The sequence below is a fragment of the Arachis hypogaea genome, chromosome 2 (assembly GCF_003086295.3).
Source record: "Arachis hypogaea cultivar Tifrunner chromosome 2, arahy.Tifrunner.gnm2.J5K5, whole genome shotgun sequence".
NCBI lineage: Eukaryota > Viridiplantae > Streptophyta > Magnoliopsida > Fabales > Fabaceae > Arachis > Arachis hypogaea.
This window is the reverse complement of record NC_092037.1, coordinates 18251978-18324066: the sequence shown is the minus strand read 5'-3', so window position 1 is coordinate 18324066 and position 72089 is coordinate 18251978. Positions and strand designations below refer to the sequence as shown.

General features: G+C 34.9%; 2 protein-coding genes, 1 long non-coding RNA gene, 1 other non-coding gene and 2 pseudogenes across 5 annotated transcripts in view; 3 read left to right on the top strand and 3 right to left on the bottom strand.

Moving 5' to 3' along the window:
* The window catches only part of LOC112740722 (protein SUPPRESSOR OF GENE SILENCING 3), a 4359-nt gene extending 621 nt beyond the window's left edge, over positions 1-3738 (bottom strand). Inside the window, exons 1-5 of the mRNA XM_025789319.3 lie at positions 3561-3738; positions 1525-2560; positions 1074-1368; positions 689-933; positions 145-302 (exon numbers count right to left, since the gene is read on the bottom strand). Of these exons, the coding sequence (XP_025645104.1) occupies positions 145-302; positions 689-933; positions 1074-1368; positions 1525-2550 (1724 nt within the window). The 5' untranslated portion in view covers positions 2551-2560; positions 3561-3738. The remainder of the gene's footprint in view (positions 1-144; positions 303-688; positions 934-1073; positions 1369-1524; positions 2561-3560) is intronic.
* An 18254-nt stretch (positions 3739-21992) lies between these two features.
* LOC112718585 (probable calcium-binding protein CML46) lies at positions 21993-22767 on the top strand (annotated as a pseudogene).
* Positions 22768-24453: 1686 nt separating this feature from the next.
* LOC112740710 (pentatricopeptide repeat-containing protein At5g39680) lies at positions 24454-32081 on the bottom strand. Of its 2 annotated transcripts, XM_072215988.1 has the most exons (3): positions 29292-32081; positions 28919-29012; positions 24454-26860 (listed from the first exon to the last, which is right to left on the bottom strand). In XM_072215988.1, exon 3 carries the CDS (start codon positions 26845-26847, stop codon positions 24742-24744), a length of 2106 nt encoding a protein of 701 aa, XP_072072089.1. In that variant the 5' UTR covers positions 26848-26860; positions 28919-29012; positions 29292-32081; the 3' UTR covers positions 24454-24741. The 2 variants fall into 2 exon arrangements, with proteins under 2 accessions (XP_072072089.1, XP_025645093.1); XM_025789308.3 differs by lacking the exon at positions 29292-32081 and having other exon boundaries at positions 28919-29062.
* LOC112740700 (putative pentatricopeptide repeat-containing protein At5g08490) lies at positions 29371-32013 on the bottom strand (annotated as a pseudogene).
* Positions 32082-47265: 15184 nt separating the features above from the next.
* On the top strand, positions 47266-49533 carry LOC140177840 (uncharacterized). The gene is made up of 3 exons (XR_011869333.1): positions 47266-47422; positions 47514-47568; positions 49479-49533. It is a non-coding gene; the product is annotated as an uncharacterized lncRNA (long non-coding RNA).
* Positions 49534-65331: 15798 nt separating this feature from the next.
* On the top strand, positions 65332-65435 carry LOC112764137 (small nucleolar RNA R71). Its single transcript, XR_003183019.1, has one exon. It is a non-coding gene; the product is annotated as a small nucleolar RNA R71 (small nucleolar RNA).
* The last annotated feature ends 6654 nt before the right edge of the window (positions 65436-72089 follow it).

The following is a 72089-nucleotide window of genomic DNA, read 5'->3' as shown; positions in this document are numbered from 1 at the left end:
GTGAAGTTAGGTTTTCTTTCAAATCTATCCCCTTCAACCTTCCAATTTGAATAATCTTAGAGGATACTAACTTCATAAAAATTTACTTTAACACATAATAGCTATACATCAGATGCAAATGGAAAAACAAAACACTCTGCTTACTTGAGTCTTCGATCCTCTGCATTTAAAGGAGCAGTACTTGACTGCATCACCTTCTGACGTTCTTCCTGCTGCATCCTCTCAAAATCTTCTTCCCTTGCATTCCTCGTCTCATGAATTGACTTGAGCTGATCCTTGAAAAAATTTTCTTGCATATACATCTTCCAGTTGGGACACAGGATACGATAGTCAAAATACATAACATGAAAAAAATACACTTTGACCTAGAGAAAATTACAGAACACGCCTCGCCAGAAGAAAAAGAAATTAAGCATGAAACCAACCAAGTACACAAATCCATAACAATCTCTATTCTTTTCTTTTCCACTTTTGGGAGTGAGAGAAACATGTCATGCACTCTTGTAATGAACTACAAAGTAGTAATTACATATGAAACTTCTCAATAGAACAGTTCATTGCACAATTATATTTGAACCCTCAAGAAACAATCATATGCTAAACATATAACACAAGTAAAGCAAATATGCCTCAAGGAACAGTTTAAACACAAAAGCCATAAGGTCTGTATGTGTGATGTTTGTATTACCTCTTCCTTGTTTTCTTCATGTTGCTTTTTTGTTCTGAGCCTCACAATGCGATTTTCCTCCATTGTCCTTCGCAGCTTCTCACTCACTATACCAAAAGATTCTTCCAGAGCTTTTTTATGCTTTTTCTCTTTCTCAACCCGGTTCTTAAAGTAGTTAAGTTGCTGGTTGTCCTCACTCATTTGCTTGATTTGGTTTACAACCATCTCCTGGTATGATCTCAAGTCATATTTGAGCCTAGATTTACCTATAAAATTCATATGGAATGACAAAACATATAAAGAGTCAGCATAAAATTGACTTCCATAACCTCCAATTCATAGACATCTAACAAACTGCAGAATGCGAGTATGTAGAAGAAAAAAGATCCAAAAGGGGAAATGGAACCTTGGGAATGCCTGTTAAAAACGTCCAGGTCTTCCTTAGTAGCTAAATATCCATAGAGCTGACGATTCCCACCAGGTAGATATAAAATACGACGATGAAACCATGCGTCCCTATCAGTTCCTTCATCTTTAAAATGCTTGTGCAGACGCTCTGCCTCTAGATAACCACTAGCTGAGGCTTCAAATATCAAAACACTCATCCCACGATGACCTTGTGGACCATAGGAGTGTCGCGCTTTCACAGCTGCATATGTACTAAAATAATCAAGAAGCTCTTGGTTTCCCATACCTATCCACTAAATACAAAGAACAAAAACCTTGAGTTAATTCAAACTGGCAAATGCTTAGGGAATTTTCGAATGGTTTTCTATATTACACTTTTAGAGTACTACTTATGATTATTACAAGTATAATTATTCAACAGTTGACACAAGTAAAAGGTATGCACGTACCTTCTCATTTTCATCCTGTTCAAGCTTTGTATTCTGTATGATAACCATTGGAGGCCAAATTATTTCATGATCTTTCTCCATATCAACTAAACCTTTCCATTTACCAAAAGCTTCCCCGGCCGGAACTACCGTAGTACCCCTTCTACGCAACTCCTCATCCAAAAGTAAAGCAAACTCTCGGTGCATCTTCATCCTTTTAGACCCTTTTGTTTTGGCATGTGTCATTAGAGGCTGCAGCCCTCTATACCAATCAATGGCACCAGGACCATTTTGACAAGCTGGGCAGTGCCACTGCCTCTCTGGATCATTAATCTGCTCAACAGTCAGGCCATCCAAAATATCAAAGAACTTCGTGAACCATCTACACTTCTTACGTGTCTCATGGCTCTTTTGACTGGTATCTGAATCATAATCATCACTCATTAGATCATCATCAGTATCTTCCATAACATCAGACTCCTCCCCCTCATCGTCATCCTCAACATCATCATTCTTCTCAGGGTCCTCTGGTGGTGGTATTTCATCTACATGGGACTGCACAGCACCAGCTCTAGATTGCCAATTCCAACCCTGCTGCAATGGAGGCCGAATTAAAGGATTTGGAACCACATAGTTGCTTTCATATCCATAGCTAGCTGATTGGAAACTTCCGTTTCCTCTTCCAGCTGGTCTCCTATAGTTAGCATTTTGAGTTTGCTGCCAGGGATTTCCAGAAGCTCGTCCAGTTCCGTAATTTTTATTGCCTTGCTTTTGAGCCATGTCTCTGTTTCCCCGTGCTCTGGGATTAGAATTATGGGATGGAGAATTCCATTGTTTTGAAGCATTGTTTCCACCTTTGCCCTTGGGTTTCCTTGTAAATGTCTCCCACCCACCATCATCTTCTCCTGCATCCAGGGTAGTGTCAGCAACACCTTGAGCCAACTGGTCAAACGTTTGATCATATTCGGATACATTTTTCCCTTTGGACAGCGTATCATCATTGTTAACTGTAGTAGAAGGTCTTCCTCCGCCTCCTCTTGAACTCATTTTATGTGCTCTGTGTGTATGATTAAAAAAACTCAGTCAAGCATGATTACATTATACATAGATTTAGCAAAGTTCAAAAAGAATCAGCAAAAATATCAGTCGACCCAGTTCAGTATTCATCATCCAGAACAGAAAAGGGAAGACCGCCCAGATATTTGAAGAAATAGAAATATTAACCTACATGACAAACACAAGTATATCTCAAAAGTCTAAAAACTGCAATAGCATTCATTTACTTGAACATCGCACTCCCCCAACAAAATGCATAACAACACACCATTATGAACTCAGGTCTTTCACATAATAAAGAGATGCACAATTATTAGAAGATAGTTTACAGAAGACACAGTGTAAGGGTAAGGCTATTTTCATACAAAACCAGATACAAAACACATGAAGCTTGCCAAATGCCAATTGCCATGATGTGACAATTCGTAATCATATGCTATTGGAAATTAAAGACAATGAAAGCAACAATTAATTTCATTCTTCTGTCATATAAGGCACCGGACAGCATCCACAAATACATTCAGATAACACTTTTATTGTTTGAGTTAACAAATAAATGCATGAACTTAAAATGAAAGCAACTAGATTCTAGAACAAGGGTTTGATAATATTCATCAAGGAAGTTTCGTTTTCTTTCTTTTGGTCAATAAGAGCTTTCGAGGCGGCCATGAAAATCATTCGTCAATAAGAACACCAAATGGAAACCAAAAGAAGTAGGGGGAAAGAAATAAAATTCTTTAACAAAAAAACACCGGCTATGATCACATGGAACTTGAAACCCTCAATTTCACAAAGCTATAAATAACTCAATATATGGTTATGAGAAACTGAAACCGAAAAAAAAAACCCACAAACACACAGACACAAAAAATAGAAAAGAATCCAAAAAACCAGAAATTGAAAGTGAAAATGAAATGCTTCTACGAAAAAGAAAATGAGCATTCAAAAGAAACACCAACTAACAGCAAAGCGACATCGTTTCCAAGGTAAGAGGGAATCACCAGGGATCGCTGAAATGTAAATGGCGGAAAATCGAGGAAGATTGATGGTCCAAACGCGCTACAGTGAGAGTGAGAGTGAGTGTGAGTGTCAGAAGAACAAGAGGAGACCTTATGTGAGGTCTTTGCGGACCTGAAGTTTTCAATCAAGTTTGATTTAATTTAATTTTATTTTATTTTTTTATATATATATATTTTTTGGGTACGAACGAAATAACAAACTTAGCAAAGAAGGCTGTTCAATTTTGTTTCAATTCTTTGGGGGGAAAATATATATTTTCTTTGAATTTAGTTTTTTTTTTCCTTTTTGTCAACTTTGTTCAACCCTTCTCTTTCTTTGGGAAAAAATATATTCTTTGAACTTAATTTGGTGATTGGTGTACATTTTTCTTTTAAAATATCATTTTAGTAGGCTAATAATGTGAAAATATAATATATTTATAGAAAATAATAATACTATTTTTATTTTTAATAATATTATTTTACATATAATTTTTTTCATTGTATATTTATATGAATTTATAAAAAAAAACATTAAGTTATCAAAATAAAAGAGACAATATTTATTTTAAAATTTTAATTTTAGTTTGCAGTTAGTATTATATATTTTTATAAAATGTTTCATTGTTAATATTAAATTGTACTATTAGTCAATTAAATTAATTTTTTACGATAACTATTTGAGCATTTAATATGGAAAAAAAATATTTATATTATTTTAATAATATTCTTTATCTTTTAGTTGCCATAGTTTTAATCTTTATTTAATAAAGCTTTCTTAATATTTTTGCTTATGAAACTTATGTTATTCACTTTAGAATAATTTATGATTTATCGTCTAGTTTTTTTAGTCGTTTTGTCTCGTTATTAATAATAATTCAATGTAATTGAACAAATAAAAATGAAAAATAATAATTAAAATAATTAAATTAGTTGAAATAATAAATAAATAGATTAGTTACTTCTAATACATTTAACAGAGAGCTCTAACACATTTAAGAAAGAAAAAGTGGTGCAAAAACTAGTTGATAGTAGTATAGAAAAAGTTATTAATTTAAAATTGAAAATTTGAATGGTTATAAATATAAACCATTAAAATTAATCTAAATAATAATAAAATATATTGATTTTTATTTTATAGAAATATTTTTTATATACAAGTTATTTTTTGACACAAGTTCATACAAATCTCTTTAACCTAATTCACCTCACGCGCCACTATTTAATCAATTTTTCAATCAACGCGCGAATATATAACTGCCTTTTTTGAAAGGGTTACGTTCTCTTTTCAAATTTTATTAGCGTTTTTGATCTACGTTCTCGTCTATCTCTATGTTTTTCTTCTTTCGTTCTCTATGTTTTCTTTCTTTAGTTTTCGTGATTTTTTTTGTTCTGTACATTTTTTAAATCAAGTTCTGAAATCAGTTTTGAACTATTATCTTTATTGAAGATAGTGAATGATTCAAGTTTAGATTGTCAATTGAACTAAAGCGAAATGGATTATTGTTTTGAATCTAATGAAGTGACTGAGGTATAGTTCGATTATAGTTGTCGATGATTCTGTAGGTGAATAATATTTTGTTTGTGAAAATTATTGTTCATCATTGATAGTTTGAATTGAATGTAATATAGAAATTTTGATGAATATGTTCCATTTCTCGTTTCGGTGTATATCAGAACTCTTTTTGGTGTATTATAGGTTCAGACTTTTAAGAGCAACTCCAATACTGGAAAATAGAGTCCCCTTTCTGACATACAGGCACCCAATTGGCGTTGGAGCAAAGAGAAAAGGGAGGCTCTTCACGGATACCAATGTTGAGAGTCCCTCTAAAGAGGGACTTGTAGCAACCAATAAAATCATGTCATGTGGTATTTCAATTAAAAAAATTAAAAACATATTAGATATATATATATATATATATATATATATCTATTTATATTAATTATTTAATAATTAATTATATTAAATCATAATTAATATAAATAATTATATTAACTCAATATCAAATATTATTTATATTATTATATTGAATCATAATTAAGTAAATTTATTTACATAAAAAATAAATTTAATTTTTATATATTATAAAATAATTTTTGGTTGAATTATTTATTTTTATTTGTAAAATTTAAAATACTAATCAAATTTAAGTTATCTATTTTAATATTTTATAATATTGAATTATTTCAAATCATAAATTTAAATAATATTATTATAAAAAAATAATGATTATATTAATTTTAAATATTTTAATTAATTAATTAAGTGGGACTACAATAGGAACTAAAGTTAGTTCCTTCTAATGGAGAAGAGAGAGATGCTTTGAGTTCCTATTTACTGTTTATGACGCAAAAGCTGATGTGGAGTTACTCTTTATGACAGGTGGGTCATAAATAAGGACTGGGATGAGTTCCCTACTGGAGATGGTCTAATTGAACGAGGGTGAATTGTATTATTGTTTTGAATCAAATCAACTAGTGAGGTGCGATTTGAATCTAGATAATGTAGTCTGTTAGTAGTTTATGACTCTGTAGTTGAATCATTTAGTTTCTATTTGATGATGAGCTCTGAATCTAATTTTATTATTTTTTATTATGAACTTCAATGATGCTAGCTTTTAATATGGTGTATTGTGGACTATTTTCGATGTATTTTGCAGTTTTTGTGCGACGTTGATGAGCAGCTTGTTCCAAAGGTTGAGATGACTTTTAACACGCTTGAAGATGCTGCAAAATTCTACAAAGATTATTCGAAAATTGTAGATTTTTCTACAAGAATTCGGAGCACAAATAAGAAGAGAAATGAAATTAAGAACCAATTGATTATATGTAGCAGAGAGAGAAAATGAAAATCGAACATATCTCCAACTAAGAAAATAAATCCCTCAGTTGGATTAAATTGTCCTGCAAGAATTTATAAAAACATATTGAAGGACGTTAGTGTTTGGATAATTTCGAAGGTTATATTTCATCATTCACACCCCTGTTGTCCAAATCAAGCAGAGATCTTAAACAACACAGGAAATTAAGCATGTCCGTACAACGTACAATAGAGAATAACGAGGAAGTTGGAATTAGACTAAGCAAAATATACCAATCATTTGTCGCAGCAACGGAGTCATCGTGAATTAAGTTTTATTGAAAAAGATGTGAGAAATTACATCACGAGAGAAGTACGGAATGTTTCGGAACTAGAGGATACAAAAGAATTTGGGAAATACTTATTAAGAATGAAAGAGAAGAATCAGAATTTTTTTTCGAGCTTGAATTTGAGGTTGATCAATCGATTAAGATTGCTTTTTGGGCCAACACTAGAAGCATGGCTATCTCTGAGTATTTTGGAGATGTTATTTCATTCGATATCACTTACAATATAAACAGGTAATATGTTGTTCTAGTTTATGTGTATTTGGTACCATTTTCGATGTATAGAGATATTATTTTGGTGTATTAATGATTTTGTTCATGTGTCGTTGTATTCAAGTATAATTTGGTTTTTGGTTCTTTTGTTGGCATAAATCACCATGGTCAGACAACACTACTGATGTGCTTTGATGAAAAACGAGGATACTCAATCATTCAAATGGTTATTTGAATGTTAATTTCATTGCACGGTAGGAAATATTCCGAAAGGCATTCTTACGATCAATGTGCATCGATCCAAAGGGCTGTTGAGGCTTGTATCCCCACAACAATTCAATGGTGGTGTATTTTTCATATCATGAAGAAGATCCTAAGTAAATTAAATAGCTACAAATGACATGAAAAAATTAAACACTAGATGAGTCATGTTGTTCAGAACTCTCTTACAAAAGAATCATTTGATAGGAATTGGAATGATTTTCTGATGAAGTATGGTCTTGGGGACAACAAATGACTTTCAGGTAATATTTTTTTCAGGATTAACTGATGTTGTTAATTATAGTATGTATTTTTCTTGTGTTGTAGAGGTGTCAAATTGTATGTTTTTTGGTGTATTTTAGTTCTGATTAGGTGTTTATTCAGAGCTTTTCGAAGATCGTCATTTATAGATTCCAGTTTATCTCGATCACTACTTCTAGACTAGGATGAGAAGCACGCAAAGGAGTAAAAGTATGCATGCTTTTTTAAACAAGTTTATTACGCGCAACAACTTACTTATTCAATTCGTCAAACAGCACGATAATTGCCTAGGAAGTAGAAAGCAGAGAGAAAGAGAATTGGATGCTGCAGATTTTTATACCGTTATACCATGTGCAACAAAATCCTCAATAGAAGCTCAGTTTCAATATGTGTATACTCACGAGAAGTTCAAGAAAGTCCAAACACAATTCAGAGAAAAGGTGCATTGCATCACAATATCAACGCACTCTGCTCTAGGCTATATGGTATATGAAGTTGTAGAACAGGTTTCTAACTCAATATTTAACAAGTTTGCGGTTACATACGATAGGATATCAGCTGAAGTTAAATGTCAGTGCTTATTATTCGAGTCAAGAGGGATATTGTGTTGTCATTCTCTGAGCGCCCTAAGCTTTGAGCGAGTGAATAAAGTGTCACCATGATATATATATTAGAACGATGGAGCAAGAATGCAAAGAGGAGGCAAACACATATCAAGAGCGGCCACGACGAGCCTCTGTTGGAGCCAATAAGCAAGAGATTTGACAATTTGGTGTTTCGGTCACAAAATATATATGAATTTGCATCAGAATGTGAGGAGTTGACTGCAATTCTGCACTGTACTTACGATAATGTTATGGTTGAGATGCAAGAATACAAAGCCAAAAGCAAAGAAAAATGTTCGTTATCTCACGAATATGCTTCTTTGGAAGATATTAACAAGCTTTAAAGCCTCCACGTGTGAGAACAAGAGGATGTCTCAAAAATAGACTGGGATCAAAGACTGGAAAACAGATTGCAAATGCTTCAAAGAAAAAGAAAACGAAAGCTCTAAGTAAAGTAAAAGTGATGTTCTTTAAACAAGTGGAATTGAGTTTATTTTTGTTTGTTAATAGTTTTGCTAATATATGATTTATTTTTTGCAGTTAAACCTTTTTTATGGTGGTTCACTGGCGCAGTCAAATTCCAGCCAACATCATGGACATGTTATGAATTATCAGTTCAGAGATTTAGTAGCATAAGATAGTTTTTTCGGTGTAGTGTGACACTATTTCGGTGTATTGCAAAATAATTTCTATGTATTATGCATGCTCTTCTTTTTTATATTTTCTTATTTTGTTCCATTTTGATATATTGTTGTTTCTTTGAAAATTAGTGTCTTCAACTATCTGAAGGAATTTGTTTGTTTTAAATATACAATACATAGACAATTCAATATTTAAGGAGAGTAACAATTCAAATTACAGAATTCTCATATCTTCTAGTTATAATTTACAGAAAAATATGTATGCACATTTTTCGATGTATTTCGAATAGTTTTTGGTGTATTCATAAATGAGTTTGGTGTATTACTCAATTTAATCTTGTTTTTCTGGATTTTTTTGAACCTGGATTCATTCAGATTAACAACATTTTAATACAACACAGACATCTTCATAGAAGTTTATTTTTGCAAAGAATACTTATAAAAAGCTTGGATTAAATATTCATAAAGATAGAAAATATGTGCTTAAATAGAAAATTTAGTACACAATTTTTAACTGTCTACAACATTCAAACTATTCACTACCGATATCTTCTGAACGCAATTTACAATAAGTCCTCAATAAGGCCACAGATGGCTTGGACAATCTGATGGCTTCACATTCTTGAATGGCTTTATCTCTGAGTCGATTGATTTCATCAAATAAAATCAGTAAAGCATATTCAACTCCAAAATGATCCACTTCTTCCTATAGTTTAAAAAAATTTTCTTTTATTAAACTCCATTAATTTAGTAATATAGAGTTATCTATTTTTAAAGATAATTACCTGTATCCAATTCTCTAATTCATATTTGCCCTTTTTGATTTTTTTTTTGTTCAATTATCTCGAGCCATTTCATCACATAAATGGCACAATTAAAGCCAAAAACAAAATTATATTAGCAAAATAAATTAGAACATTAAAAGAAAAAACACAATTTCTCAGATAGAAAGATTTATACTGGGTATGTTGCCCAGCGATGTTAACATATGGTGCTTCAATTTCATCATCCTTGTCTGTTAGAGGTTGTCCTCCGACAAATTTCCTCATTCTTGAAATCATTTTGCCCTAAAATCCAAAAAAGCAAAATATAAGAAAGACTATATTTAATACCAAATTACACCAAAATGAACCAATAGTCCATCTTATTTCAAATAGAACTACACCAAAATTTTATATTGCTTACAATAGATAGAAACCAAGGAATTTATAGAGAAAACAGAAGCAACTTACAATAAATTTATTAAGTGTTGTTCTTTCTTTCGAAGGAGATTTTTTGTGAAATCGGTCAAGGACATGAATTTCTTCTTTTTAACATCCGCTATCTATATCCACCAATGTTCCGCGTAGCAAACTGGGACAAATATCTTAAGTTTGGGCAGAGAGAACAACTTTTTGGTTTAATTGGCACCTAATGAAAGAATTGTTTAAGAAGCTTTATAAACGAAAACTTACAAATATATGGGATGCCAACTTTTTCTTGTCTAAATATGGGATGAAGTCCTTATAGTCTTGAATATCGAAGGGCTTGTTAGTTCTTGGTTGTTTGAACTTTCCTTGATGATTTCTCAAAGCCAAATTATGCAGAATTTGTATAACACCGAAAGAAACAGTTATAACAAACAATACATTTTAAAAATACACCAAAATTTGAATTTACTACACCTTACCACAACATCAGGGAGTGAGACAGTATATTTGTTCTTCAAATCTTTCATTTTTTTGTTCAGAAGAAGACACATTGTAGAGACAACCTAGGAAAACAAAAAACCTAAAGTTATTACATATATGACACAATAACTCATAAGAAAATCATTAATATTATTCTAAGATTACCATATTTTCGACATATGTATTGGTTTTTAAAGATGCAATGTGCCCTCTTGTTCAGCAGATATTCATGGTTCAGGATGAATATTGTGTCCCGCTCATTACTGCTTGTATCATCATAGGTCTTGACAGTTGTGGCCCAAAGAAAGTATTTTTCCCTAAAGTTGCGGTTATTTCGCTCCGCCTTACAGGAGTTTTGAACTTGTCAACAAAGCTCATGGTAGGTTGTACCTTTTGGCATGGGAAACTTTTATTCTCAGCAAAATTTAACGTCGCTGCAACCCCAATATTTACAACCTGCTCCACTAACTCTTCTAATTCTTCAACGAATATTGGGCTCTCTGGAGATTTTTCCTTTTCAACTACTGGTTGACCTTCTTGAGTAAGTGTATCTTCCTAACTCAATTCAGAAAAGCTAAGGCTGGATGATGATGCAGGAATGTCATGCTTTAGAAATGATGTTGCCTTGGTAACCATCATTAATCCAGCATGGGGCTTGAGGCTGTTGTTTCTGATGGATGTGCACATATTTGAAGTAGAAATCTAATGAAGATAAAAATAAAAAGTTAATATTGAGTAAACATTCAGGTGGAAATAATTAAACTCAAAGCATAGAAGATTGAAAGTAAGTTGGAAAACTCATAGTCGAGTGGTTATGATTCAGAATGAGTCTCTTTCTAGAGAATCACTAGCTGTTGTTGCTTCTAGAACAGGTGCTGCTTCATTTAATGATTCATCTTGTTCCTTCAACATGAATACACTGAAACCAATACACCTAAAAAAGATTCGATATAAACATAACTTCTGTTTTATGAGAACTTACATAGTTGCAGATTTTTCTTTTTTCTTTTTTGCCATTTTTTTTCTTGAGTAAAATCTTAAAAGGCTTTTTTCTAAAAAATATATATATGAAATCAAAAATAGAATATGGTAGCAGAAGAATTAAACAAATGATAAGAGAAACAGAGAATACATGTTATTACTCAGTTGATTTACACTGCTCTGAAGGCTTGTCTGTGTTTGGAACACATCATCATGTTCACTTGCCAAATTTGCAGATGGTATTCTATAGACAAAATAAACATTTCAGTAAAACTAGAGTAATTAATTACATCAAATTTTAGAAAATTTTAGCAAAGAAAGGATTTTACATATTAAATCTTACGTGTCTGAAGGATCATAGTGAGTTTCGGTAGAGTGAACCCAGTTTTTGGAAGATTAGTGAATTTTTCTTGCATCCTGGAAAAGCAAACAATCATCAAACAACAAAAACACAGTAGAATTTCCTAAATATACCAAAAATTGACAAGCATAGCATTACAATAATGGGTTTCCAATCGTACTCATGATCAGAATCAATTTCTTTGTGGGAGGATGGGTCTTCAACCACCTGTTTCTTTTTTCTAGATTTAGTTCTGAAAAAGCAAGATTCAATTCTGGAAAAGCAAACAATCTTCAGGCAAATGAATACAATAAAATTCAATAAATAAAGGAATACCTACTTTTTTGTAGGATTTTGATTTTTTTTCTTCAATTTTCTTTCTCTTATTTCCTCGCTTTCTTCACTTCTGACAATACATGCGAAAAATTCTGGTAATAAAAAAAATATTGATAAAAAAAATAAAGATAGCAATACAATAAAAATTTTGGAATCTTACTCATTCTCAGATTTAGTTTCTTTTTTGGAAGATTCAGTTTCTTTTTCCTAAGATGAATCCTCAATAAGCTGTTTTCTTTTTTTGGATTGCATCCTGGAAAAGCAAAAAATTATCAGGTAAATAAACATAATAAAATTGGTAAAACTAATACTTACTTTTTTGCAGACTTGTGAATTTTTCTTCTTTGTTTTCTTATTTTCTCACTTTCTTCGCTCTGACAATACATTAAAAAAATTCTGTTAATAAATAAAATTTTGACGAAAAACCAAGACACAATTTCTTAATCTTACACATTATTAGATTCACTTTCTTTTTCGAAAGATGAATCCTCGTAAATGTGCTTTTTTTTCTCGGACTCCATCCTGAAAAATGAGTCAATCATCAAGCAAAAATACAAAATAAAACGGTAAAAAATACACTAAAAAAGACTACTTTTTCTTTGCTGCTCTTCTAGGTTGTTTTCTTGTTTTTTGTGCGTCCTCCAAGTCATTTTCAAAATCATACTCAGATTCAGCAACAATCATACTCTTCTTTTTCTTCTTTTCTACCTTTTTTCTCTGTTTTAGTTGTTTTTGACATGTACTCTTTTCACAATTTCCTAAAACAGAAAAAACGTGTATTTACACAATATATCTATAAGAAATACACTGAAATTGAAGAAGGAATTCTCTTCAGTTACCATGTCTTGCTTGATCTCAGCTTGTATTCTTTTAACCAGTAGTTTCCTGGTCCAATGTTGGACCCATGGTGGTCCAAAAATTGCATCTGCCAATTTATTTTTGTATGTTGATTCGTGAAAATATACAATCATTAGAGCAAACAGGCAGCCATTAACAACATATTTCTTTTTGACTATGTGCTGTCTGATGCCCTTTATGAGGAAGTTCAGCACATGACCACCCCAATTATATTCAAGTATTGCACCCAAGTCAATAATCGGCGGCAAGTGAACTAGAGAAACTTTGTTTACCGTTGTCGGCAACAAGAAGGACATCTGAATGTAGAGGATGAATAACCTCTTAAATCTTAGCCGATTTCCTTCCCATCAACACTCATCTCCATCATAGGTATTGATAATTGGGACAAAGTCTTGCCTTGGAAGCTTCTAAAAACTTCCTTGAAAGTTAATTTTTTCTAGATAGAGTGGACTTGCAAAAGCAGCAAAAAATATCTCAAAAACATAGAAATAAGTTGAAAATACACCGAAAGTTGATTTTCACAATTTATTACAAAATTGTTTTTTACCTGATACAGTCAAGCCTAGTGCAGCTGTTATATTTTCTAGGGTGATGTTGATTATATTTTCACAATTCATACTGCGTGTTTACTTTGTTACGAGACAGATCAAAAGAATATGCTAACTCTTTCAAAAGCTTATGTTGAACATTCATCGTAAGGATATGCATTAAACCACCAAATTCCAGTTCTCGAACAATGGCTTTCTTCTCATCGCTCATGTTCTGGAAGGTTTTGTGAATTAATCTGGTTGAGCATCTCAAATCATGATTTTTTTGTAAATAAATCAGAATAATGTAAATAAACTACATTTATTAAAAAAAATCGAGTTGTTCAAACATATATATGCTTACATTATATTTTAGTGCTTCATTTTTTTCCATTTCTTTTGTAAGGAATAAAAAAATGGTTAATAGGTGACAAGAGCTGCAGGTGCACCTCAATTCACACGAAATACACCAAAAAAACTTTCAAATACACCGGAATTACATCATACAATTTGAGTTCAAGATAACATGCAATTCAATGAAACAGTGCATAAAATGGACAAAAACCATTGCTAATCACTCAAATATATACAAAAATAACATCAGAAATAGAATAACAATATTTTTTTCTCTAGTTACAGCATAAAATGGACAACAGATATAGTAAACCTCAATTCACACGAAATATAACAAAAAAACTTTCAAATACACCGAAACAGCAACAAAATACACCAAAAGCATTTTCAACAAGTTCTGAGACCAACGTAGTTCGAAATATGCAAACACTCAAACATGCACAAAAACAAATTCAAATGCTTCAAATATATACAGATATTGGTTAAACTATACGACAAAAACTAAGTAACATTTTTACGCCGATCTAACATAACAGTTACGCCGACCTAACAATTTTACTTCGAAATGAAGCGTATAATCAAAACAGTAATCATTGAAAGGCAAGAACACGATATGATTGTACTAAATAAAGAGACTTATGAGTATGTAGGGTTTTGCAATCAGAATGAGAGAGAGAAAGTGAGAAAAATGCAAGATTAGTGAACATTACCTTCAATAATTTTTCGTGTTTTCTTTCTGTCTTTGTCGCTAAAGATTTCGAATACAGCTTTAAAACTTCCTTGACATTTTCACGAAAATTTTTGAGAGATTTTGATCTTTGTTTAAATTTTGAGCGTTGCAATTTTGCTTGAGGGAGAAGGAGCATTTGTCATAATGGTTTTTGCGTTATTCAAGAGATAGAGAAGCGCGTGTTTACACGTCATCGAAATTGATGATTGTTTTTGTTGAGATTGAGACAACTTATACACCAAAAAAGTTTATATGTATAACTGGTCTGTATTTTATAAATCAGTCCAAATTATATTATAAATATCTTTTTATTATTAAAAAAATATCTTTATACCTACAAATATAATATATATATATATATATATATATATAGTTGATTGACTCTGATCACTTCAACCTTTTGGTCAAATCGATTAACTTTTGCTGGGTTAAAAATAATCTTAGAGTAATTACCCAAATTAATATCCAACAATTTTAAAAGTGGATATTTTAGTCTAAAAAAAATCAATACATAGATTAATTCCCAAAATTTTATTCTGGCAGATAAAATAGTTTTTAGTTTATTTTTTGACAGAATAATTACCCAAATTAGTCCCAACAGATTTAAAAAGTAGACATTTTAGTCCCAAAAAAATTAATACACAAATTAATCCCCCAATATTTTTCTCTATCAGACATAATAGGCTCCGGTCCATTTTACTTTTACTATATATCAACCTTAATTATTATTAACTTAGCTTTGTGCATGTAAACGATGACACTAGCATATTAATACACTATTTTCGTTAGAAACAAGTAAAGTGAATAATGATGAATAATGATGTTTTGAAATTCAAATTAAAATATTTTCTTTTAATACAAACATGTCTTTTAAAATAGGACATCATTTGATTATATTAAATACAAAAATATCAAATGCTTTTAACCTTGAATTTTTTATAGAATAATCTCTAATAATTTTATTATTATTATTATTATTATTGAGTATATATATATAATATATATATATATATGATTTTTTATTTAAATAAATTAAAAAATATTTTATTTACTGAAATAAATAATTTTAAAAATTATTACAAAAATACGTAGGATTACTTATCTCGTTTGCATGCAAACGAGATAAGACAGTGCGCATGACACGTGTATATCTCGTTTATAGTATAGACGAGATACGTACAAGTTTATCTCGTTTATATTTTAAAGAGATACATGTTAAATTATAACGTTTATAGTGTAAAAGAGATACGCTAAGACAAATTTTCAACAGCTATAAAAGGATGTGCAATCGTTGGCATTCTCCACATACATTTCATATATTCTTCTCCTCGATTTTTCTTCCAAAAAATAGGCAAAAATATCCAGTAGTAGCAGATATGTGGTTGTCTGTGTGTATCCCAATTGTCGTATGAAGAACAGTGACAATAGGGTGATATTTGAGTGTGATAATCTGTTACTGTTGTGCATTCGGCGAATAAGTTCGTTGTTCGAGTTGAAGAGTCCGATATTGAGTAACTTTGGTGGTTTAGGGAGAAAAGAGATCGAAAGGGTGGTGTATAGGTTGCTAGCACCGTTGGGTAATAAAGTTTTACGGTTTCGCCTGTTTCGGCTCCAGGGCGACGAGCATGTGCGACTCATGTTTGACATCTATGGGAGAATTATGGCGGAACAAGTGATTGAGCTTTCTGCCGAGGTTGGTGATGTTTGTGGCAGTGGATCCGTCCACTCGACTTTTGTGCAGGATGACCCACCTCTCGCACCACCACCGATTCATGTTGCTAGTCCAGTGGAAGACATGAATGTAGGTGATGAAGACTCTGACGAAGAGTACGTGGCGGATAGCAATGATAGTGATTCCTCTGAAGATGATGATGAGGAGGAGTTTATACCAGAGACGCCAACTGAGGCAGTGGTGCGTTATGTTTTGCCTCTCCCCCACCCGATTCCGGCACTATCAGATGTACCAAGTCACTATCATGCATTGAATATGGAGGTGATGCATGAGAAATCTCTATTTTTCAATGCCAAAGAAGACAATCACAACCTAGACAATGGGGTAGAGTTTTGGATCAGCCACAGAGTCAAAAATAGAGATGCAGTAATGCAGGGTGTGAAGAACTACAGCATTTGCAGAAGTGCTGAGTACCGAGTGGTCAAATCAGACTGATTAAAGTACCATGTGCATTGCTGGAAATCTGCAACTGGATGTTCCTGGACCCTCCGTATAGCCCTCCGACAGAACCTCGGATACTGGTGAGGTCAAGTTTAATTGTATCGTATTTGCTCATTTATGATTGCTATATCTAGTGTAGTTTCCAACAATGAATGTTTTGTTTTGTTAGGGAGGTCCAGAGGGTTGGTGGAGTGCATACATGTTTAGCACCCACCATGTCCTAAGACCATTGATAGTTGAACAATAACCTTATTTGCAAGGTCATCATGCAGAGTGCAGTTCGACAAAGCTATCACTTCAAACCCTCGTATAGAAAGGTCTGGATGGCAAAGCAAAAGACAATTGCACAGATATACGGGGAATGGGAGGAGTCATACAACAAGGTGCCGAAGCTACTACAAGTACTGCAGAGTTGTTGTCCCAGAACGATATGTAAGCTTAGAGACTTACTTTAATATGATGGGCACCTTATGGTCTGCAACTGTAGCATGTTCGACAAAGTATCCTGGGTGTTCCCATCCTATGTTCAGGCTTTCAAGCATTGCAAGCCATTTGTTTCTGGCGATAGCAAGCATTTATATGACAAATATGATGGTGTGTTACTTATTGCAATGGCACAAAACGACAACAGCAATATCCTTCCTATTGCTTTTGCAATTGTGGAGTCCAAGAGTACGGAGTCATGGTCCTTCTTCCTGACAAATCTAAGACGGAATGTCACCCCACAAAACGGCCTGTTGATTATTTCTGATATGTTCCAGGCGATCAAGGTTGCATGGAGGGCCGATGATAGTGGGTGGTAACCTCCCAGGGCGTTCCATGCTTATTGTGTTAGACACATGGCCGCAAACTTCATGTCTCATTTCAAGTCCACCGAGGACAAGCGATACCTCATAAGCGCTGCTTACAGTCCAAGCAAAGCTGGGTACGAGTGGTACATGGATGCCTTGAGAAGTTTGTCGTGAGAGATGGCAGACTGGGCTGGTAAATTTAACAAAGAAATATAGCTACAACACTATGACAGTGGTCACTGGTTTGGTCACATGGCAACATATCTCTCGAAGTGCATCAATGCAGCGCTGAAGGGTACACGATACTTGCTTAATTCTACCATCATGTGCATCACGTACGAGAGGCTGCAGAAGTTGTTCGTCACGAAGGGTAGGGAGGCACAGGCACAGCTGGCGGCTGGAAATCACTTCTCCCAAAGACTGATGTCAGCTGTTGAAAAGAACAGAGAGGACATCCCAAAGATGCATGTTACCCATTGTGACAGACGAGCTTCAGTGTTTGTCGTTGAGGAGTTAGAGTCGTTCGAGGGTTGGTTGCAAGGTTCATTCTGTGTTTGGCTAACGGCGGGTACGTGTGACAGCGGATTTTTCCAATCTCTCCACTACCCATGCCAATATGCACTTGCTGCTTGTGCCGCCGCAAGCATCGAGTGGGATCCATATATTCATCTAGTGTACATGTAGGAGGCTGTGTTCAAGGTAAACGAGATAGAGTTTCTACCGATACCCGATGAGGCACTTTGGCCGGAGTGGTTTGGGATTCTGCTTCGTCCTAATCCACTCGTGCATAGAAAGGCTACCGAAAGACCTGTCTCTACTAAATTTCGGAATGACATGGATGAGGTTGAGCGCAGGATAAGAGATATGGTCTATGCAGCGCTCCACGAATATCTTGATCAGAAAGTTATCAAAGACGATGTCCCTGAGAGGCACCGTGTTACCAAAGGCAACCTCCCTCAAATATGAGACAATGGCATCCGATGATGGAAGTGTGTGACTCACTCGACGAGGCAGAAGTAGGCGAGGCCTCTGATAAAAAATAAGTGATCACAATTAGAAAAAATTTGTATACATGCATCGACATAACAAATCGAGTTAACTTTTATATACATTTATTTAACAGAAATTTATACGTATGTACTAACTGAATTTATGTCAATAAAATTTTTTACCTTAATATTTACTTAGTTAATTAATAAAAATTTCCTCAATTCGTTACTTAAAATAAAAACATTCACTAAAGTAATTAATAATCTAATTATCAAATTTTTACTTAATAATTTAATTTAGGTAAATATAAAATTACATAATTCTTCACATAACTTAAAAAATAATTTTTATTTGGATAGTTAATAACTAAATTAATAAATTAAGAAACACATAATCAATAAACTAAGATCAATGGTTGGAAAATATCTACCCAAGTATTTAATATTTAAATTAATAATTATGTAGTTAGAAACTAAATTACAAAAAAAATGAGAACCACATTCTTAGAATTATACCTTATCAGTAATTTGTTGCTAACGATACAAATTGTATTCTAGTTCTTGTCAAGTATCCTAACCATGACTATACATATATGGGATAACATAAATGTCAAGATAACAAAACTAACCGCGAAGTCGGCTGCCCCGACGTAGTGCCATGTCGCGTTCAATTTATTGATATCCGGATCACGTGCATCTGCGCGCGCCATCTTCGTTTTACTCAATAATATGATCAGAAAGGGATAGAAGAGAGGAGAAAGTGGTAAAAATGTTGAAAATGGGGCCCAGAACCTCGCTATAAACGATACCTATATATAGGCGTTACCCAGTCTTATCTTGTTTATAGTGTAAACGATGTAAGCTTGCACGTATCTCGTTTACATTGTAAACGAGATATACACGTGTCATGCACACTGTCTTATCTCATTTACACTGTACGAGATAAGTAATCCTACGTATTTTCGTAATTATTTTTAAAATTATTTATTTCAAGAAATAAAATATTTTTTAATTTATTTAAATAAAAAATCCTAACACTTTTTATATTATAAATATATATATAAGAACTTAATGAATAAATTTATTATTACTTTTGCCAAAAAATACAAAAAATTATGGTGCAATATTATTGTGCAATAATAATAATAATAATAATAATAATAATAATAATTTTATTTTTTTTTGGACGGAGGATTGTTATGTCTAACGAAAAAAATGTTGGAGATTGATCTGTGTATTAATTTTTTTTTTTGGAATAAAGTGTCTGTTTTTGAAATTCTTGGGGGCTGATCTGGGTAATTACTCTCCTGAAAAATGAATTAGAGACTGATTTGTCTGCTAGAGTAAAATCTTGGAGATGTTTGTGTGTATTAAATTTTTTTTGGGAAATATCCACTTTTAAAATTCTTAGGATTTATTTAGGTAATTACTCATCATTTTAACAAAATTTCAGCATAATTTTAATTAACAAACTTTTTCAATGATTAACAATGATTCTCAAGGTTTCAAGCTTTCAGCACAAAAAAATTTTTCAGCAAAAAAAGGAAACAAAATAGTACATCACAGCAATAGTGAGCAGGGTTATTTGTTCAACAAATCAATATGAGTAGTCATAGCCGTAGCCATAGCAGAATCCTAAACCTAAGAACCAAGAACAAAAAAATCAATCTGAGTACCACTCAAAGAATCCTAAACCTTCGTACTCATTTCTGAACAGAGCATAAAAATGAAGAACATGCATTGGCAGTGAGCACTGACCTTCGATTTGAGCAGTTGAGCGCGACAATGAGTAGATGATTGCAAGCAGACGACGACCACACGATTGGTGAATGAGGAGAGGAGTTAGAGAGTTGAAGCACGAGACCAGACGTCGGCAGAATTGACTGAGCAGATGAAGACAACGGACACCGAGCTGACCTCGAGGAAGAAGTCGCGATCAGTGAGTATGAACAGGGGTCAGAGACTTGGAGCATGCCAACAGGATGAAGAGGGAAGCTCCTAAGTGCAACAAACCGCAGCAGTGTCCCACTTTTTGCGGCAATGGTACATGTTAGATGGATAGGATTTTTTGGTTGAGGGCAGTGCAAGCTTCTGAATTCTGAAGGAAAGAAAAGGAGAAAGGGGCTGGCTGGCTTGGTCGTTGGGAGAACAAGGAAGGATTGCTTTACTTTTTAAACAAAACATAAAATGGCATTCTTTCATGTAAATCAGACGGGTCCCGATTTGGTCCGACCGGACAGGTTTTTGACCGGTTTAACAGTACTCACATGGTTCTTGCAAGTACCCTTTTTCATATCTATGCACTTTTTCCGCCACCATAAAATAGGATTATCAGAAAGGTAGAGAGCTGCAGTGCGTATCTTTATTACTTCTTCGACCACCCCTTGACCTTCGAAGTACCTCTCCATTTGTCATAGGAAGTTCTCCACCTCTCAAGCATTCCTCACGCCCTTGAACTCCTTTGGCTTGGGGAGATCAATTTTTGTCGTCTCCCTTATAATGGTTGGTCGAAATTTTGCCTTTTCAAACCAAACTCAAATTTCCTCAAATAGTTTCAAGAAATTCTCAAGCTTCTCTTCGATTTGGAGCATACTTTCTTTGAAAGTATCTAGTTCTCTCAACACGTGAGCCTCGAGGGTCTCATTGTCATATTCTATCCTTTGGAAGCGCTCATCCATAGAGGATAGAACATTCTCCAACGTAGAAACTCTCTCTTCTAAGAAGATAGAGTTCTTACCTCTAGGCTCACTTGAAGAGCGCACCTTTTTGTTTTCCTATTGAGAAGGAATAGTATCTCTTTCCCTTTAAGACTCAACATGCTCCATTGTTACACTAGAAGCCATACCCACAAACCACTTGTGCTCCCTCTCGAACATTAGTTCTGATACCAAATTGTCATGGCCTTGGACACACTCCAACGCTACCGTGTCGTCACTCGGACTTACTCAACCTCTTGAGCTAAGACCAAGTCAGCCTAATCCTCAATATTTAGCAAGAAAGTTAAGAACACAAAAGAACACGAGAGAAAGGAAGTTTTGGTGGAGAGAACACTTTATTACTCAAGTGTTTGTTACAAATGACTTACACATGACTCACACACACAAACTCTAACTATCACCCCTATTTATAGCCATCCACTTCTTCAATGGATGGTTAGGATTAAATCTAATCAACGATCTAGATTAATCATCTAGAACCTTCATTACAAATATCCGTCATACCTCAACTTTCTAAATACTTCTAGATTATTCCATACTACTCTTCATAGTTCTATATACATCTACACTCTTCTAGAATACTCTATGACCTTCCTGAGTCTTCTAGAACCTTCTAGAGTATTCCAAGACCTTCTAAGAACGTTCCGAAACCATCTAAAGCATTTTCAAATACTCCAAAAAACTATACAAACATTATTAAATTTAACTTTCTAAAATTTACCGCGACAAGAAGCTCCTTATTCCCAGTCGGACTGGTTCGACCGGCCAATTTGGTCCAGTTTTTAGAACCATGTTATATATAACCAACCCTTCATCCTTCCCTCAAACCATAGATTTCACATCTTCTTAGGCTAACTAGATAGCAAACTAATAGTTTGAGCTAACTTCATTCATTTTGTAAGGATATTTGAAACCATGGTTGTTGGTCAGCTTCACTGCTTTATTGAGGAGAAGAGATCACAGAGTGATGGCAACTCAACTCCATTTTTCGGTTTCAAATACGTTTTCCTATTTTGTACAATTTACAACATAAACAATGAGTTTTTCTCAGCTCTCTGGTTTTTTCTTTTGCCTCAAATTCATTATCGTAACTCAAATGCATGTTTCGATGAGAAGTTGAGTTCTGAACCTGAGATTTGTCACAATGAGCCAAGTGGCTTCATAGATTTTGGGAAACTTGAGAGGGATCATGTGAAAATGGTGATGGCGAAAAGAGACTTTCTTGCAGCTCGGAAAGTGAGGAACTTCAAGAACAGTTTGGTTCCAAGAAACTTTCTGACATGTTTGAGGAACAGGAGCCCAAGCCTTGAGGAGCTGAAGGAAGCTTTCGATGTCTTTGATGAGAACAAAGACGGCTTTATCGATGCAAGCAAGTTGCAGTGAGTTCTCAGAATCTTGGGATGGAAGGAAGCAAGAGAACATGAGAACTGTTAAAAGATGATTAGAAAGTATGATGTGAATCAAGATGGAAGAATAGATTTCAATGAATTTGTAAAAATAATGGAAAACTGCTTTTGCTGATTTATTTGTTCTTGTTTAAGTATTTGGTAATTCACGTAAAGAAATGAAATGCAAACCAATATTGCATGGATGTCCTAAAACCAAATACCTTACTCTATGTCCACATTTAGAGTTTACTCTATTCGAAGTTATTAAGCTCAATTTAGGGTCATGTAAATCGAATAAAATAAAGTCGATTTATCCTAGTGCATAGTATATCGAATAGAATAGATTTGATTTGTGAAGTAAATCCAATCAAGTAGCTTTGATTTACTTGGGGGTAGGGGGGTGATGCAACCCATAGTACTCCATATTGTCCAAAGTAAATTAAATGAACAAGCTTCTTCGATTTAGCGGTTTTAATGCCCCTGGTAAATCAAATTTAATGGATTCAATTTACAATAATAGATTCGATTTATACTCCTAACATCCTCTATAATTCGATTGGTGAAGTCATTCGACACCCTTCTTCATACTCGTTGTAGCAAGTATAATATTCGCAGTTTTGGATATTAATGTTATATTTTTATTTTTTATTTTTTGAGTTCAATTAAAAAATTAGGAAGTTTTAGTAAATATCAATAAATTCTTTAATTATATTGTTATTATAAAGTTTAAATAATAAACTTTAAATTTTGATTTCTAATTTAAATTCTGAATTTTAATTTAAACTCTAAATTCAATCTCCAAAATTAGGGAATTAAAAAATAATTTTACAATCTAATTCTTTATTTTTTTAAGAGGAATGCTAGGGGACCAGCAACTTTTGGGATTTATAGCTATCAAATAGCCATCAATGAGGCTTTTAATGGTGTGAGATTAATGTGAGATTTCATCCAATGGCTTACTCTTCTTTGATGGTTACATGCTGGCCAGAATTTGATAAAATTGCTGGCCCCTAGACTTTTCCTTTTTTTAATCGATATTTTTATATATCAACCCAATTCTTTTAGTCTAATAATCCAATAATACATTTTAAGTCCACACTTTTAAATATTGTTAGCTAATTAATGGCAAAAATATAAATTTTACTTGCTAGCTAATTAATGTAAATTAATGTAATTCAATTTACTAGGGATATCAAAACCACTAAATCAAAACTTGTTCATTCGATTTGCCTTGGACAACTCCGAGTACTATGGGTTGCATCTCCCCACCTAGTAAATCGAAGCTACTTCATTCGACTACATCATAGTAAATCGAATCTATTCTATTTAATTTACTAGGTACTAGGATAAATCCACTTTATTTTATTCCATTTACATGGAATGACTCTAAATCGAGCTTAAGAACTTCGATTTACGTAAAATAGACTCTAAATTCAGAAATACATGCAAGGTATTTAATTTTGGGGCATCCATCTAATATTGGTTTGGGTCTCATTTCTTTATGTGAATTACCCTCAGTATTTTATATAATATATATTAGTTTGCTTAATATATTTTTCCCTTTGATAGTTCTTGTCTCTCAGCATAAATAATGAAAATAATTTGAAAAGTTGTGTTTACATTGACGCTTCATCTCTGATTAAATACTTTGTATGAATTAAAATACTAGAAGGAAACAAAGATAGGAGAAGTGAAGAATAACTAGTTCATAAAAGTCCAAGATGAGTAAGAAGCATGGAATAGTGTTTCGGAAATGAACAATCAAATTTCTTTTCTGTCAAAAGTTTGCATTATCTGATCAAATAAGATTGTGAGACTATAAAAGAGCTGCAAATGTTTTCAGCAGAAGAAAAGGTAATTCTTACAGACTAAGTACATAGAAGAGCAAGGATTTGGAAACTCATGATGCCAAAGTGCCACTGAAACTGAAATTCTTTCATTTTTCTTGCCACGGATGAGAATCTAATCAATAACATATACAGTAAGAATCCTAGATAAATATTGTACATGAATGTGCAGAAGTGAGGAACTATATTTTGGAACTTAATTGCTTTAAATCTTGGTATTCTATTCTATTTTTCTGTAACCGGTAGATGTGCTGTTTAATACCTTGACAAAAAAGGGGTAGAAAAAGATCCTCTAATACCTTGAACAAGATAAAACATTGCTAGATTACAGAATACACAAAATTTATCTCTGTTTCTACCAATGATCCATGCAGGTGCAGAACCCATCTTGAAAATGATGAAAACGATTAGCATCTCTAACAATTATCAGCCTATTTGTGGCCTTCGATATCAGTTTCACAGCGGAGTGACAGTCATCACACATCCGAAGGTTCTTTATTATACGAATTGGTGCAGGTGAAGGAATTTTCATGAGGCCATATGCTATAGCTAGCTTCTCACTGTGATAACCAAGACAACCTTCCTTCTGTTCATCCTCTACATCATGCAGCACAGCAGCAACATCCGGCACATACCCAAGTGGCTTGATCATTGCTAACAACTCGTGAACTTTCTCATAAATCTGAACAGATTCCGGATGATTATCGCCTTCTGAAAGAAAGACATGGATATCGTTTCTTATCTCTAGCCAACTTGCTCCAGGTTCCTTCTTGATGTTTCTATCTCTCATCATCTTCCGAATCTTTGCTACTCCATCCCACCTCCTTGACTTGGCATACATATTTGATAGTAACGTGTAAGTCCCCACATCATGAGGGTCCATCTTTATGACATATTCTGCGATTCGCTTTCCCAGATCATAATTTCGATGAACATGGCATGCATTAATCAAAGTTCGCCAAGCAACAACATCCCACTTCACCTGAGTTGTCTTCATAAAGTTATCAGCTTCATCAAGCAAACCAGACCTGCTCAAAAGCAAAACCACACAGGTGTAGTGCTCCAATCCTGGTTCAATCTGGAATTTCCTCATCAGATGATTCAAATAGTAAAACCCTTCTTGTACAAGAGACAAATGAGCACAAGCAGAAAGAACTCCAATGAAGGTTACATAGGTAGGACACACTCCAACAGACAACATATCTTGGAACACTAGCAAAGCTTGTTTACCAAGTCCATGATGGGCGTACCCACAAATCATAGCATTCCAACTGATTATATCTCGATGTATCATATCTGAGAACACATTAGATGAAGACTCAATGCTGCCACTCTTGGAATACATATTGATCAAAGCATTTCTTACAATGATATGATTCTTGAAACCAAACTTCTCAACCTGGGCATGTAATAGATCGCCATGTCCCAGTGCAGCTATACCTGCACAAGCATTAATTAAAACTGCAAAAGTGAACTCATTGGGTGGAGTATCTTCTCTATCCATACTGGTAAACAGATTCAGAGTCTCCTCGAAATATCCATTCTGCAAGTAAGTAGCCATGAGAGCAGTCCACACAACCACATTCCTCTCTTGCAAGCTATTGAAAACTTTCCTTGCCTCTGAAGCTTCCCCACATTTGCCATACATGTCGATCAATGCACTACTAACATAGACATCAAACGTCGAACTCCTCAACAACCGAGCATGGACTTGCGAACCCAGTTTCAAATCTCCGATTTGAGCACAAAGGCCCATAACACTAACATATGTAACATTATCCCACACCACACATCTATTCACCATTCTCCCCAAAACCCCAGCAACCTCTTCCGTCTCTCTGGATTCCAGAAGAGCACTCAACACAGAATTATAAGAAAAGACATCACTATCACCATCATCATCATGGTTGGGGACCATATCCAAAACCTTCAATGCTGAGTCCACATGAGAGCACCTTGAGTACATGTGAACAAGGGCACTCCTCACATATTTATGAGACACCAATCCACACTTCACCAAATACCCATGAAGTTGCATACCTTCATGGACTCTTCCACTACTAGAACAACAAGATACAATGGTTGTTAAAACGAACTCATTGGGGCACGCTTCTTGCGTTGAAACCATGCTCTTGAAGAGCACAAGGGGTTCCAAATGGTTCCCACTATGGAGATACCCCGCCATCAGAGCACTCCAAGAGACCACATTTCTAAGTGGCATTTCGTTGAACAGTTTTCGGGCAAGGACCAAGTGGCCACATTTGACGTAGAAGTTGATCAAAGAATTGATTTGGAATATGTGAGTGTGGTGTGAAGCTTGGTTCCGAATTAGCAACTGTGCATGTATGGATTTTCCAAAGGGTAAACATTTGGAATCAGCTGAGAGTTTAAGCAACTTGACAATGTCTTCAAGGGATGGTACAAACTGTTGCTTTGGTGGCAGTTTTTTCACTGCCAGCATCTTTTACCTTAAACTGCATGCACCATATTTAAAAAATAAAGAATCAACACCGAAACAGGAGAGTAAATATTTCTTCCAATAAATATTTATTCCCTGACTAAAATAAATTCTAAATTGATTCCCAACTATACAAAAGAGTGTAAAACACACTTGTCATTAGTAATCAACCCGAAATTTTTTGAAGTTACAAAATGGGTTGTTATTTTACCTTTAAGGACTGAGTTGTCCTTATTAATCAATATTTACTCATTGTTCCATCGCATTATAAATTAGATCATGGAGGACGATGGAAATGAGGAAGGAGGCAGAGAGTAGAGAGATGAGTTTGTTTGGAATACAAAATGAGAAAGACTATTTTGCCCATGGATTGATTTGTGAATAAAATGTTACATAGGTTGGTAAGAAGCAATCACGAGAACAATTCTTTTGAAAAATGTTCTATCCATCTCAATTGAGGTTCCTAGATCCTAAATTAGAAGCTTAATAATTAAAGAGAAACAAACATTTCAATAAAGCTTTTTGGCCACAGAGTTTTCGATAAATGCTCATAAAGAAGATAGTTATCCAAAGCATAATAACCAGAAAAAGTTAAAAGTTAAAACCAAAATGTGGATTCAATCGAACAATAGATAATAATACATTTTCCTGTAAAAACACTCAAGATACAGCAGCATTAAAAGTAGAAGAGAAACGTTACAACATGCCATTCAATTTTCCCAAGAACAGGATATATATGAAATCTTACAGCTCCTTGTTGGCAATAATTCTTTGCACTTGTAAAAGTAGGACTAAAATTCTAAAGAGATCTTATCAGACAAACTCAAACAGTCCATAAAAAGAGAAACACAATTCCATTTACTAACCAATGAAATTTTAGCATTCCTTGGTGTCCTGAAATATTTTATCTAGGCTTGGGTTGATGCAAGCTTGATAAACATTGAAAGTAGCACAAATTGACTTCTTGCCGATTAATTTGACCAAAAAGAAAAATTTCAAAGACAATATTCATCCATTATAATTTATTTGCAAAACTCAATAGACAATATTCCATATTTGAAGTCTAAATTATGTGTAAACCACTTTAAAAAAAATCAAACTTTATCTGTTGCTCAAACGAATTAAACAAACGACCAGATACCCAATTCAAGCCCTGAATTTAGGAAGAAAAAGACTTTGAGCTTAATGAACAGCTTAATGAAAATGAGTCCATTCAGAATTACAAGTGATTTTGTTCTTTGTTCCGAATGGACTCATTTTCCAAATGAACAGCTTAATGTACTTTATTCCGAAGGGACTCATTTTCATTAAGCTGTTTATAAAGCCCTTTATTTGTTGGCCTCTTGCACCAGCACAATAGGTTCAAGAGGCACGGGTACCAAAAGGCTTGGCTTTAAACATAGTTTGAAGAATCACTTGTAAAGACAAAATCATATCATTTAAAAAGAACTTGCATACATAAAAATCTAGGGAAATAAATGATAGCTTCAACAAATTAAAGGTGTTTTGAAAATATTTTATGACTAAATTATTCTTTTCGTTCTACTTTTGAGTAAAGTTCTAATTCTATTAAGGGCAATAGAAGGTACTTTCTCTAATTTTTAACTTTTACTAAGGGAATAAGAAATGACAAGAAGCCTCCAAACAAGTATAAACAGAATTCGTGAAAAAATGTAGAATTGAAATATTGACATGACAAAAATAAGCATATTTAGTTTTTTGGTGCATTAATACCTTTGGCTAGTGTAAAATGTATGCATTTTTAAGGAAAATATTTTAAGTCCCAACCTCAAGATCTTAAGTAGTAAAAATCAATCATTTTACAAATTTGGATAACAAGAATAAGTCTCCTGAATTTTCATGACTATGATCTAAAAAATTATATATCATTTTTGGATAGGATAATTTTATCTTTCATGGCTAATGAATTCAAATCTAACTTTTTATTGAAATACTTAACCTTAGGAAAGAAAAAGCAGTAAGTGATGTAATTAGCAATCAATAATATTTTGCTAAGTTTATACTCTGGGTAATACAATCTTCTGTTACGTTGATAATAATGGTTACAAATTACCTTTTCTTTCTCAAGCACCTGTGCTGAGGCATCTGTAGGAACTGATGAAGGCCAAACTGCTGGCTTAGGCCAAGGTAGCAAGCTGAGATTAGAACTGCTCATAAGGAAAGAAATCATCATCAAACAATGAAAATAAGGAGTCTAGCCAAGTGTAGTGTAATAAGTATTGGATTATCAACTAATGGAATGACAATTGATCACAATAAGATAACAGAAGTATAAAATGTATCTATTGACAAGACTTCTTTCGATTTCAGTTTCATATCCAATTAAATAGGCAAGACTCATGAACTGCAACATATATAAAATTCAGAAAGCAACCCGGACAAAAAATTATTAATATGGGTCAAAAAGGAGAACATGATGCATTTACCTTCACTCTTGCTAGTGAATATAGGTCGCCTAGAAGATGAAAGAACCTTTGCTCTATGTAAATTGTATATTTATCATACTACTACGTTTTCTTGGTGTGAATATGTGATTATTTGAGTGCCGACAGTTTTATGGTACTTAATTACATATATCTTTAATTTGTTGATCCAATGTAGATAGAGTATTGTAAATAATGCTTCTATGTGGGTGGGAACAATCCCCAGCCACAAATATGTTATGTTTCCTCTCAACTTCAATCCAACTGCATCCTTCTGGCTTTTTCAAATCTTTATTCTTCATCATCTTTCTAACCTCCATGACCCCATCCCATCTAGCATCTGCTGCATACAAATTCGATAAAACAATGTAGTTTCCAATGTCATCAGCTTTGATTTTGAACAGATGGCTGGCTACAATGCGCCCCAATTCAACTTCATGATGGATTTTGCAGGCACCAAGCAATGACCCCCAAAGACTGGCATTAGCTTCAATTGGCATCTTGGTGACGAGAGAATATGCTTCCCTAACTCGGCCACCTCGAGCAAGGAGATCCACCACGCAAGCATACTGTTCTGCATTTGGCTGCATATCATGGATTTTCTCCATTGAATAAAATATCTTCAGACCTTCGTTTACACAGCCAGCATGACTGCAAGCTCATAATACAGAAGTGAAGATAACATGATCTGGCTTGATTCCCATTTTAAGTATATCAGAAAAAATTCCAAGTGCTTCTTCACTCATACCATGCATGGCATACCCACCAATCATAGCAGTAAACATAACCAAGTCCTTAGTAGCACTTGCGCGAAATAGCTTACTCGCACAGCCTATGATACCACATTTTGCATATGCATCTAAGAGGGCTCCTTTTAGGTGAAGATCCTCAAGACAAGAACGAATGACATAGCCGTGACATTGTGTTAGCAAGTGTGCCGATGCCATTTGTGTGCATACCGGAAGGATGCTCATGATAGTCACCTCATCAGGCTTCATCCTTCGAGCTTGTAACTTGTAGAACAGTATGAGAGCTTGATCCCGACAATCATTTTCGGCATATACTCAAACCATAAGATTCCAGGTGGTAAGATCTGTCTCAGACATCCCACTAAAAATCATATTTGCATCACGATGTGATCCTAAACCCACATAACCTGAAATCATCGAATTGCACGAGACCAGATTCCTTTTCTCTGATAGATTCTGAAACATTCTATTAGCATAGTCCATGTTACCACATTTAGCATATGCATCAAGTATTGCATTTCCAACTGCAGGAGCAGTGTCACTAACTAGAAATCCAGCCTTAATTGAATAGGTGTGTATTTCTTTAACCTTTTCTACTCTCAAGAGAGAAGCACAAAAATGGATGGTAGCCAATACTGTAACTGAGTCAGGTCTAATTCCAAGTTTAAGCATTGTATGTAACAAGCTGAGAAATCTTGAATGATGCCTCTTCTCTCCAAAGGCATCAAGAATAGAATTCCATGAAATCAAATCTTTCCTAGGTATCATATTGAAAGTATGATATGCTTTCTCTGTATTGCCACATTTTGCATAGAAACTAACTAAAGCATTCCCAACAGTAGTATCTTCAAAAAGATAATGGTGTCTAAAGATATATGCATGGATCTGTTTCCCTACCTGCAAGTTTCTGAATTGAGCACAAAGTGGAAGTATGCTAACAATAGTCACAGAATCAGGCAATAGCATCTCTCGAGATACTAAATTACTCAATAGATTCAACGCTTTAAACCATTGACCATTTGATGTGAATCCTGCAATAATAGCATTCCAAGAGACCAAGTCCCTTGCATCCATTGCCCAAAATAAAGATTCCGCTTCCATCATCCAACCAACTCTTATGTAGAAGCTAATCAAAGCATTGGACACAGAAACATCAGCCGACAGTTCAGCCCGTTGCAGCACATAAGAGTGGATTTGCCTTCCATACTGGTATGCAACGTTCTCACCAAGCAACGCACAAACAGGCAGAATATTTGCTGTAGTGGCATAATTTGGTTGTGTTGGCCCTTTCACCATTGAACTGAACAATGTAAATGCATCTTCAAACAAGAGATTCTCAGCAAGACCTGCAATCATTGCATTCCACGAAACAACATCTTTGTGACCAATGTTGTCAAAAACAGCATATGCATCATGAGATACCAGTCCACACTTTGCATACATTGACATAAGAGCATTCCCAGCAAGAGTGTCCGCCTCAAAACCAGACTTGATCACGTAAGCATGCACACTCCTTCCAGCGTCGACATCCCCTAAACGAGCACAAACAGGAAGGACAATGGCAACAGTAACTGCATTGGGCTTAGCCTCCCCATTGGGTGCATTGTCTGAAACATCCTCATCAGAACTGAATTGTACTTCATGGACCCTGAAAACCCAGATAGAACAATGTTCCAAATGACAGAATCACGGTGGCTGAGCTGATAAAACATCTTCTTACATTCAACAAGCTTGCCACATTTTGCATACATGTTAAGCAACGCTTTGTTAGTAACCTGGCAAGCACCATGGCCCTGCTTAACAACATAGCCATGTAGAGCTGTGCCCAATTTGAGAGCCAATAGGGCAGAACAAGACTTGAGAATCGAAGCAACAACACTGTGATCGGGTTTAAAATCTGCATAACCCTTTATGTATTGATGGAAAAGGGACAAGGCTTCCTTGTGCCTGGAATCAACACATAAGGTCCTGATCATGGAGCCTCATTTCTTGAAATCGTGCTGAAACATGCCCTTCTTCAAAGAGGAAGCTACAAACTACGAGGCTTCAACATTATCAGAACACCAAGTGAATACAGCACAATGAATAGTGAAAGCTACATAAATTTCAAAACTTTAAGGCTTCCGAATTCCTCATTCTCATGCCACAATTGATGAACAAAAAGATATTTAATCTTCTTTGGCATTTTCCCAAACAATTAGCGTGCTCATTGGAAATGTCCTGGTGAGTGCTTACTTGTAGTTGCATTAAATTTTCCTTGAATTTAATTTAAATTGTTTCCCCTCTTGTCAAGTTTTTTTCACTTGAATATCCAACTATCTACTAACAACAGGTTTCTATCAACTTCTTGGAACACCAACTTAAAATTTCATCAACAAAAAAATTGCATAAAAGGAACATAAAAAGGATAAAGACAAATCAACATCTACCTCCTTTCCAAGTTGACAAAGAGAATCATTTGTCACTTTTTCATTGATGAATAACTGGTTTGTTTGCCCTGAAAAGTCCCAAATATACATCTGCACAATCAACACCAGCAAATTATACATAATCAAGGAAACATTGAAGCCCATGCACAAAATCAACTAATAGTTAGATAACTCACAGACTATACTCAGAGTCGAATATGTCACAGGCTTTCTTGTAGAATTTGGCCACATGGTATCACACTATCACATAACCTATTAATCAATCAGCAGATTTCAATCATCCAAAAAAAAGCAATTCACAGCTTATCCAACCATTGCATATTTCAATCAACCAAGGTATAAATCAATATATATATATATATATATATATATATATAATGCATCAATCAATAATCAACATATTCCACAAAACAGCAACTACATAAAACAAATAAAACCTAAACAATAACAATCATGAAAAAAACAGCCACAATCATGAGAAAAAAAAAAGACAAAAATCAATCATTAACCATTTAAACCTACATTAAAAGATATAAACAGCAACAATCACCCAAATCATTAAAAATTAACAGAGAATAATTAAAAAAATTAAAAAAAACTCACATCAGGAAGGTTGACGCCTTGACCGCAGGGAGAGAAGCGAGCCACCTCGAAGCACAGACCGGCGAGGTGACGCAGTGAAGGCGCAGGGTCGACGTGACGCGAACGGAGGCGACAGATGCGGACGGAGGTACAGACGACGTGACAACAGTGAAGGCGCAGGAGCTGGCGGACGCAGACGAGCCGGCGACCGTGCGGTGAGAGGGAGAAGGTTGAGGCGCCACGTTCTCCCCTTTAGCCCGTTTCAGACTTTCAGAGTGAGAGAGTGGGTTGGGGAGGGGGATCCTTCGCTGGGACTAGAGAATTCAAAAAAAAAAAGGAGAACTCGCCAAAAAGAAAATGCAAAAAGGAGAAATAAAAAAAATGCAGAACCAGATTCCCCGCCACCACTCCTCCTCCGTCGTATCCGCCGCAACCCCAACACACCTTCTCCCTCTTCGACTCCAAGAATCTGAACTTCCTCTTCGCAACCTGGTTTCTCTTCTTCTCTGCACGGGGGCTGCTGCGTTATTTACTTATTTACCGATCGCCTTTTTTTCCTGGGTTTTTCAAGGGTTTGAGATTTTTGTTTTATGTTGATTTTGCGGTGAGAAAAAAAAATGGGATGTTAGTGGTGAGTGATGTGCCACTTTCTGAAATTGAAAACAATCAGCTGGTGTTTTGAATATTTTGTCAAAGGGGATCTGAGTGATGGATTCTGTGGAAGTATTAACTGGCTTTTTTTGGTTGTGTTGCAACTTTTGAAATGATTATTTTTAACTTTCATACTGTAAATTATGGTTTTATGGTAAATTATGGTTTTATGGATTGATGACGGATGAGTGCTTGGGCTTCATCGTTGTTAATCATAAGTTTCATCATCTTGGGATGTTTTATTGAAAAATGTGTATTTTTATTTCTGTTGGGACTTGGGAAAGCAGAATAAACATTGCCATACCTGTTATATTTGCAAGGTGGAGCACGGAGGGAGCCGTATGTGCAAATTTCGTTAGGATAATAAAATTGACGGTAGGATAGCATTTATACAAAAATTAATTTGGTTATGGATAAAATAAATTTGAATATAGATGTATGGCGAGTTGTCCGCAAATGTGGATATGTGTTGTTTAGTGACGCAATGAAATAAAAAATTTGTAGTTGCTGCAAAACGTGAGTAAAGACCAATCTGGTCTTTGTCCATTTTTACGAAGGACAAAGCGATCCTTGTCCAAAAAAAAGAGACACTTCGACCCTCGACTTTTTTATTTTGGGACAATACGGTCTCTCTGTTAAAAAATTTATTAAATAATAATAAAAATTAGTTTTGTGGAGGGTTTTATTTGTATTTTGTGGGGGGTTTTAAACCCCACAAAAATCTTTTCAACAATATAACCAATTACTACCACTACTACCATTATCTTTTTCATCCTTATTATTATCACTCTTACTTCTATTATTTTTATTGTGTAACCATATTTTATCATCATCATTATCTCTTCTACCGTCATGATCACCAATACCAATATTATCAACATTAAAGTTTTCTTCTTTTATTATTCCATGTTATTTTTTTCCTTTAAAAGTTATTATACTATAATTACTTTTATTTTGTGGCATCATTTTTATCAATGGTTTTTCTATTGATGAAGGAATTTTTTAAAAACAAAGTTATTAATAGTTTGTGGAGGTTTAAAACTCCCACAAAATACAAATAAAACCCCCACAAAATTAATTTTTATTATTATTTAATAAATTTTTTAACAGAGGAACCGTATTGTCCCATAATAAAAAGGTTAAGGGTCGAAGTGTCCCTTTTTTATGGACAGGGATCGCTTTGTCCTTCGTGAAAATGGACGAGGACTGGATTGGGTGTTTACTCGCAAAACGTTAAAAGTGATTAAAAGTTAAAATCTAAATAGCTAGGAGAACCAAGTAAAAAACAAAGTTACTAAAGCTGAGAAAGAGTTGAAGGAGAGTGAGAAAATAAGAGTGAAGAGGGTTAAGAGTGAAGAAACAAAATGTAAGAGAAGAAGCATACCTGCAGAAAGAAAAATTATGGTGTGTGATTTTATCAAACTGTAAAAATATATTATTAAGTATTTGGATCATTTTTAATGAAAAAGTAATTTTTTTTTAATATTTAACGATGAATATATATATTTATTCAAATTTTATTTATTTGTGTTATAATTAGTACTATTGTAGTTATTAATATTATTATTAGTAATATTATATTATTATTTATTTCTCATTACGATTTAAATTTTTTTATTACTGTTAATATATTATTATTGTTATTATTAGATAAATTAATTTCTGTATTATTAGTGACGTTGTTGTTGTGGTTATTATTATTATTATTATTATTATTATTATTATGATGGATATGATAATGAAAATAATTTATTAATATTTTTTAGTGATTTGTTATTATTTTTCATGATAATAATAATAATACTGTTTAGAAAACGATTTTTTTAACAATGTTTAATTAAAAAGAATTTATTATTTTTTAATAATTTATTAATATTTTCTAATAATAAATAATACTGTTTATTAATAAAATACTGTTTAAGATAATGATAATAAAATAAATGGTTATTATTATTGTTATTATTGTTATATTTGAATAATTATTATTATGATTAGTATATTATTATTTGTTTATAATATTGGTTATGATAGTGAGAATAAGTTATTATTAATTTTTAATAATTAATAATACTGTTTAATAATTTATTATTAATTTTTAGTGATTTATTATTATTTTTTATTCATAATAATGATAATAATACAGTTTAGTAAAAGGTATTTTTTAACACTGTTTAGTAAAAAAATTTATTAATTTTAATAGTTAACTAATATTTTGTAATAATAAATAATATTATTTAATAATAGAATATTGTTTATTATTATTATTATTATTATTATTATTATTATTATTATTATTATTATTATTAGCCATTATAGAATACTGTATAATAGTTATAATTATTTTCTAGTAATAAATAATAAATAAATATTTATGATTATTTAATAATTTATTATTATTTTTTAAGATAATAATAATAATACTGTTTAATTATTGTTGTTAATTTTTTTTGAATAAATTATTAACTGATATTATTTAGAATTTAATAATTATCATTTTTTTGCAAGCTATCAGAAATTTGTTGCCAAAAAAACTCAATTCGCCAGATACCTTTAACGAGGTAGCTGTAGTGGCACTGGCATTGACTGGGTTTCAACACGTTTCGCGAGTAGGCAAAATGAGAGGTCATTCTGCACAACTGAGTGCTTTGGTGGAACGCTGGCGGCCGGAGACTCACACATTTCATCTTCCGGTCGGTGAAGTGATGGTGACACTGGAAGATGTGAGCTATATTCCTAGTCTCTCGATTAATGGGGAGGCCATTACGGGTAGATCAGACAGCAGCCACTAGTTTTTAGCGGAGAATTGCATTGCGTGTTTTGGTCGGGAGCCCGGTCCGCAAGATTCACGTGTTGGGAAAGATTAATATTGCATGAGTGAACAATTCATTCAACCGATAGAAAGTTGACCGAATAATGGTAGTCACAGGAAGGTTGCGTGCATCCTTAGGATAGAATTTATGCACTTTACCAAGTTTGTTGTCATATATCCTCAATGATGACCATCATCGAATGCCAACACCCATCTCTCAACACCGATGTCATCGCACCATTGAGTATATGCCTCACCTCGCTCTTTAAGCCTTTGGTAGTTTTTGTTATACTCATGCTCCGTCCTAGAATAGCTTGTTGAACAAACCATTTAATCATAAGCAGATGCCACAAATTTACTATGAATAGAACCATAACAGTGAGTTGAAATACCTGTGTTCACCACGAGTTTATGTAAATATGGAGTCTTGAACCACCTTAAGAAGTTGGACCCGATGTGCCTGATGTACATGTGCCACGTCCTTGGTGGTGACCATGCACCGTTACTACGAGCTATTGCAACGTCGATGGAGGTATGGCGGTCCGAAATAATACCCACACCATCAATGGTAACAACATATTTTCGCAAATTGGTTAGGAAAAACTCTCGTGCGTCTGTCTTCTCGCCCTCGACTATCGTAAATGCAATAGGCACAATGTTTTAATTCCCATTTGTGCAACCGCTACCAGAAGTGTACCTTTATATTTTCCGTACAGGTGCATGCCATCAACCTGCACCAGTGGCTTGCAGTATCTGAATGCTACAATACACTGATAGAAGATCCAAAAAATGCAGTGCAGAACTCTTACACCTTGAACCTCCTCACTCTCACGGTAAACGGGGAGCGTTTTAATTTGAACACGAGATCTTGGCATCTTCACCGTCATTGCTTTCAACCATACTGGCAGAGTCTGGTAAGAAACTTCCCAATCACCGAAAACCTTTGTGACAACTTTCTGCTTTGCCAACCAAGCCTTGCGGAAACTCACAGTGTAGTTGAACCTGGATTGAACTTCTGCAATAACAAACTTCACCTTTATCGAGGGGTTTGCTTCGACCAATGGCCTAATGGCATCCACAATTGTGTCCGAGTCCAACTTGGCATGATCTTGTGAAATCGTTCCCACGGTGCACGTGTGCTTGCCATTGTATCTCCTAGTCTCCCAACAAGCTTTCTTTCGAATCAAGTTAGTTCGGATAAGTCAATCGCACCCTGCACCATACCCCTTGCATTTTGCATAGAATGTCTACGGCTCAGACTCATACACAGTGTAATCAACTCCTCTAGAGATAATGTAGCTTTTGATTGCAGATATCACCGAAACTCCCGAACCAAATTTCATTCCGACACTAAACTCGCCATCTTCCGTTGTAGCGTTGCCTTCACCTACGACAAGCGCACCACCATCAGTCAGACAAGGCAAATAAAATAAACACTATAGGAAACTTGAGTTAATAATCATAACATATCCATATTCGCATACTCAGGAAATTTCGGGGCATGCATGGCTTCAAGATCTAGAGTCTGCATAAAAGACGGAACACCAAACGGGTGCTGGCTTACAATCGCATTCGCTTCATTTTGCACCACCGGATTGCCTGCCAAGTCTCCGTCATCGTTTTCGTCATTGACTTCATAGTTAGCTTTGAACTCCTCTTCACTGTCATTATTATCTTCTTCCCAATCTATATTTCCGAGCTCATTAACATTGACCTCCTAGCCAACCACGCCCAACCCTAAATGCTGTTCAAACTCAATGTACAGCTCTATCATCAACACGTGAAATCGGGTTTATTGATAAATACACAACATCGGCTGCATACTGGCATCATCAGTAATGGACATTATTTGAAACTATATTAGCCCACTGATAAACTCTATTTTTAGGGTTTATCTTGTGCTTAATTTAGTGAATTTTATTCACTATTCTCACACTTATTCATAGAAATAGCATGTTTTACATTTTCCTTCCTAATTTTGTGCTATGATTGAAAACATGCTTCTTTGGCCTTAAATTTGCTAATTTTAATCCTTTCTCATTATCATTCGATGCCTTGATATGTGTGTTAAGTGATTTCAGGGTTTATAGGGCAGGAATAACTTAGAGGATGGAAAGGAAGCATGCAAAAGTGGAAGGAATACAAGAAATTGAAGGAATTGCTAAGCTATCAACCCTGACTTTTTCGTACTAAATCGACCATAACTTGAGCTACAAAGGTCCGAATGAGGCAGTTTTAGTTGCGTTGGAAAGCTAACATCCGGGGCTTCAAAATGATATTCAATTTGCCATAGTTGCCATGCAGTTAGGTGACGCACAGGCTTGGATCACGCGTATGCTTGACAGAGCCACATGCTAGACGTATCAGAAATTGCTGGGGCGATTTCTGGGCTGTTTTTGGCCCAATTCCAAGCCTGAAAATATAGATTAGAGACTGCAGAGTGGGAGAATCGATCATACACTTCTCATACACATAATTTTAAGTTTTAGATGTAGTTTAGGTTTTAGGTTTTTAGTTTTATTTCTTTTCAATTTCAGATTTCATCTTGCTTTAATTTAGTTTCTATTCTACATTCTATTGTTCTAGTATTTCAGTTTATCTTCTCTTGTTGATTTCTTATTTTCCTAATTTAGTTTATGTACTCTTCATGTCAGATTCAAGTTCCTATTAATGCAAGTTGAGGTACTTTATGTTTATTGCTTCTTTCTTTATTTGTTGTTATTGATTCCTTGCACTTGGTTGTTTAGATTTATTTTTCCTTGTTAGTTTTCTATGTTTTATTTTGTGCCTTCCAAGTGTTTGATAAAACGCTTGGGAGGGTTCAAATTAGACTTTTATGTTCTTAACTTGAATTGATTATTTAGAGACTCTTGAGTTATCAAAAGTCTTTTGTTGATTGGTAATTGAGTCTTGCTAGTTGGCTTAGGCTTCACTAAATCTAATCTTTGATTAGAACTTGTGAACCTAAGTTGATTTTGCTCACTTGACTTTCCTTCATTGTTAGAGGTTAACTAAGTACAAGCAAAAGGTAATTACCATCACAATTGATAATGATAATTAGGATAGGACTTCTAATTCTCTTTCCTTGCTAGGAGCTTTCTTAGTTACTGAATTAGTTTCTTGCCATTTTACTTTCTTGTTTCTTATTTCAAAAACCCAAAAATATGCTTTTCTATAACCAATTATAAGTACACCTCCCTGCAATTCTTTGAGAGATGACTCGAGGTTTAAATACTTCAGTTTATTTTTATTGGATTTGCATTGTGACAAACAAATTAAATTTGATTGAGGATAAATTGTTGGTTTAGAACTATACTTGCAACGCGCTTAATTTTGTTAAATTCTTTACCGATGATTTTCCCACATCACCCACCAAATACTTGCACAGGACTTCTGTATAAAAGGTTGTTCACCCTTTTCAAAATGTGGCTTTGAATGTTATTACAAAGCCTATTTTACAACTCGACAAAACTCATGGTACATGAAATAGCAAATAACAACGGACATTCATAAACAAAAGTCACTCCTTCATGTGTGTTTTGTATAATCTCACCGTTATAATATATTCGCAAATTTGCAATATTTTCCATAACTTCAATCTCACATAATCCGATTTTTTTTTACACACCTAACTGCCAAAAAACTAAGAACTACAATATATGTACAAGAAAGAAGAATAGGATGAGTAGAAGTGGAGTGAGGCCATTTGGGCGAGCTTGCTTCGTATTTATAGGCAGGCCTCTTGATTAAAATATTTTTTTCACAAAACGCAACCTGCATTTTTTATTTTCCAAAAAAATAATCTGACACCACAAAAAACGCAGCCTGCGTTTTGCATTTCCCAAAAAAAACTGAGATACAACACAAAACGCAAGCTGCATTTTGTTATTACGAAAAAATACTAAACCCATCACAAAACGCAGGCTGCGTTTGGGTTAAAACAAAAAAAATTGAAAAGCATGTGATGCATGAGCATCTTTTTTGTCTTTTCCTAATGAATTTGCATTTAAATTATTGAGTTTAATCAAGAATTAATTATCTTTTAGCCACTATGGATGCTACTTTGAGTTTCGTGTAATTTTGTGTATTTTAGGTAGCATTTGGCTGGATTTGATGGAAAGGAAGCTTGCACAAATGAAATGAGCTCAAGAATTAAAGAAGATGATCAGCAAGGAGCGACGCGTGCGCGTACCTGACGCATACGCGTGATTTGGAGCTTTCCATGGCGACGTGTGCTCGTACTTGACGCGTACGCGTGACACGCGAAGAAGACCACCGACGCGTACGTGTGACTGACGCGTACGCGTGACATGCGCGACGTGCAGAGAAAGCAGAAAATGCTGGGGGTGATTTCTGGGCCCCATTTTGGCACTCAAGTAAGGCGCAGCTCTTTGCCAAGTTAGGCGCGGATCCGGTGAAGCCAAGTGGTCCCCACGTTACAAGGCGTGGATTATTTAATTGATTCTGATTCAAATTTGAATTTGAAAATAGGAAAAGATATTATCTTAATTTTAGATATTAGATTTTAAATTAATTAGGATGAGATATAAAAGACAAAAATTAATTAGTTAAAAAAGGGGGGTATTCCACAGTTTACCTGAATCCTTATTTTTTCTCTGAACCATGAGCAACTAAACCTCCATTGTTAAGGTTAGGAGCTCTGTCTATTTGTATGGATTGATTCTATTATTTTTTTTCTTTTAATTCATGTTTTGATTTATAATTCAAGAATTGTTTTCGCTCTTTATTTTATAAATTTGGGTGGAACGGAAGTATGACCCATGTTCTAATTGTATTCTTATATAACTTGGAAAGCTCTTTACTTGAACAACAGCTTGAAAATAATTTCTCCTAAATTTTAATTATTTGGATTTAATGGGATACGTGACATATAATCCCCTTATTTTTGGGTAATTAGAATTTTTGTGACATACAAACTGGAATTTGATCATGCAGCTTCTAATTGGAATTAATTGACCAAGGAATTGGCAGTTAATGAATTTTAGAGGAGACTAGAAAGGTCAAAGAAATTAGGGTCTAGTCACATATAGTTTGCCATGAATTAAATCTTACATGATTAAAATAAATTAATAAGAAAAATCAATCCAAAAAATAGATATCTCTGAAACCTAAACTATTTCTCCATATATATTTCACAACTTCTTTACTGCTTGCATTCTGAAATTCTTAATTATTGTTTAATGCTCTTTGAATACCAAAACACTCTTTTCTGCTTGCCTAACTAAGTAAATCATTTAACCATTGTTGCTTAGTCCATCAATCCTCGTGGGATCGATCCTCACTCACCTGAGGTATTACTTGGTACGACCCGGTGCACTTACCGGTTAGTTTGTGGGTTATAAATCCTGCACCAGCATGCAAAAAACAAAAGGTAGGCTGCGTTTATTTTGTTTCTTGAACAAAAAAAATGAGCCAAAAGTAAAATGTAGCTTACGTTTTAAGCCTGACACCATATCATAGCAGAAAATATTTGTCCATATGTCCATTTCATTGAATAACACCAATCTTTATTCTATAACCAAAAAAATGAGTCGCATTTATATGATATTTTTAAAATATTAAAGATAAGTTTGGGACGGTAAAAATTTGGTTTTTGTAAACAGATTTCTTTTATTATTTTAAAATTTATTTTACAAAATTTCGAATCACGGTCCAATAAAAAATAGTGAGACTCGTCTAATAGTAAAAAAATCAAAATTAAAGAAAAATATTATTAATAAAGTCAAAATTAATTTTATGAGAGTAATTAATATTTCTAAGTCAAGTTTAACTAATAAATAATAAATATTAGCTTATCATTAGTTTATTTTCCTCACTCGAGCCTTTTTGAGCCGGAAATTCACTTTTAGTGACGGTTCTGCGTGTGTCGAAAAAAATTCTTATAACCAAAAACTTTGAAATTAGTGGTAAAAATAATTTTTACTTTAATGATTGTGTCCCAAGATTAATATTAGCCATCTATTCATGATTTATTCCTTTAAGAATAAATCTTAGTTATTAATTATTTCACCACACGGTAAAATTTACTTCGAACCGAATTTCTATCTAGTATTATGCAAAAGACTCCTAGAGATCCCAAATCTTCTTGCCACCCAAGTAACTTGTCTCTCCTTCTTAGCTTCTATGCCGAGACTATCTCAACCTTTTCACCCATCTCTGCTGTGTTTTTAACCTCGAGTAACTAACTGTAATTAACTGTGAATAAACTCGACACGCAAGCGCTGACCAAGCTTCCTCGTTTTCACACTCCTTCTTCATTAAAGCCCAACCCTTGACCATAAAAAATTCAGCCTCTTTTACCATCATAAATTCAGCAAGACTTTGATTTTTTATTTAAGGAAGCATTGGCCACAAAATTCACAAAATACTTTACACATTTTTACACTTTTTTGATTGAATTCTTGAGAGAGAATTAGAGAAAATTCTTGCACTTGTTCTTTGCGCCCCAACCCCTATTTAAACTCTTCTTCCATTATTTTTCATGTGTTCTTCAAGTACTCAATCCATACAAACCCAACCTTTCGCCTGTTTTCGTTAATCCTTGTGTTTATACCAAAATTTCAGTTAGGTAAACTCTTGTTCTTTTTCCTTTCCTTTCCTAATTTTTAAAACAGTGGTCATGATGAATTCTTACTCTCCTCCATGTATAGAGAACTTCTCTTGAAGCACCCATGGAGCACGCCTAAGGAGTTAGAGAAATTCGAGCTCAAAGCGGTTGAATTTTGACGTTTTTACCACACTTTCAGCCAAAAAACGAAACTGCACCATCACCAACTGTGCTTCTGTCCTTGTGTGCATGTTTTCTAGTGTGTAAAAGGTTTAATAACGGAATTATATAAGAGGTAAGGGTTAGGAATAGTTAGAATATGTTTGTGCTTGATTCGGTGTTCATATAAGCCAATCAATAGTGCTTTTCTATTTTTGTCTTGTTATTTGAGTGATATATGAAGTTTATTTGTCTCTAAAAATTGTATTGAATTACTGAAATTATTTGGAGCACTTGAAATTTAAGTTTCAAGACTTAAAAGTCACTAAAAATGGATAAAAATAAAAAACTGCACCCCTGAAAATTCAACCACTAAATGATCACGAAAGTCATGTGTATAAGGGTTAAAAAGAGTTTAGAAAATTAATTTTAATCCTATAGAACAAAGGTGTAAAAATAAAAAGGGTGTTATGGTCATTTTTAAAGAGGGTTAAAAATGTAATTTAATTGAAAGATAAGTAAAATTCTGAACATAATATCATCAAGGATAAATTAGTAATTATATAAATTAATTGAGTCAAAATTATAATTACAATAAAGTTTCAAGTCTAAATAAAAGTTTTAGTAAAAATTAGAAGTAAAACAGCAAAAAACAATAACTAGAATAAGTAAATAAATAAATAACGGGTAAAATAATCTTTTAGTCCCCTGAGGGTAGAATTGACATTAATTAAAAGTATTATGGATAATTTGGTCATAGAAAAATATTAGGATTAACCCAATAATATGCTAAATCAGGTTAAACGGTAAAACTAGCGTACTTAGGGACATATTAGTAATTTTAGCCATAAAATCAAAATTAAAAATTATTAATTAACTTAATGAAGGATAAAAAGGTCTTTTAAGAAAAAATATGAGGGTAAAATAGTGAAGTAATAACATTAGTGGTAAAAGTGTCACTTAAAACCTAAAGAAAACTAGAAAAACGAAATTATGTACAAAAAGGGTAAAATTAGAAATTACAAAAATACCAAGGAAAAAATAGTGAAATATGTGACAAGGCTGAGATGTTTTAAGAAAGGATCAGGTACAAGTTTTTATAAAAGAAGGACAGAGAAGTTCCTTAGAGATAAATTTTATTTGAGATGTGCCGCGAAAAAAGAATTGTAAACCCCAAGGTGCCAGAGGTTGTTTGGAGGCGGGTATTACCCACTGACTGTTAAAATTCTATTTCCCTTTTTGTGCACATATTATGGCATCAAATTTTGCGACGATTGCCTGTTGTCACGGACTGGTGGTATGCTTAACCACATCGACAGTATGCACAGACGGACGCAATTGGAAAACCATATCTAGGACTAATTCCTAGGTAATGTCGGGTTGCGGAATGTAAACCGACACGTGAGCTCATGGCCTGCATAGAGGCATACATCATACTCCGTTGCTGCATTTATCTGTAATTATGATTTATCTCTACTTCCTGTACTTTGTGTTTGTTTACTATTCTGCTATATACTTGTGCTTGTACTTGTTTGTGTGACTTACCAACTTAACTGCGCGAAGTCTTAGACTTAGGCTGCAAAACTTCTTAGGATTCCTGTATATTACCCTGCTGGGAACCTTAGGTTCTCACCCATTACTTTTTCATTCCGCAGATACAAACTGGCGAGATCTTCTTTGAGTTTCCAACCTTGGGACTAGCGAGCAGTAGTAGCATTACCAGAAGGTCAGAGCGAGTTCTTTGACTTTCACACAACACTTTCATGTTTCTTCAGCTACCAGGGATCCATGACCAGTAGTAGTAGTAGTTGTTGTTGTTGTCTTTCTCCTTGCTTTATATAGATTTTTAGAGAACTAGGTGCTTTTGTAAATACTTATATAAACAAATTAGAACAAGTCCCAAACTAGTGTTACTCTTGTGAGTCGAGACCTGTTAGTATAAATATAGATTTTGTAAATATTTTCATGAATAAACAACGATGTAATTCGATGTGAATTATGATGTACTAAATGAACCTTCGCGCATATATGTATGTTTTCTGTATTTTTTATGCTTCATGTATATATTATTTATTTAACTATTACCTATTTCGTTATATCTATATATCTGACACGCAATCTCAACTAGCACTATAAAGTCATATGTATATATTTAATATAAGGTCTAGAGTCTCTAAAAAAAGCTGTTTAGTAGCACTAGGCAGCTAGCATTGATCATGACGTGCTAGAAGTTGGGTCGTTATAGGGACTTATGTCAAATATTGAGGATAAAAAAAATATTTTGTCTTTTGAAAATTCAAAACCACATCATTTTAAAGTGGGTTTAAAATAAAATTTAACCGGTCCAAGTTTTTCAAAACTACTAATTTACTAATTTTTATCATTATCAATCTGGGTCAATCCGATTTTCTCCGATTTTTTTTCGGTCCTATGCTCTATTCGGACTTGTACCATAGCTAGGTCACCAGTTTTCTAGTCCAGTCAGTTAGAGCGGTACAATTTTTACAACTATAATCACTATAAGATGACATTTGAGTAATCTTTATGGAAAAGTATAGGTAACCAACAACATTGTTGAACAATATGAACAATGGGGTTAAAAAAGTAAATTAATCCTAAATTTAATTAGTGGCATGACTAATTAATAGCTAATAATTTTCAAATTTTAAATTTAAAAAATTAAAGTTTTCACATTGGTAAATTGAGGCTCTGCAACTAGCCTCTCATCTTATCTTCCTCCCGCTGAACCCTCTTCTCTTCTTCACTCTCAACCCAGCACACCCTGAGACCACAACCCAGCCCCAACCCTCCGTCTGACACCACCGTCATCACCACTGGCGACTACCGTCACCTACCCCCTCTCTCTTTCCTCTTTTCTCTTTTTCCTTCCTCTTTCTCCATTTCTCATGAATCTCCTGTACACTACCCCTGTTATCTGTGCAAAGCCCAACCCTGGCGAGAAACCCCGGTGCAACCCCCAGCAGCGGCGGAGCTCTGTGCCGCTGCAACCCCGCGTCTGCTATCCCTCTCTTTTCATTCTTCCCCTTTCACCAATGCATGTTCCATGCTTCCCCCTGTCCTGGTGTTCTTTTGTTTATTTATTTTAACTGCTTTTTAATTCTGCTTTTATTATTTAGATTAGGCTTAGATTAATGGATTGATACTTTCTGGATTGCAAAATGTTTTATGGCTAATTTTTCTAGGTTGATTGCTACTTAAATTGAGTTCAAAATCCCTGTTTACGTATTGTACACACCATATGCTCGATGAAATGCCTAGCTGAAACTTTCTTGTTTAATTCTTATGTTTGGCCAGTATTTGTCTTAAATTTTGTTCTCTTTAGGCATTATAATTCATAATTGTGCATTTTTATGCTATTTTTAATGATGTTTGGATTGAGTTTTGACAAGGCACTTGATTATTATTTTTGTTTAAACACCAAATTGGTTTAAAATTTTAAGTTTGGTCATTTGATTGGTGTCATTTAAGAAGTGCATATCATATTTAGTTAAGTGAATTGAATGAAACTACCTATTCATTTATGTTTTGAATATGAATGATCACATACATAGTCACTTGTTCTTTGATATTTTTGAGCAATTCAACTTGATTTTCATTAAGTTTACCACATCTTTAAATGTTTTCCCCAATTAAATATTTATTTGCTTTCTTGGCTCTAATTTGAATTTTAATTAATCCCTCTCTTGCTTTTATGCCAATTATCTATTTTTTCTGAGTTGTATTCCGTTCTTTCTTTTTCAGGATGCATTGTAGCTTTATCATCGGTATAAACTCCATTAAATTAGTAAATAATTAGCCAAAAATTAACTTTTAAAAAGAAGAAATGTGAATATTATATTAAATTAGGATAGAGCTTATCAAAACGAAAATTTTGACACTAATTTTAAAGAATTTGGCCCAAGATTGGACCGAACGGGCTGAACCGGTTAAACTGGGCCCATGGGCCCAACCAGCCCAGCACTTAAGTAAACCCAAGCTCTCTTCTTCCTTAATTTAGCAAAGCCAGTGCTGAAGATACACAGAGGAGTGGAGAAGAAAGAGTTTCCTAACCCTTACGTTGATTTTAAATCACCGTAACTCCTCCGTCCGAGCTCCGATTGCCACACCGTTTGTGACCACGTGACCACCGGGTCGAGCTCTATGTTTCTACCAGAACAATTTTATAGGTAACCCACTTATTCACTCTCAGCCTCTTCTTCCCCAATTTTCATTAAATTAAGTGAAGGTATTGAATTTCTTTGCTCTTTGATGTTTTAGGATCTAATTAGCTTGAGAAAAATATTCACTCTTGCTTATATGAAGCTTGGGTAAGGTGAGGATACCATAAATCCTATTTAATTTACTGAATTTATACCTTGGATATTAAATTGGGTATATGTGTTATGAATGTGTATATTAGGTTGTGAATAAATAATTAGAGCTTGAAATTGTGGATATTGAAACTTGGAGGTAGCTAAATACTAGTGTTTTGTTGGAGTTATTGGGGTTGTGTTTGTTTTAATAAGTTGCCTTATCACTATGAGGAAACCGGCCAAGGTATAGTTTAGATTTCTTTTATTTAATATATAATGTTCTGTGAAAACTTAGGCTAGATGACCTTAGGATAAGTTGGAACGTATGGAAATGTATGATGCTTAGTGTCCTTAGCATTTTGGATGAGAATTGGTTATGTAATGGTAATTATTGTTGTATGAGTAATAGGGTAGTAAATGTTGAGTTGACGATGATATGATTATGTACATATTGATTAAATGCATAGTGAAATTATGAGTTGTGAAAGAGTACCATGTTATTGTATCTTGGATGATGAACCGGTATAGGATCTTGTGGTTAGGTTATTGTATGTGTTAGGGTTGATTTTTCAGGTGTGAATGGCTGATATGTGAATGGAATGAACAAGAAAATGAATGTTTAATAAGTTTGTAAGAATTTGGTTTTGGGCCGAACTTCAGCGAGCTATAATTTGGCTTCTGGACCCTTAATTTGTTTTCAACTTATTTTAAATAAAAATTGGGTTCGTGAAGTTTATGCCATTCAAAAAACGGATGAAAAACGATTTAAAATGATTAAGTTATGTGCGTCGGAAGTTTGGATAAAAATTATGTAAATCTGCAGCATTCTGCCTAATCAGGTTTTTGGGAAAACGCACGTCCACGCGTATGTGTGGCATGAAATTTTTACCTGTGCATACGCGTAACGGACCAATATGCATGTCCACACGTACGCATGGCCCACGCGTACGCGTATGCATGGTAAGGGGATGTGCGCGCGAGCTGCTTTATTACACTCCCACGCGTATACGTGAGCCACGCGAACACGTGACCCCTTTTTCAGCAAACATGATTTTTCTGAGTTTTAAACTCTATTTCAAACTTCTAAACCTCTATTTTCATTCCTTTAGTCATAAATAATAGTATTAGACCTGATAGTCAGATGAGGTTAGGGAGTGTGGATAACTTGGAGGTGAAGTAAAGCTGAAAAAGTGATGAATTGAATTATGAAATGTTACGAATGATTATGTATAATATTTGGCTTGATTAATTAAATGATCTGAGATACATGATTTCCTGGGTTAAGTATCGTGGCTTGCCACCACGTGTAACAAGTCGAAAACTCGATACTCTATTAACTTTACGACGTAAGGGTGACCGGGAACTTATAAATTTTTGGGAATGTTTACCCCCATTGAGCAATATTATTTATTTGAGAAAAAGCTATGCATAGACTCTTGGGGATGCACGTCGAGGGACAGTCCAAAGGTTTAGCAAACCAGACTTGTTGGGTTGGCTTGATAACCGACAGATGAGACTCATCATCCATAGGACAGGCATGCATCATGTGCATATTACTTGAATTACTTGTTTATGCATTAACTGGGTTTGCCTAATTGCGTTAAATGTATATTTGTTACATGCTGTACTTGTAACCTTCTTGTGCTTGCCTTATCTGCTTATTTGTTTGTGATATGTTGTTGGAGATGGAGGTATGGAGGAAAGGTAGTAAGACTTAGATTCAAGATTAAGTTAAGATAGGCTCAGTTACTCTTAGAAAACTACCTTTTATGGTTTTTGTTTAATGCTTTAAGCTTAATAATCTGAGTGTCGGCATTCTAGGATTGTCTCTGACATTCCCAGGACCTTATATCTTATATGTGTGGCACATTTACCATACTAAAAACCTCTGGTTCTCACTCTATACTATGTTGTTGTTTTTCAAATGCAGGTCAAGAGGCACCTCATTAGGCGTTTAGACTTCTAAGACGAAGTGGTTATCGGGTTATTTTGTTGTATGGTTATATATATACATGTACTTAGTTTCCTCTCCGCATGACTTGATCCTTTTGACCTTCTTAAAGGCTTATGGAGAGGTAGGATTTTGTTTATATAAATTTGAGTTTTGGATATGTATATATATATATATATATATATATATATATATATATATATATATATATATATATATATGTGTGTGTGTGTATATATTTTCCGGCTAGCTTTGACTTTGCAGGCTGAGTTAGGAGCTTGTTATTTTGTATCATTGGCCCTCTATTCCTACTTTTGTTATCTTATGCTTCATAGCTATAGTTTTCTTTGTACGCAAGTTAACTCATTTTTTGGACATTACGCTTTTATTTCGCGATTTTTATTTCTCCTGTTCTTCAAGGCTCCTAGTTTATTATATTCTTTCTGCTATTATATGTACTCATTTTATTCTAGAGGTCGTAACACCTCATCACCTCTATTTTACGGCTTAAGCATAAAGTTGAGTGTGTGGTAGGGTGTTACAATCGGCTCCCACCGAGGTTCGTCCAAGTAATCAATCGGACGTTATGGTAGACAATGAGAATGGTTCTTATTTCTTAATAATGGTAGGTTTCTTCTATGTACAGTAGGCAATACTCATAAAAGTTGGGAACATTGAGAACCTTGGTTCTACGACAGAAAGAATATTAGTTGGGAGCCAAGTTTGATTCAATTTGAAACAGTATTGTCCATTTGTCCTTCTCGTAATATGAAGTTGGAATGTTGGATACCTTTAGGAAACCAAAAATCACTTTTTATGTAGATGTGAAGCCTTTGGCAATTATTCCAATCCTTGAAATGAATGATGTAATTACAGATTTTCTGGATACCAAATTAAATTATGTTGGTTATTCATTTTACTAGATCTGTGGATGATTATTTTCATTATAAAGTGTTTAGTTGTTTGGATTGGATTCAATTAAATACAATTAAATTATATTTGATGTTCATTTTACTAGGTATGCAGATGGTTATTTTCATTGTTAAGTGGATGTTTGTTTGTTATTATTAGATTCAAGTAGATACAATTAAGTTATGCTAAATGTTTAGTTTAATAGATATGTGAATGGTTATTTTTATTTTCGAGTGGATGTTTGGTTGTTTGTATTAATTAATTATTATGTACTTTATGAGCAAAATTTTCTTATATCTTTAAGGAATTTAATTTTGATGCACTGATTGTGAAAAAGGTTTTACCTAATCGACCAATGTCATGTATTTTTTTAGATGCTTTTTCACGCCGTCAAAGTAAAATAGTAGTAACAATAACTAGATACATGCACAAAACTAATTTACACTGACAATGTATTAAGGGATGTCCTTCAATGGTATTTTTTATCTAAGCTGTTTTGATCGTTAATTCTTTAATTTTGGCTTTGATTCAGGTGTTGGTGCAACAACTAGTGTTGGTGTATATGTTCTTGTTGGAAGCTGCTTGCGAGCATTCTGGTCCGTCGGCGATTTCTTTCTTGGTAGCTGGGTTTGCAGCTACTCTTTCAACTTTTTGCTATGCAAAGCTTTTTGCGAGTCGCCGCCTTTCTACTGGAAGTGCTTATCATTAGTGAGACCTATAGCCTGGATAAGACCATCAAAATACTCAGGGATGGCAAACACTGAGAGAAATGTAATTGCATTGCGACATTTACAGCTATACCAATATTGTTTCTCTCATTGGTCTATTTAGTATGACTACAAAAATACAAATGGAATATGAATTGATTATGTTTGTTTTAGGGTAGTGCTATTCTTGGTTAATAATGAAGTATAAGCTATCAAAAATAATTTACTTATGCATTGCTATAAATAGACCTACATAGTTCTGTAATGTCCTTTTATCCATGTAATTAATTAATTCAATAAGAACTATGTCTGTTAAAATATTGCATATAATGCTCTATTTACCATCCGAAAATTTTGTTGCAGTCCTATGGGAACCATAAGTTTTATGAACAAATAATTCATTACCATATAAATTATTGATTTTTCTTTTTCGCATCAATGATTGAGATGCATCATGTACTATACTTTAAGCCATTTAAACTAAAGCAGATGTTCATTTTACTATGATTTCAGATGGTTGTTTCCCTTCGAAAGTGGATGGTTATTTATCTCACTCACGTTTTCATAAAAAATTCAATTATTTAGTCCTATTACTTGTCTGTAAATGTGTTGGATTTTACAAATTGATAGTCATAACAATTACTATGAAAGGATAAAAAAGATAATTATTTTTTATTAACTAAGACATGGTATTCCTTTTTCAATTAGAAAAAATATCTTGATTTTATTGCAACATGTAGTAGTTCTATTAAGCAAACAAAAAATTAAAAGAGAAACTAAGATAGGCTAGATGTTCATTTTACTAGGTAGCTAATAGTTATTTTCATTCTAATTTAAATGTTTATTTGATTTGGATTGGATTTAACAAAACTTTGCCTGATTAGAGAACTTTATTAAAAAATATTGTGAGCATGGTGCCTATTATAAACGCAAATTTTACTAACACGCTTGATCCTATTTAAGTTAGTCATTTTCTTAAAATATAAATTAATAAATTATAAAATACATATCACTAGCAATCTCATTATTACACAATTTATCACTAACAACAGGACCAAACATTTAGTAACTTTTTAGATTAACAATTATTCTTATTGTGTACAAGTACAACCATGTCATTTGCATCTTTGGCATATTCCAACAGCATTGTTTGATATTCTTTCACCCTAGTAAAAATATCGCAGCCTCCTTTAGCATCTTCCATATTGGCCTCCTTTCTAGATTTTTCCTAAAGCTCCACTTCTCTCGTTAATTTCATAAGAGATTCCATTGATGAAAACAAAGTTCTTTACATCATTATCAATATCAAATAAAATATTAATATAAAGTAAGAAGTCTTTAACAGATTTCATCTAGCAAATTGTTATTATATTATTCTAAACTCTTAAAATTCATACATTACCATATAATTAAATCTTCTATTTAACAATTGTGATTGCTAGCACAACTGAAATAGGTCTCAACCTATAATTCAATTATCTCACATCCTACATAATAAATCAAGCAAAAGACCTAATACATAATCAAATCAAACTTTCATTTATTGAAGAAATCCAACCATCCGAATACATAGTAAATTAAACATCCGTATATTTCTGGCAAGTAAAGTAATATAGCATCCGTCATATCAAGTGGTTTAAAAGATGAACAAGCACACAAATGACAAAAGTGGTTTAATAACATCTCAATTGATCATCCTTATACACTATGAGTTATTAATTTAACAAATGATAAGCTGAATTGTTTTTTTTTTCTCTTTTTTTTTCAAATAAAGAAAACCCAAGCCAAATTACGAAAGATATAGAATTAGGTTGATTCTTACGCAACTATAATAAATTTCAATCAATTATTTAAGCAAAACAAACATAAAGAGAACTAAATCAAGAGCTATAGATAAGCTTGTAAGATCAAAGATAAATGAATAAATTGTATACATAATTTTGGGCTCAAATAATTGTACAATTTTTGTATCCACTCAGAAGAAGAAAAGTTTTTTATTCACATTCATTTTACACATTTCAAATGCCTGGAAGTAACTAAGAGGTGGAGTCCTCAATAAACCAATAGTAAACTCACAATTCACATAGTAAATCAAGTAAAAGACTAATTAGGTAACCAAAACAAACATCAATTTATTGAATGACACCCAACCATCCGTGTACTTAGTAAATTAAACATCTGTCTTATTTTGAATAAGTAAAATAATATACCATTCGTCATATACAGTAGTTTAATAGTTCAACAAGCATTCACTAGTTCAACAAATTTAGGTAAAGTCTCATTTGAACATCTGTGCATGCTACTTAAATCCTGGCCTAACTAAACCAAAATTAGAAATATATAGTAATGAAAAAATAAGAACATGCAAATCAGTAACAGCCACATATTTTTTATTTCAAATGAGTCCAATTATTCAAATACATAAAATGGTGTACAAAATAAAAAAAATCCAATAACTTAACCAGATCCATTGAATAAACATCCAGTTATCAAATAAATTCATAGCAATCAACTAACCTAATGAAACAGCAATAAGGGAGGCGGTCAGCATTGGGTCTGGTGCGAGAGAGTGCGATGCCGGGTGCAAAAGTTTGGCGGCGCGGCGATGCCAACTAAGAGCTCCTCTGCTTGGATAAGCATAACCCAAATTAAAAAAATATATAAATGAAAGCGGTTTAAAAACCAGGAAAAGCGAACAGAAGGAGAAAACCACGGCATTGGGGGGCGTGCACGCCAAAATAGCGGCGGCGCGAAGAAGCTTTAGTGGTCAATGTTGGGTCAGGTGCGATGGAGTGCAACCCCAGATGCGGACCGTTGGCGGCGCTACAACCTCCGTGAATGGCCGACCTTGATTCTTGCTGGAGGAGCGTCTGGGTGGTGCCAGATGTTCAGTTTGCAACGGACGCCGTGGGAGGATCTGGTGCGGCGCCGATGGTAGGGGATGTTAGGGCGTGGCTGCTGCATTTTCAAAATTGGGGGACGAGGGAGAAGGGATGTTGGTAATGGCGCGCCAGTGGTGAAGGCTCTCCGTGACTGCACTTTCAGTTTGGGGTAGAAGAAACGTGTTTACTGTTAGGTCAAAAAGGGTAGATGATTAGGGGAGGAATTAGGGTGTAGTGTGTTTTTAGTTGAATTGGGCTAATTTTAGGGCCCATTGTTCATGTTAGTCAGATAAGTCATTAGTTACCTAGCGTTGTCCAATCTTTATTCTTTCATTCTTGATATGCTAAAACATGAAACTTAGATGCATAACTCCAACTTTTTTTTAAAATGAGTTCCTATGTGAAGATGGGCTAATTCGAATTCAAATTACTATAGGAAAAAGGATGGTTACTTGTGGCTCCTAAAGCGCAAGATTGGGTGGAACTCTACTTCTAATTGGAACTGCGTTTAGGAATTAAGGGGTCTCGGAGAATATGAAGTTCTTGATTTGATTGTGCTTACATGATACATTACCTACTTCTGTTTTTCGCTTTTGCCAGGATGTGGCTACTTCAATGACCTGTCAGCGTTGTCTATCTTCCTGATTTCCTCTTAGTCCATCATTCATTGTCTCAAGGATTGCACGACAGCTTCTCAAGTTTGGCAGATCTTTGGCTTCTTTGGTCGCAATTTCTTTCAAATTCAAAGTCTCAATGAGTGGGTTGAGGCAGGTTGTAAGAGTGGGGATGAGTGGAATTTCCTGACTTGTCTTTGGGTCATATGAGTAGACCGGAATGAACATATCATCAACAAGCTTTCACAGCAAAAGTGGTTTTTTCGAGTTGGTACAACAACTCCTTTTATCGATGTTTCATGGTTGCTTTAATCCATTTACTGTATGAAATTTCCCAAATGAGGGTTTCTGAAAATTGAACTATGATGGGAGCTTTTATGAAAATTTAGGGAAGGCGGGGTATTAGTTTTGTAATTAGAAACAATGTTGGTGTTTGGATGCAAGGTGGTTCTAGGCCAATGCTACGAGGGCGGCACCTTATACGCAGGATATGCTTAGCTCGTGAGATTGGTTGTACAATTTTTTGTTTGTGAAACCAATTTACCAGAGACATTCTTCCTCATCTCTCATTGGAAGGTTCCCCTGGATCATGCAAAAACAAAGGTGATTCATTAAATCTTTGAATTGAAGCTCCTCCCCAAGTTGGCTTATTGATAGACAAGCATACCAAGTAGCAAATTGGTTGGCCAAGCATAACGCCTTAGTCGTTATTAGAAAAATATTGTGGACGAAGCCTCCAAGATCTTTGCAAAGGATACTACAACAAGATATTTTTTAAAAATATCTGTTCTTATTTCCTTGCTTTTTCTTGTTCTTTTCTTTCTTTTTGTTACTGCTCACCAAGAAAACAAGTGCTAACTTAGCGGATTTTTTTATTTAAATTAAAAAGATATAATATTTACCGATTTAAATAAACGTACAATTATTTACTAAAATACATTTTGGGTCATATCTCGGATGCACTGGGGGAATCAAGTCAAATTATTTATAATTATTACAATATTTTTTTTAAAAGACAAATATTTACATGGATAAATAAGTCAAATTATATATTTGGATGCACTAAAAAAGAGTCATACATTTAATGGAGGTTTATAAATATAAATATTTAGCAAAATACATATATGAATAATGGTAACTAACGTCGTCCAGCGGTAGGATCCAAGTGGTGTCCAGTCCCACATCCACAAGGACAGGATACCCTGGGAAGACGGAATGGACGAGGACGAACACCTGGCTGGCTGAAAGTGAGTGGTGGACACTGGTATGGTGGTGGAGGAGGAGCTGATACAGTCATGGGAGGAGGAAGAGCTGATACAGTCATGGAAGGAGGCGTAGGAGGTGATCTCTAGACAGTACCGGACGGTGGAGTCGGCGGTGGCAGAGATGGAGTCTGAAAGTGGGGTGACGGAGTAGAACCTGATTGGTGTGGTGGTGGAGGAGGAGTCTGATAGTGCCCTAGAGGAGCTATCCCATGCCGGGTGGAAACACTGCTCGACATCCATGGTATGTCGGTGTCATCTCTCCTGTGGCGATAACGACTGGCCAAGGTATCCACTTCATGACTGGGTGCCCCGAGGATCTCGAACATGTCATCGATGTCCATCATATCATCGGATCTAATGTCGAACTGGGGCTGCTCCCAAGCTCTGTCATCAGTCGGGTGGTCAGCTGAAGTACCCGGCATAAGCCTCGAAGTAACATCAGCTTCATGGTCATCGAAGAATGAGTTAGAGGGATGCTCTGTATGCGCATCGGGAATGACATCCTCGTGTACCTCCTCATATCGAGCGTACTCAGCCTTTTCGTTTGACAACTGCTGGTCTGCATCATGATGATCCCCACCGTCCCTACGGGCGTGCTAACCACGTGCCGGCTGCGCTGTTCTTCGGACATCATCGCGAGGTCGCCTCCTCACCCGTCGCCTCTGATCTGGGGCATCGTGTGGTAACGTAAGTCATCTCTGTGACCAACGGTTGCAAAGAGGATATTAGCCGGCGGGGCTGCTGCTCTGGGATCTTCTAGGATGTCATCGTCCGAAAGATGTCGCACTCTGCAGGCTAGCTGCCACCAGGTGATGTACTCCTGTGTCAGGTGAAGATTCGGATGACTGTCGATGGTAACCAAGTGCTGTGGCTGGTAACACCCCCTAAATAGATCGTACCAGTACCGATGCTGGTCTGGCCACCAGACATCATCTCCCCTGGTCGTCCTAATGAGATATTCATCAACATTCACTGGGTCTGCGGGCCTGTGCTGCTGCCCCCTAGCTGCCTTTTCACCCTGTCAATGTGATGGAACTCAATAAAGTGAAAGCAGACGATAGAGATGGCAGCCCTCCATGTATAAAGCTCGGTATCAGTCATGAGCCAATCTGGGGCAATCTGACATAAATCTGTATCGTCGTATGGTGTACAATGAAACTGTTTGCAAAATAATGAAATAATAATGAAATAATGAACGATATACCAACGGTAGATTGTAAAATAATGAAAAATATAACCATAAAATAAGGAAAATTAATGAATGATATACCTGCTCAAATGTCAGCGCATCGATCCGACGACGCAAACTAAGTATCCTGCCATCATGATTATCTTGACTCTGCTGCCCAAGCCCTGCCAACCTGCAAAGATTGATAACATAGATTAGGTGTGTAGCATATAATAATCAACAAATTAATAACAACTTCGGTATACCTGGATGCAAGTGGGAACCTAACGACATCGTAATCCGCTGGACTAAAGCACGGGAACCTGTGGTATATCCACGATAAAAAGAAGAGGCATGCAACCTGCAATATTTGACACATCACGGGATGCCGCCATGCACAACGAATGATAGGTATGGCAGAGATGTGCAGACCCCCATGACAACTGCCTGCATTAATCGAAATCCTTTAGCAGTGGCAGCCATCTCAACGGCACAAGTGTATGCGTTTCCAGCCTCCACCGCTCGACAAATGCAGAGATCAAGCACCCGTCAAAATAAAAGTCCCTCAACTCCACTCCACTGCATGCCCAAATCCAGCCTCTCTTATACAGGGAAGCAGGATGGGTGGCAGCGGGAGACCTAGCGTCACATGGCGTGGCAAAAGTAACCGTGGATGCTTCAATTCCCAAAACAGATAACTAACGCATATTAATTACATCTAAATCATTAATTCTCCTTAAACAGTACTACAACCTATAATGTGCCAACCTATGCGTTTACGTTAAACGTAACAGAAAAATATAAATTTCTAATTCACTAAAGACTAACACCCTAAACGCATTACAAGATAATTATATAAATCTACAAATCTTAAACCTATTAAACACAGATATTTTTTTATTTAAATTAAAAAATATAATATTTACCAATTTAAATTAAAAAAAACCATTAAACACTAACCTCAAAGTCCAATGCTCCAGCTACGTGCCAAGTATCATTCAGCCTATTAATGTCTCATGTGCAGACATATGCTCGGGGGGCCATAGCTCGTGAAGAATTTCGCTTTCACACATGCAGAATCTCAAAAGTTTGAAAAAAAAGACCCTAATCCATGCTGATCTTGGATGCTGTGGGTTTATATACACCCTAGACCATATCTCGAATGCATTGCCCCTGATCACTCTAATTGTACATATTTCGGATGCAGTTGGTAAAAACTAATTATGGTCATATCACGGATGCACTGCATTCGAGATATGACTAGCACGTGGCGTGTCACAATACGGTAGCAGTGCATCCGTGATACGCTTTTAGTGTGGTTTTTTCCAGTGCATTCGAGATGTGACCCAAAATATATTTTAGTAAATAGTTGTACATTTATTTAAATCGATAAATATTATATTTTTTAATTTAAATAAAAAATCTCTAACTTAGTAGTGTGACGTGGACACCATAAATTCTATTAAAAATAGTCACAATTTAGTAGTTTAGGCTCATTTCAATTCACCCGCCAGCATAAAATCATAATTTTCAATTTACTCTCAACATCTTCTTTATCATCATCTTCACATTTTCTCTTCCTTATATATTCATGCAAATTAGAAATTATATTTTCTCCAAAAAATTTTATTTTATCAAAATGCTTATTGGTGGACGAAATTGTGATACAAGAGTTCCAGGCACTGGTAGAGAAGCTCACAACTCCGTTCAACTTAACCAACAAGTGTACTGGGTCATCCAAGTAATACCTTACGTGAGTAAGGGTCGATCCCACATAGATTGTTGGTATGAAGCAAGCTATGGTCACCTTGTAAATCTCAGTTAAGTGGATTCATAGGGTCAAATGTAATTGGATTAGATATTTAAAAATAAATAAAATAAAAAGGGATAGAAATACTTATGTAGATCAATAGTGGGAATTTCAGATAGGCGTGTGGAGATGCTAGAATCCTCTCGAATCTCTACTTTCTTTTTACATTCATCAAATCCTTCTTACTCATTTCCATGGCAAGCTGTATGTAGGGCATCACCATCATCAGTGGCTACTTTTAATCCTCTCAGGAAAATGGTCCTATGCGCTGTCACTGCACGGCTAATCGTCTGGAGGCATCACCCTTGTTGATAGCTACATCCCATCCTCTCAGTGAAAATGGTCCAAATGCTCTGTCACAACACGGCTAATCATCTGTCGGTTCTCAATCAGGTTGGAGTAGAATCCATTGATTCTTTTGCGTTTGTCATCACGCCCAGCCTTCAGGAGTTTGAAGCTCGTCACAGTCATTCAATACCGGAATCCTACTCGGAATACCACAGACAAGGTTAGACTTTCCAGATTCCCGAGATCCTACTCGGAATACCACAGACAAGGTTAGACTTTTCGGATCCCCATGAATGCCGCCATCTATCTAGCTTATACCATGAAGATTCTGTTGGGGAATCTAAGAGATATGCGCCCGGCCTAGAGTAGAACGGAAGTGGTTGTCAGTCACGCATGTTCATAGGTGAGAATGATGATGAGTGTCACGGATCATCACATTCATCAAAGTGTTGTGCAACGTATATATTGGAATAAGAATAAAAGAGAATTGAATAGAAAGTAATAGTAATTGTATTGAAACTTGAGGTACAGCAGAGCTCCACACCCTTAATCTATGGTGTGCAGAAACTCCACTGTTGAAAATACATAAGTGAAAGGTTCAGGCATGGCCGAATGGCCAGCCCCCATGGTCTAAGGACTAGGCGTCCAGAGATATCTAATACACTAGTAAAAAGTCCTATTTATAATAAACTAGCTACTAGGGTTTACATGAGTAAGTAATTGATGCATAAATTCACTTCCGGGGCCCACTTGGTGTGTGCTTGGGCTGAGCTTGATCTATCCACGACCTGAGACTTTTCTTGGAGTTGAACGCCAAGTTATAACGTGTTTTGGGCGTTCAACTCCGGATCATGACGTGCTTCTGGCGTTTAACTCCAGACAGCAGCATGTACTTGGCGTTCAACGCCAAGTTACGTCGTCAATTTCCGAATAAAGTATGGACTATTATATATTTCTGGAAAGCTCTAGATATCTACTTTCCAACGCCGTTGAGAGCGCGCCAATTGGAGTTCTGTAGCTCCAGAAAATTTATTTTGAGTGCAGGGAGGTCAGATTCCAACAGCATCAGCAGTCCTTTTGTCAGCCTTTTTCAGAGTTTTGCTCAAGTCCCTCAATTTCAGCCAGAAATTACCTGAAATCATAGAAAAACACACAAACTCATAGTAAAGTCCAGAAATGTGAACTTAACATAAAAACTAATGAAAACATCCCTAAAAGTAGCTTGAACTTACTAAAAACTACCTAAAAACAATGCCAAAAAGCGTATAAATTATCCGCTCATCACAACACCAAACTTAAATTGTTGCTTGTCCCCAAGCAACTGAAAATCAAATAGGATAAAAAGAAGAGAATATACTATAAATTCCAAAATATCAATGAATATTAATTCTAATTAGATGAGCGGGACTTGTAGCTTTTTGCTTCTGAACAGTTTTGACATCTCACTTTTTCCTTTGAAGTTTAGAATGATTGGCTTCTCTAGGAATTTAGAATTTCGGATAGTGTTATTGACTTTCCTAGTTAAGCATGTTGATTCTTGAACACAGCTACTTATGAGTCTTGGCCGTGGCCCTAAGCATTTTGTTTTCCAGTATTACCACCGGATACACAAATGCCACAGACACATAACTGGGTGAACCTTTTCAGATTGTGACTCAGCTTTGCTAGAGTCCCCAGTTAGTGGTGTCCAGAGCTCTTAAGCACACTCTTTTTGTTTTGGATCACAACTTTAACCACTCAGTCTCATGCTTTTCACTTGGACCTTCATGACACAAGCACATGGTTAGGGACAGCTTGATTTAGCCGTTTAGGCCTGGATTTGATTTCCTTGGGCCCTCCTATCCATTGATGCTCAAAGCCTTGGATCCTTTTTACCCTTGCCTTTTGGTTTTAAGGGCTATTTGGCTTTTTCTGCTTGCTTTTTTTTTCTTTCTATTTTTTTCCGCCACTTTTTTTTCGCAAGCTTTTGCTTTTCCACTGCTTTTTCTTGCTTCAAGAATCAATTTTATGATTTTTTAGATCATCAATAACATTTTTCTTTGTTCATCATTCTGTCAAGAGCCAACAGTTTTAACATTCATAAACAACAATATCAAAAGACATATGCACTGTTCAATCATTCATTCAGAAAACAAAAAGTATTGTCACCACATCAATATAATTAAATTAAATTCAAGGATAAATTCGAAATTAATGTACTTCTTGTTCTTTTGAATTAAAAACATTTTTCATTTAAGAGAGGTGAAGGATTAATGGAATTATTCATAACTTTAAGACATGGTTACTACATACTAATGATCATGAAGTAGAGACACAAAACATAGATAAACACAACATTAAAAACCGAAAAATAGAAAGAAATAAGAACAAGGAATGAATCCACCTTAGTGGCGTCTTCTTCTTGAAGGACCAACAATGCCCTTAAGCTCTTCTATGTCCCTTCCTTGCCTTTGTTGCTCCTCCCTCATTGCTCTTTGATCTTCTCTTATTTCATGGAGAATGATGGAGTGCTCATGATGTTCCACCCTTAATTGTTCCACATTGTGGCTCAAATCTTCTAAGGAGGTGTTGAGTTGCTCCCAATAGTTGTTGGGAGGAAAGTGCATCCCTTGAGGCATCTCAGGGATTTCTTGATGATGAGCTTCCTCATGCCTTTCTTGAGAGCCGTGAGGGGTCTCTCTTGCTTGCTCCATCCTCTTCTTGGTGATGGGCTTATCCTCTTCAATGGAGATGTCTCCTTCTATGATAACTCCAGCTGAGTAACATAGATGGCAAATAAGGTGAGGAAAAGCTAGCCTTGCCATGGTGGAGGACTTGTCAGCTATTTTGTAGATTTCATTGGAGATGACCTCATAAACTTCTAATTCCTCTCCAATCATGATGGTATGAATCATGATGGCCCGATCCACAGTAACTTCAGATCGGTTGCTAGTAGGAATAATGGAGCGTTGAATGAACTCCAACCATCCTCTAGCCACAGGCTTGAGGTCCAGTCTTCTTAGTTGAACTGGCTTGCCTTTGGAGTCTCTTTTCCATTGAGCTCCTTCCACACATATGTCCATTAGGACTTGGTCCAACCTTTGATTAAAGTTGACCCTTCTAGTGTAGGGGCGTTCATCTCCTTGCATCATGGGCAAGTGAAACACCAACCTCACATTTTCCGGACTAAAATCTAAGTATTTCCCCCGAACCATTGTGAGATAATTCTTTGGATTCGGGTTCATACTTTGATCATGGTTCCTAGTGATCCATGCATTGGCATAGAACTCTTGAACCATTAAGATTCCGACTTGTTACATGGGGTTGGTTAAGACTTCCCAACCTCTTCTTCGGATCTCATGTCGGATCTCCGGATACTCATTTTTCTTGAGCTTGAAAGGGACCTCAGGGATCACCTTCTTCTTTGCTACAACATCATAGAAGTGGTCTTGATGGCTTTTGGAGATGAATCTTTCCATCTCCCATGACTCGGAGGTGGAAGCTTTTGTCTTCCCTTTTCCTTTTCTAGAGGATTCTCTGGCCTTAGGTGCCATTGATGGTAATGGAAAACAAAAAAGATTATGCTTTGACCACACTAAACTTAAAATATTGCTCGTCCTCGAGCAATAGAAGAAAGAAGAGAAGAAGAAGAAGAAGAAGAGAATATGGTAGAAAGGGAGAGATGTAGGTTCGGCCAAGGTGAAGAAGAGGGGGTTGTGTTGTGTGAAAATGAAGTAGAATGGAAGGGTATATATAGGGAGAGAGAGGAGTGTATGTTCGGGCATTTAGGGTGGGAATGGGTGGGAAAATGATTTTGAATTTTTGAAGGTAGATGGGGTTTATGGGGAAGAGTGGATGGATGTGAGTGGTGAAGGGGGTGATTGGTGAAGAGTGTTGGGAAGTGTGACATGGGGAAGAGTAACATAGGATTAGGAGGTAAGGTGGGAATATAGTAGGTGGGGATCCTGTGGGGTCCACAGATCCTGAGGTGTCAAGGAATTCCATCCCTGCACCAAATAGGCATGTAAAATGCATTTGCACACCATTCTGGCGTTTAAACGCCGAGTGGTGCACATTCTGGGTGTTCAACGCCCACATGTAACATGTTTCTGGCATTGAACGCCAGTTTCATGCTTGTTACTGGCGTTCAGCACCAGCTTTTCCTCTTAGGCACATTCCTGGCGTTCAGCGCCAGAATGTTGCTTGTTTCTGGCATTCAGCGCCAGGTTGATGCTCTGTTCTGGCGTTGAACGCCAGCCAGATGCTCTTTACTGGCGTTGAACGCCAGCCTGTGCTTCCTCCAGGGTGTGATTTTTTCTTCTGCTGTTTTTGATTCTGTTTTTAATTTTTCTATTTTTTTCGTGACTCCACATGATCATGTACCTAATAAAACACAAAATAACAATAAAATAAAATAAAATAAAATAAAATAAAAATTAGATAAATAAAATTGGGTTGCCTCCCAACAAGCGCTTCTTTAATGTCAATAGCTTGACAGTGGCTCTCATGGAGCCACAAAGGTGATCAGGTCAATGTTGTATAGTCCCAACACCAAACTTAGAGTTTGGATATGGGGTCTTAACACCAAACTTAGAGTTTGGTTGTGGCCTCACAACACCAAACTTAGAGTTTGACTGTGGGGGTTCTTCTTGACTCTGAACTGAGAGAAGTTCCTCATGCTTACTCTCTTTTGTCACAGAGGGATGGCCATGTGCCTTAAACACAAGGTAGTCCCCATTCAATTAAAGGACTAGTTCACCTCTGTTGACATCTATCACAGCTCCAGCTGTGGCTAGGAAAGGTCTTCCAAGGATAATGCATTCATCCTCTTCCTTCCCAGTGTCTAAGATTATGAAATCAGCAGGGATGTAAAGGCCTTCAACCTTTACTAACACGTCCTCTACTATTCCATAAGCTTGTCTCAATGACTTGTCTGCCAATTGTAATGAGAACAAGGCAGGTTGTACCTCTATGATCCCCAGCTTCTCCATTACAGAGAGTGGCATAAGATTTATCCCTGACCCTAGATCACATAGAGCCTTTTCAAAGGTCATGGTGCCTATGGTACAAGGTATTAAGAACTTGCCAGGATCTTGTCTCTTTTGAGGTAAAATTTTCTAAATCCAAGTATCTAGTTCACTAATGAGCAAGGGAGGTTCACGTTCCCAAGTCTCATTACCAAACAACTTGGCATTCAGCTTCATGATAGCTCCTAAATATTGAGCAACTTGCTCTCCAGTCACATCTTCATCCTCTTCAGAGGAAGAATAGTCTTTAGAGCTCATGAATGGCAGAAGGAGATTTAATAGAATCTCTATGGTCTCTGTATGAGCCTCAGATTCCTTTGGATCCTTAATAGGAAACTCCTTCTTACTTGAAGGACGTCCCAGGAGGTCTTCCTCACTAGGATTTTCGTCCTCCTCCTCCCTTGTGCATTCGGCCATATTGATTATATCAATGGCCTTGCATTCTCCTTTTGGATTCTCTTCTGTATTACTTGGGAGAATACTGGGAGGAGTTTCAATGACTTTCTTACTCAGCTGGCCCACTTGTGCCTCCAAATTTCTGATGGAAGATCTTGTTTCACTCATGAAACTGAAAGTGGCCTTTGACAGATCAGAGACTAGATTGGCTAAATTAGAAGTGTTTTGTTCAGAATTCTCTGTCTGTTGCTGAGAAGATGATGGATAAGGCTTGCTATTGCTCAGCCTATTACGTCCACCATTGTTAAAGCCTTGTTGAGGCTTTTGTTGATCCTTCCATGAGAAATTTGGATGATTTCTCCATGATGAGTTATAGGTGTTTCCATAAGGTTCACCCATGTAATTAACCTCTGCCATGGCAGGGTTCTCAGGATCATAAGCTTCTTCAGAAGCTGCCTCTTTAGTACTATTGGATGCATGTTGCCATCTATTCAGACTTTGAGAGATCATGTTGACCTGTTGAGTCAACACTTTGTTCTGAGCCCATATGGCATTCAGAGCATCAATTTCAAGAACTCCTTTCTTCTGAGGTATCCCATTATTCACAGAATTCCTCTCAGAAGTGTACATGAATTGGTTGTTTGCAACCATATCAATGAGTTCTTGAGCCTCTTCAGGCGTTTTCTTTAGGTGAATAGATCCACATGCAGAATGGTCCAATGATATTTTCGAAAATTCAGATAGACCATAATAGAATATATCTAATATGGTCCATTCTGAAAACATGTCAGATGGACATCTTTTGGTCAGCTGCTTGTATCTTTCCCAAGCTTCATAGAGGGATTCACCATCTTTTTGTTTGAAGATTTGAACATCCACTCTCAGCTTGCTCAGCTTTTGAGGAGGAAAGAATTTATCCAAGAAGGCTGTGACCAGCTTATCCCAGGAGTCCAGGCTATCCTTAGGTTGTGAATCCAACCATATTCTAGCTCTGTCTCTTACAGCAAATGGGAAAAGCATGAGTCTGTAGACTTCAGGATCAACTCCATTCGTCTTTACAGTCTCACAGATCTGCAGGAACTCAGTTAAAAATTGATAAGGATCTTCAGATGGAAGTCCATAAAACTTGCAGTTTTGTTGCATTAAGGCAACTAGCTGAGGTTTCAGCTCAAAGTTGTTGGCTCCAATGGCAGGAATGGAGATGCTTCTTCCATCAAATTTGGATGTTGGCTTTGTGAAGTCACCAAGCATTCTCCTTGTATTATTATTATTTTCAGCTGCCATCTCCTTCTCTTGTTCTAATATTTCTGAAAGGTTACTTTTAGATTGTTGTAACTTAGCTTCTCTTAATTTTCTCTTCAGAGTCCTTTCAGGTTCTGGATCAATTTCAACAAGAGTGCCTTTTTTCTTGTTCCTGCTCATATGAAAGAGAAGAAAACAAGAAAAGAAAGAGGAATCCTCTATGTCACAGTATAGAGATTCCTTTATGTTAGTAGAAAAAGAAAAGGGGGTAGGAGAAAGAAAAGTGAAGAATCCAAACACAAGGGATATATTGGGTTCGGATTTTAGATGAAGAGAGGTGAAGAGAAGTGTTAGTAATTAAATAATTAAATAGAAGAAGAGAAGAGGGGGGGAATTTCGACAATAATTTTGAAAAAGGGATTAGCAATTTTCGAAAATTAGAGATAAGATGTAATTGAAATTAAAATTTAAAACAATTAATTAATTAAAAAGAATTTTTTAAAAAGAGAGAGGTATTTTCGAAAATTGAAGAGGGAAAAGTAGTTAGGTGGTTTTGAAAAAGATAAGAAACAAACAAAAAGTCAAATAGTTAGTTGAAAAAGATATTAAAATCAAATTTGAAAAAGATAAGAAGATAAGAAGTTAGATAAGATATTTTGAAATCAAATTTTGAAAAAGATAAAATTTTTGAAAAAGATAAGATAAGAGATAAAAAGATTTAATTTAAAAATTTGAAATTACTTACTTCACTAACAAGAAACTACAAGATAAGATTCTAGAACTTAAAGATTGAACCTTTCTTAACAAGAAAGTAACAAACTTCAAATTTTTGAATCAATCACATTAATTATTAGTGAATTTTCAAAAATATGATATAAAGATAAGAAAAAGATTTTGAAAAATAATTTTTTTAAATTTTCGAAAATAAGAAAAAAAAATGGAAGAGATATGATTTTTGAAAAAGATTTTGAAAAGATAAGATTTTTAAAATTGAAATTTTGACTTGACTTGTAAGAAACAACTAATTTTTAAAATTTTTGACCAAGTCAACCTAAAATTTCGAAAATTTGGAGGGAAATAAGGAAAAGATATTTTTTTATTTTTGAATTTTTTTAATTATGAGAGAGAAAAACACAAACATGACCCAAAACATGAAAATTTTGGATCAAAACACTTAATGCATGCAAGAACACTATGAATGTCAAGATGAACACCAAGAACACTTTGAAGATCATGATGAACATCAAGAACATATTTTTGAAAAATTTTTTGATGCAAAGAAAACATGGAAGACACCAAACTTAGAAATCTTTAATGCATGGACTCTAACAAACGAAAAATGCACATGAAAAACAACAAACAACACAAATCAAGAAATCATCAAGATCAAACAAGAAGACTTGTCAAGAACAACTTGAAGATCATGAAGAACACCATGAATGCATGAATTTTTTCGAAAAATGCAAGAAAAATTTTTAAGGCATGCAATTGACACCAAACTTAAAATTTGACTCAATACTCAAACAAGAAACGCAAAATATTTTTATTTTTATGATTTTCTAATTTTTTGGTATTTTTATTTTATTTTTTCAAAAATATTCTTTTAGAAAAACGAAAAAGAAAAGAAAATTTTGAAAAAGATTTTTGAAAAGTTTTTGAAAAGAAAATTACCTAATCTGAGCAACAAGATGAACCTTCAGTTGTCCATACTCGAACAATCCCCGGCAACGGCGCCAAAAACTTGGTGGACGAAATTGTGATACAAGAGTTCCAGGCACTGGTAGAGAAGCTCACAACTCCGTTCAACTTAACCAGCAAGTGTACTGGGTCATCCAAGTAATACCTTACGTGAGTAAGGGTCGATCCCACAGAGATTATTGATATGAAGCAAGCTATGGTCACCTTGTAAATCTCAGTTAAGTGGATTCATAGGGTCAAATGTAATTGGATTAGATATTTAAAAATAAATAAAATAAAAAGGGATAGAAATACTTATGTAGATCAATAGTGGGAATTTCAGATAGGCGTGTGGAGATGCTAGAATCCTCTCGAATCTCTACTTTCTTTTTACATTCATCCAATCCTTCTTACTCCTTTCCATGGCAAGCTGTATGTAGGGCATCACCATCATCAGTGGCTACTTTTAATCCTCTTGGGAAAATGGTCCTATGCGCTGTCACTGCACGGCTAATCGTCTGGAGGCATCACCCTTGTTGATAGCTACATCCCATCCTCTCAGTGAAAATGGTCCAAATGCTCAGTCACAGCACGGCTAATCATCTGTCGGTTCTCAATCAGGTTGGAGTAGAATCCATTGATTCTTTTGCGTTTGTCATCACGCCCAGCCTTCAGGAGTTTGAAGCTCGTCACAGTCATTCAATACCGGAATCCTACTCGGAATACCACAGACAAGGTTAGACTTTCCGGATTCCTGGGATCCTACTCGGAATACCACAGACAAGGTTAGACTTTCCGGATCCCCATGAATGCCGCCATCTATCTAGCTTATACCACGAAGATTCTGTTGGGGAATCTAAGAGATATGCGCCCGGCCTAGAGTAGAACGGAAGTGGTTGTCAGTCACGCATGTTCATAGGTGAGAATGATGATGAGTGTCACGGATCATCACATTCATCAAAGTGTTGTGCAACGTATATCTTGGAATAAGAATAAAAGAGAATTGAATGAAAGTAATAGTAATTGTATTGAAACTTGAGGTACAGCAGAGCTCCACACCCTTAATCTATGGTGTGCAGAAACTCCACTGTTGAAAATACATAAGTGAAAGATTCAGGCATGGCCGAATGGCCAGCCCCCATGGTCTAAGGACTAGGCGTCCAGAGATATCTAATACACTAGTAAAAAGTCCTATTTATAATAAACTAGCTACTAGGGTTTACATGAGTAAGTAATTGATGCATAAATTCACTTCCGGGGCCCACTTGGTGTGTGCTTGGGCTGAACTTGATCTATCCACGAGCTGAGGCTTTTCTTGGAGTTGAACGCCAAGTTATAACGTGTTTTGGGCGTTCAACTCCGGATCATGACGTGTTTCTGGCGTTTAACTCCAGACAGCAGCATGTACTTGGCGTTCAACGCCAAGTTACATCGTCAATTTCCGAATAAATTATGGACTATTATATATTGCTGGAAAGCTCTGGATTTCTACTTTCCAACGCCGTTAAGAGCGCGCCAATTGGAGTTCTGTAGCTCCAAAAAATCTATTTTGAGTGCAGGGAGGTCAGATTCCAACAGCATCAGAAGTCCTTTTGTCAGCCTTTTTCAAAGTTTTGCTCAAGTCCCTCAATTTCAGCCAGAAATTACCTGAAATCACAGAAAAACACACAAACTCATAGTAAAGTCCAGAAATGTGAATTTAACATAAAACTAATGAAAACATCCCTAAAAGTAGCTTGAACTTACTAAAACTACCTAAAAACAATGCCAAAAAGCGTATAAATTATCCGCTCATCACTTATCATGGTTCATCTCTCGTGACTTTCATGAAGGAACTCCCGATAACAATTTAACATATGATTTGTGGGTGTTACTTGATCATATTTTTTATACAAAATATAGCATAAAAAATCAATTGCATATCTGATTGAAAATAAATTATTATCAATAAAATAATAGAACACACTACCTGAATAAATAATATGTCTCTACGTACTTTTCAACTCTATACAAATGAATTATATGAGTTTAATTTATATTCAAGTACTCCTTGAAAAAATAGTGACATTTTTTACCTTTTCTAGTAAAGACCTTGACGTTTTATTATCTCTTATATTTTTTTTACTCAACTTGAGTGTAAAATTGTGCATTTAGACATATATTGAGCAGGTGTAATATATATAACTTATTCCGTCTATAATATGCAAAATAATTAGGGTGCTCACGGGTATCAGGTACGCGATTATCCATCTGAATTCGAACTGAACAAATTAAATTAGTTCTGAAATCAATGAATAATTGGGTATAACCCGAACCGAACTGATGACATTCACTATTAATTGATTTGGATGATAATTTTGGGGAGCGAAATCTGAACCCTTTATTAATTAAATTAAAAAATATATAAAATTAAAAAATATATATAATTTTTACTGATTATTAACCTAACCCTAAATCCATTGCAGCCTCTCCAGTCCCCACTACACTTATCATATTTCTCTCCCAAAAGAAGAACCCTAACAAAGCTTCCTCATTGTTATTCTACCTAGCAAATTGACAGCAACTTTCTCATGGTATTTTCATCTCCGTCAGTGTCTTCGTCAGCGTCATTTCTGTCAGCAGCATCGTCGTCTCCGTCAATATCGTATTCTCCAGCAGCATCGTCGTCTCCATCAGCGTCGTCTTCACTGCCAACTCTTTTTCTGCTTCAATGCTTTAAAAATCTTCTTCTGCTTCAGTGCTTCAGCAATCTTCCTCATTTTCGATTTGTTCTCTTTCATTTTTTGTGAATCTGATTGTTAAATTTTGTCAGTCTGTTAGTTTAGGGCTAGTGTTCTCTTCTATTATTAGTGAATTCTTATGAGTTTGTTTGTGAATTTGTTGATTAATTTTTGTAAATCTATTGGTTTAGGGTTGATATTCTGTGAATCTAAAAAAAGAATTTGAGTATAAATATGATTTATTTTGATATTGTTAAAATTAATCATATCTATTTTTAAATTTTACTATTAGAAAATTTTTTTCTTTTCTCCCAATTTTTTCATTTATTTTTTTTAATTTAAGATTTAATCGGGTACTCGACCACCAAAACCAATCCAATCTAAAATTGGGTCTATTCTCAAAAAATGCTTTATTCGATCATAATTTTTTATACAGAATATAGCGTAAAAAGTCAATTATATATTTGATTGAAAATGAATCAATATCAATAAAATAATAAAATGCACTATCTGAATAAATAATATGTCTTTACTTACTTTTTTAACCCTATGCAGTAGGGTTGTCAAACGGGCTAACCCGACCCATTTAGGCCCAGCTCGTCAAGTTCGTAGGTTAAATGGGCTGGACCGTTTAAATCCGCTTCATTCGCGGCCATGATTTTTTCAACCCCGACCGTTTATGGTCAGTCTGATGGGTTAAACAGGCCAGCTTGTTTATCATTTAGTTTTATTTTTTGAAAAATATTTTAATAAAAAATATCACTTTTAGGTCAAAAACCTTTAAAAAATAATATTTTTAATTGATGGGTCGAATTTTCGGGTTGGTTAAAAGTGCTATTTTTTTTTGTAAAAATGTAAAAAAAAATAAATGGGCCACCTATTTAGCCTGTGAGTTAAACCGTTTAACCCGTCATCTTTTTTGGATTAATCGAGCTCAACCCATTTAGTCCAAAATTTAAACGGACAAAGTCCACCCATTTAAATTGATAAATAAACTGATAAATTTAGCCCATTTTAACGGCTCTACTATATGGATGAATTATATGAGTCTAATTTATATTCAAATACTCCTTAAAAAAATATTGTGACATTTTTTTTACTTTTTCTAATAAAGATCTTGCCTTTTCATTATTTCTTATATATTTTTTTTTTCACTCAACTTAGAGTGTAAGATTGTACACTTAGACATAAATTGAGCAGGTGTAATATATATAACTTATCATGTTTATAATATGCAAATCAACATAATTGAAAATAAAAGTGTCTTTGACATGAATTTCTGAAGTGATGAAGACTCTCGTATGAACTGAATTAAAGGAAAAAGGTACATAAATTTCAATGAACAAGAAGAAGAAAATGTGAAAGTGATGAAAGTTGTAAATTGAGAGTTAGGGTTTTATATTAGTAGAGAAATTAAAATGAATCTAAATTACTAAATTAAAACACTATTTTAAATATAAAATTTATGGTGTCTATGTCAGTATATCACTATATTTAATTGGCACTTACCAATGTTAACAATAACTAAGATAGAAACTAACAGAAATTCACAAAATTTAATTCATAATGAAATTTTCATTGAGAATTTTAAGAACAAATTAGACACTACTTCGATTATGAATATATAACTACAAAAAATATTAAATAGATTATACTTTAGAGTTCTTTAGAATAAAAAATCCATGATGCTTAGTTGCTTACAATATATTCAATTTCAATAATTAGATCAATGAAGTTATTTTTTAAAAATTGTTTAAACTGAATTTATAATTATTATGGTTAGAAAAAATTGCAATGATTGTATATAAAATATAGATGACATTACAATTTCAGTATTCTTTTATTTATTCAGATGAAAAAAAAAGAAAAAAACACCTTATTCTAGAAATCAAACGTAAAAAGT

Bases quoted from the DNA above. Each gene is read 5' to 3' on its own strand.
- LOC112740710 (XM_072215988.1), bottom strand. From the start codon at position 26,847: ATGCTGGCAGTGAAAAAACTGCCACCAAAGCAACAGTTTGTACCATCC.